General features: G+C 44.0%; 2 protein-coding genes across 4 annotated transcripts; both read left to right on the forward strand.

The window, feature by feature from the left end:
* The first annotated feature begins 480 nt into the window (after positions 1–480).
* Positions 481–17607, forward strand: LOC106581335 (scaffold protein ILK). Of its 2 annotated transcripts, none has more exons than XM_014163330.3 (13): positions 481–602; positions 2111–2398; positions 14033–14198; positions 14643–14738; positions 14845–14941; positions 15057–15140; positions 15413–15498; positions 15667–15776; positions 15957–16084; positions 16297–16418; positions 16561–16660; positions 16807–16937; positions 17074–17607. In XM_014163330.3, exons 2-13 carry the CDS (start codon positions 2310–2312, stop codon positions 17221–17223), a joined length of 1359 nt encoding a protein of 452 aa, XP_014018805.1. In that variant the 5' UTR covers positions 481–602; positions 2111–2309; the 3' UTR covers positions 17224–17607. The 2 variants fall into 2 exon arrangements, with proteins under 2 accessions (XP_014018805.1, XP_014018807.1); XM_014163332.2 differs by lacking the exon at positions 481–602 and adding an exon at positions 758–778.
* A 4702-nt stretch (positions 17608–22309) lies between these two features.
* Positions 22310–32650, forward strand: LOC100380744 (amyloid beta precursor protein binding family B member 1). 2 transcript variants are annotated; one of them, XM_014163334.3, is made up of 14 exons: positions 22310–22483; positions 23181–23780; positions 23927–24135; positions 24266–24325; positions 24816–24892; positions 25010–25070; positions 25267–25413; positions 25795–25922; positions 28151–28265; positions 29584–29668; positions 29756–29851; positions 30039–30154; positions 30268–30444; positions 30610–32650. In XM_014163334.3, exons 2-14 carry the CDS (start codon positions 23198–23200, stop codon positions 30763–30765), a joined length of 2010 nt encoding a protein of 669 aa, XP_014018809.2. In that variant the 5' UTR covers positions 22310–22483; positions 23181–23197; the 3' UTR covers positions 30766–32650. The 2 variants fall into 2 exon arrangements, with proteins under 2 accessions (XP_014018809.2, XP_014018811.2); XM_014163336.3 differs by having other exon boundaries at positions 29756–29836.
* Positions 32651–71771: the final 39121 nt, after the last annotated feature.

Raw genomic sequence — 71771 nt, forward strand, 5'->3', positions numbered from 1 at the left:
CTGCAGGCAGCTTGGGGCTCTGGCTCTTCTGCTCATCTGCCTATCATTGTAGAGAAAAGCTGGTTTATACTGCCACCTAGTGAGAATGATGAGACATTGCATTTACCTGTTATTTATTACATACCTCAGCACTTGTTCTCAAAGCGAAGAACTCCTTACAATCTTTGAATCACCATCCAAGATGCATGGCCACAGCCAAAAAAGCTTTTCGTCATTAAGTCTGGAGGGTACTTTCACTGTCCTCTCCTCAATCTCTCGTCTTCACCACAGTTGGACCCCCCCAGCAGAGACTTCTTAATGGACATGTTTGTTGTCATGTTGGGGTCGGTGAAATGAAAATATACAGCTAAGCCTAGAATAAATGTGTCATTAAAACCTGAGAGAAAAACGTGCCCTGGAGGAACGGAAATGAATCTTCACACAGGAAAGAAGTGGCTGTTTTCCGATAGAGGGCGCTAGTATGGGTAATTTGGTAGTGGACGAGGGCAAATATTTTTCCTCCCACGTAAAACGACGGCGAGGGTGTGGACGTAGACAGTCTGCTTTATCCCCAATCTAGCTATCCCTTTCTGTCTAATAATATATCCTGTGGAATCCATAGGGTAAGTTAAATTCAGTTGTCTTTTTTTTTTACGCTGATGTATATTCACACTTAACAAACAAACCCAATAAATATTATGATTTCTATCGAGATTCTAGCTTCAGGCGTCCGGTCTGAAGTCAAAGAAGAGGAGGAAAAACGTCTCCAACTGTTTCCCTACTTACGGGGCTTGATAATGTAACTAAGTATAAATGGTTGTTTAACAAACTTATTAAGTACCTAGTGCAGTAACTAGCCACAGTATAGCTTTGGACGTTTTCAGTAGCCTGTTATCTTACGCGGTTATCAGTATTCAAAACTGCTGCTAAGTACTAACGCTAGCTATCAAACTAGCTCGACAGCCAGATACTGTACTATAGTAGGAGTAGCGGGCCAGCTAACTTAGTATAACGTTAGTATATGACATTCATGTTGGGCAGCCTTTGGCCAATGATTCCTGATTGTAGTTGTTGTCAGTGTCTACAATGGTAGATACAGTATTTGCACACTTTGTACATTATTTTTACACAATAATACACTTTGCTTGAACACAGTAATTTACACAGCACCGAGTTATATTTTAATGAATCTCAAATAAATCATGCATCACTAACTACTAGGCTAACTACCTATATGGCTATAGCTAACTAACAATTGTATTTTGGGAAAGAAGCCTAGCAAGAACATTTTCTCTAGCTAACTGTCAGGTACTATAAATTAGCTAGTTTTATGCGATTAGCTAGTCAAATGTAATTTGGAATGCTCCCTGACAGCCACTGCTCATGCCATGGGTCTCATGGGCTTTTTATCTGTATGCATGTACGATAATATCCACTAATAGCACTAATATGACCATTGTTTGGCTTCACAAATAAATGAATCTATGAATTTCAAACCAGTCTTCACTAAACCCAAAATGAAAGTGTATGTAGTTTGTGTTCTTCTAGTCCTGAGAAGCCTTCAGAAAATTGTTCAAACAGGGTTTTAAATCAACTCCGAGTAGTGGATTACTGCAGAGTTTGCCATCTGTCCCAGAACAGGTGTGAGTCACCACCAGGCGTTTGGTCAGGGTTTCCCAAACTCGGTGCACGGTTTGGTTTTTGCCCTAGCATAGTACACCGCTTATTCAACTAATCATCAAACTTTTATCATTTGAATCAGCTGTGTAGTGTTAGGGTAATAACCAAAACGTGCACCCTGAGTTTGGGGAGCACTGCGTTAGGTAAATCACAAACAACTTGGCTTTACTGCACACCCCATGCAGTTGATTCAGAGTTTGACTGGATTGCCCAATGCCTGAGAGGTCTCCTGTTGCACTGCAACTAGACAATCCTTGTGCTGCAGTGCTGTGAAACTAATGAGGGCCCTGAAAGCCTGCTGTGACCTCGTCAACGTTTTTAGTCTATAGATTACATTGGTTGGAAGTTGGAACAGTGTTCGCTATCATGTTTTAGAATGTATTTAAGAACAGCGAGGAATCTTTGTAGTTACGTTCGTCGAGCGTTATCCTTCTCGTGTTTGTCTTTTCAGGATTGTGCCACTGGAACTCCACAGTGTAGCTGAACGTCTCCTGTTGGTGTCCCTGACTAGCTGTTCTCTCCTTGCTAAGGGACGAATGCACTCCAGGCCACCCCTGAATTCCTTTGCCTGCCTCCCTTGTGTATCCCAGTCCCATCAACGTCTCTCAGATTGTGAGTGTAAATTAACAGAAGAAGCAGAGTGAGCCATCATGGATGATATTTTTACCCAGTGCCGGGAAGGCAACGCAGTAGCTGTTCGCCTATGGTTGGACAACACAGAGAATGACCTCAATCAGGGGTGAGTCTAACTTATCAGTACCTTTTTTAAAAGACCATTTTTTTTGTGTCAGATGCTATCAGTATCAAGTCGCAGAATCATGCATGTAGGCAGGAGCTTCTGACCCGCTATCAGGAAGTCAAGTCTCTATTGGACACACTCTTCCATGTTAAAATATATCACACCCAAATGTTGGACTGCTCAGTCATTATTCTATAGCGTAATACACAAATGATAGTTACTTGGTGGAGTCATTCGATGGATTCAGATATTGGCAATTAATACTTTTACATCTGTTCTTTGCCAATCTCCTGTGTTGTTATGACCCTTGAGTTGTGTGCATATAATTAGTTTCACACAGGTGAAATGGGGGGAAAACTTCCAGGAATGTACAGATACCCACCACATCATCCCATGTACAATGAGAGGACATGGATGTCTATTGGTTTACTCGTACATCAAAAGCTGATGGGTAACATTGCTGGGTAATTGCACTGTCATTGTATTTCTTTTGATGTGGTTGTTGTCGAGGACTGTGAGGGTTGTTTGTTGCTGGACTCCTAGCCAGCCCGACTCCCCAACTCTGTGTGATCGTGACCTGAGATTTGAATCCACTTCTTTCCGGACACGTGACTTGGCTTGGAATGTGAACTTAAAATGAAGCCAAGGATGGCAAATGTCTTGGAAATGTTTTCATATGTTCACTGCCCTTAAAATTTGTTTGACTTGCCATTTATATCAGGTTACTGGGCAAAGACAGAGAGAAGATAAAACAAAAATAATGGGTGTTTCCTGCCTTCGCTTGTTTATGTGGATGTTTTCATTTGACTCTATTGTAGACTGCAAAGCTATAGCCTAGCTCTAATGGTTGCATTTGGAGGTCCATTAGGCTGCGTTTACACAGGCAGCCCAATTCTGACTTTTTTTTCACTATTGGTCATTTGACCAGTCAGATCAACTCTGGAAAAATATCTGATGTGAAAAAATCGGATGTGATTGGTCAAAAGGCCAATCGTGGAAACAAATATCACAATGGGCTGCCTGTGTGAACACAGCCTTAGAAAGCAGGCTACATCATGCGTCCTGGCCTCCTCTCCAGTATGTATCCTCGGTCAACTCGGTGAAGGGAAGCTCAGCAGGGCTTGTCACAACTGCTGGAACTCACAGACATTTCTGGAGGAAGGTGACTTAAAAGAAAATATACAAAAAATGTTTACCCCATCTGTCTTCTATTCAGGCCTGGTATCTCTGCATTCAGATAGAACTATAGAGACACATAATTGTTGCCCCCAGGGCATGCTGTCTGAAGCTGTTCTTCTCAGTCTCATGCAGAGGCTTGATTGTTGTTGAGTACCTTGCTTAGACATTACAGAGCACTATGCATATATTTTTTTAAACCAGCTTTCATTGTTTCATTTTAGTTTTGCGTTCATACTATTGTGTGTACTTCACTGTAAGTAGCCTATGGGATACACATGCATGGATCTATTGTATTTGTGTGAGTTTGCACGGCCGACGTAACTAACACGTGTGACCCTTCTCCATTAGCCGATTGCCTGTCAAGTCCCACTTATCGGTTGGGTTGATGTATATTTTCCCATTGGGAGAAACACATCCGTACTGGGCCTTTCAGCCCCTGCAATAACTGTGATTACATTGGTTTTATAGCTGACTGTACAAACACCCACATCTGCCCTGTTGAATCCCACCATGTCCTATATATCCCTATCCCACACTTTCTCATTGACGGTTTAGCTCGTTTCTCTGTGTGGGTGCACAAATGTAAATGCGAGACAAGGACCGTAGTGGAATGCTGAATGCCCATACAAGGAATAACACGCCAAAAATGAGCAAGAGAAAGGGGGGAGTAGTGTAAGCCAGGGAATTGTTGTGGGCTGGACATAGGGCGCAAACGTGTGTGTGTGTGTGTTAGGCAGCGTGTAGACAGGCGGCCCATTTCTGATCTCTTTTTTTCACTAGTTGGTCTTTTGACCAATCAGATCAGCTTTGAAAAATATCTGATGTGATTGGTCAAAAGACCAATTAGTGGAAAAAAGATCAGAACTCAGCTGCCTGTGCAAACGCAGCTTTAGTGTGTGCAAGGATTTTTCTGCCATTGAAATCCTTGTGTTGGCCGCTTGTGGATTTTCGGGATGCCTAAGTTCAAACAGTATAATTTTCCGGGACGGTGAAATGCTTTCTATGCAAACGTAAATGACTAAAAACATATATACAGTATGTAGAAAAGATAATGGACCTTTTTTTTTTTGAATAATCTTTGAGAACTAACAATTACCAAAATAGAAGCTAGACAGTCACCTGACTTTAGCAGTATTTTCTAGCCATGGCAAAATGCATGAAATTGCAGTAAATTCGTTTTTAAAAGGCAAGCAATTATCTCTGTTCCATGAAGAAATTTGTAGAATTGCTGCAAATTGGTTTTAAAATGGCAAGATTTCTCTACACCGCCAAGATGTGGGCCTCTAAAATGTTATCTTAAGCCCCTAAGGTTGATGTTCACGCCCCCGCAGAAGTCTAATTAGCGTATTAAAACAATCCGCTCACAAGACTCGTCTGAAGGTCCCTGGTACCAGTTGAAAAGAATGGAAGTATATATGGAGACCTTTTAGTGCCAAAAATAAAGGGTTAAATACACATAAAATAAATAATGGAAATGTTTCCTGATCTTTCCTGTCTCTCAGATATAGGACAGACACTTCAGAACTAACTTCCTTTAGATTTTGTTGGGGGACAATCTGTTCCATGTAGTGAATCTGTTATTCAATGTGTTTGTATGGCAGTAAAGCAAACACCATTTTTTTTCTTCGTATTTTTTTGTTTTTGTTTATACTTCAAGGGGTCTTAATTCAATATGAAATAGTAAAATGATCCTTGGTATGACCTTCTTAAAACAATTCCATATAACTTAGTTGATGTGTTGGTTAATAAATCAATATTTGTGCATGACGAAATTTACAGACACAAAATGATCCCACCATGTCGAATGAACAAATTGTCACCATATATAAAATTGTACCGAAACTTCCTGTTTCCATCACAGCTATTGTGTTTTTTCTTTTATACGGAATTACTTGACTATGGATAGAAATGTGGTTTGTGTGAGTTTTTGCAGAAGGAATGCACAGGCAGAGCCATAACACCGTCCTCTCAATCATTCTTCTGTTTCCTGTACTCCTCTCCCAGTGGTAATAGATAGTGCCACTCATTTCCCCTCAACATTTCCTCATGATGGACCAGCTAATTACAAACGTGCGCAAATGAGTGGCACTTTTTAAAATGCAGCGTAAGGCTATTTCTTGAAGTTTAATCTTTCATTTAGGCAAACTCTACCATACTACTTTATATTTTCTCTTATACCCATCTCTGATTTTAACGGAAACTGTAAATAAACATTTTAGAAAATTCCTTCACTGAAGATCGAGGCTCTTAAAGATAATATTGGCTACGTTTACACAGGCAGCCCAATTCTTATCTTTTGACCAATTATTGGCAAAAGAGCTGATCAATTTGTCAAAAGACCAGAATTGAGCTGCCTGTGTAAATGCAAGTATTTCAGACGGTCAGTGTATTTGGTCCACTTAGCATAGAAAAAGCCGACACTAGAACATTACAAACGTGACTCGCTGGCTCTGCCCAACCCCCGCTCTTCAAAATACCTCGTGGGTGTGTGTGTGTGTGTGGTCTCTAGTGGACTGTTCTGCCAGTTTGCTGGGTGGTAAAGGAGTGTGAACCATGGCTGTAGGCGTAGTATAGTCAAAGCACATTCAAGAAGAAAGAATCCTTAACATGAATTATACTTTCATTTCTTCTCAAGTCTAGCTGACTACTTCTGTAGAGTTGTGCTGTGGGTGAAACGCTGTCATTAGGTCTATATTCAGTGCTGTGATATACTATGGTAATGAGTTAGAGGCTCCTTGTTTGGTGAAGAGGGAGGGTGGGTTGTGTATGGTCACAGAGAATGCTGTTTATATTTAATTCCCCGGGGAAGGTTGGTAAATGGTTAACCCGCCTAGCCCAGCCCCTGACTGGGCAGATCAGACAGTGGTCTAGGAGGGTCACCAATCTAACATTAGGTCTGTGTGAGAGGGGCTGGCCCGGGACTGGGGTGTGAACTGTAGAGCCAGCTGTATACTCTGGGCCTTCCCAGCTCCCACTGGAGCCAGCTGTATACTCTGGGCCTTGCAAGCTCCCACTGGAGCCAGCTGTATACTCTGGGCCTTCCCAGCTCCCACTGGAGCCAGCTGCAACTAATCCTACTGTAGGCTACAGTCAGACATGAAACAAGTATGAGATTTCTCAAATCAAGGTCATACCTCTTTAATTGGTAGCTTGACTCTCCTTTCTGTGACTGTGTGGATGGCTTGTTTCTTGTGTGTTTTACAGTGTGCAAATAGACTAGTGTGAAAGAGTAAATCCGTATCAGCCTATTGATGTAGGTCATATGATCGCACAGTGAGCTCACCATAGAGACAGACAGGGTGTAGACTGGGCTCTTCAGTCTACAAATCTGAGCCCTGTTGGCAGGTGGAACTGCCTGAAATAACCCCACCCAGGGGGTTGGGGGGGGCAGCCAGGACGGCAGGAGAAAGCACCTTTGAAGCCCCCTGGCCTGGGCAACCTTGCTGGGAAGGTTGTAGACACCCCCACTCCTGACTCCACTGATTGATTCATTGGCCTGGGTTAGAGCCCTGCACAGGTATGAATTTTAATCCCGAATCATGCCCGCGATGGTCAGGCCCTACACTACCCAAGCCAGATCGCTTCTGCCAAATTTAAGGCCCTGCCTGAAATCAGAGTAAACTTCCTTTTAGTAAATCCGTCAGCTTCTCCTCTCTGCATGCACTCTGCTCATTGCGGCTCTGAGTCTGAGTAACCATAGCAACGGCTCTGCTTGGGCTGCTCTGCGCAACGAAGAGACGTTAGAGGGCAGTTAGCTACTTTTCGTCACTCTAAACTCAGAAAATTAAACAAGCATTATTATTTTCTGTGAAATAAACTTTCGTGTAGTGGAGGGTATACGCCCTATACCCACGTATTCTTCAATTGGCATTGAGTATACTCACTACTTAATCCCCACACACCATATCAATTAATAAGACTGATGGAACAAATCAGAATGTTTAGCTTAAAATGTTAACATTTCTTAACATTTTAGGCATAGCAATGGGCCCTCGGCGGTAGGTCTACGCCAGTAGATGCTCCTCAAAGGAGGAAGGGTGAATTTAAAAAAAACATTAAGTTATCCTTTTTAGATAACTACTAAATATATTCACGTCACCAAATAATAGATAAAACGCACTGTTTTGCAATGAGGCTACTGTAGACTTTCAACAGCACTGTAGGGTAGCACCATGGTGTAGCCGGAGGACAGCTAGCTTCCATCCTCCTCTGGGTACATTGACTTCAATAGAAAACCTAGGAGGCTCATGGTTCTTATGACTACTCAAACACCTTTCTCAAACAGAGGGATGCTATGTTAGCTAGCTGGCTATGACTATTCAACACAACACTGGAACTCTTCCAAATCATGGTACGTTTTTGGTTTTATTAATTTATTACTGGCGGTGTAAGTGCTAAACGCTTACTGACTGTACTCTGTAACATTACTGTGTGATTGTAGCAGGTTAACTAACACGTTAGTTCTATTAGCTATGTTGACCTTAGGTAATATGGTGTCAACGATGTAAGTTGTGTGTAGCAGTTAGGATATGGTTTGGCTTGGAATTGTTTATTTTTTTGCCTGGTAACACAATGAAGGGAAAAGGTCATAAGAGGAGAGCACATAGATGCGAGAAGGAATACAACGTGGCTGCTATGAAAGTGAACTGTTTACGTGTGATCAAGGGTGTATTCATTCTGCCGAATCTGTAAAAAAAAATTAAAAAACCACTTTTCTAAAATGGAAGTGAATTAAATGGGGTTAAACATACCTGAATTTGTCCAATAGAAACTCTCGTTGCAGCTGTTGGACTAATGATTACACTCTAGATCAGCTAGATACAGGCAAGAGTGTGCAAGGCGTTATTGAATGTGTCACTGTCTGTCCATGTGTCACCTCAATCTTCTCTCGACCTGTGCACGTTGTAAACTTTCATTCATAGTCTAGGTTGTAGCTACCTCATGATGGGTATATGGAAAATTAGAGTATTATGTAGTAGCCTAAACCTACTGCTGTTACATTGAACTGGGTGAATGTAATATGAATGACAGTCATCCAATATGCTGTAATAGAAATAAGGCCATGCTCATTAGGAAAATAATCGTCCTCCCTCAACTTAAAATGCACAATCCACCCTGGTATACGTGTGAAAGTTACAAAATGCAATTTGTGGGAAAACACCATTCTAAAATGCGCAATGTTTATGTGAGCGGTTTTATGGACAGAGATGGAAATATGTTAGAAATTTAGAGGAGAGCTCTTATGATGGAACAACTATCATGGGTTGCTAATATGACTAGGAATAATGGCTTTGGCTTCTAGACAAAGAGAGAATTTAGAAAACCAATAGAACAGGAGAATGCATATGAAGAAGCTTTTATCAAATTATTGCCTCCATGTTTCTATGGTGGGATTTGGGCAATAGGGTACATTGAAGCAAGTTAAGACATGCCTCATAATATGAAGTGAAACGTCCAGGTTTCAAACAATTAAGGAACAGTAAAAATATAGCAATACTAATGAAGGGCCTAACAGTCTTCTGGTAGAGGGGAAGGCTTTCCCAAAAACCTTCTCAATTAAATGTTAACTAGCTACAAAATAGCCTATGCCTACCTGGTGAAAAACACCATGATTATTTGCATCAATCCAGTGGCCATTTGTTTAGCAACCTCCATCTCATGTGCTAGAGAAACCCTATTAACCAAACAACAGTTCTAGGTGCCTGTGCACTGGAATTAAAGGGTAACTAACTACACCAAGTGGTCTCCTGTTGTGGTTTAAGCATTGATATGGACTTTGACAACAAAATTAATGTTTTTTCTCTAAAAAAAAAAGTGTGACGGGGAAAAAAAAGAATCTGAAACCTGTGAATTTCTGGCTCAGTTGACACTCTTTTTACAGCTTGGGTTGGCCTGACTCTGAAAGACCAGTATGTGATTGATCATTTTAGATCATTCAGAGGGTATGTCACTGTTTCGCATTGAATTTTTCATGGGGGGGTATCTTTGCCTGGTGGGCCATTTGGGAAATGTTTTGCTAAATTTGAGTATACCCATTTCTCCAAGGACCACTACGCCACTGCTCTTTTAGTGACCCACTGAAGGGTTGATAGGTCGCTTTAAATGGCCTGTATGGACTATGGCTGCACAGTTAATCGAATTCACATCTACATCGTAATATTGACGTGCAATATCCATATCGCATGCAATATTTTGAAATGCATCTCCATTTATTGTTTACTCCGGTTTTGTTTTCTCCTTGTGGCTGCTTCCCACACACCAAGCCCCGCCCCCTGTCACTCAAGGAGCGCAGTTCCTCCTCCCCGCTGTTAGATTCAATATAAATATGCATGCTGTTCTGTTAGGTCAAACGATTGTTCCAAATTAGAACGATGCTTCTTTCCACTTCTTAATACAAGTCATTATATTTCTTTGATTCCAACAGTTCACCTAAGTGTTTTGCTTTATATTGTGTGTCAAATCGCAATATTTAGTGAAAACAAATTGCAATTAGATTTTTTGGGGCCCATATTGTGCATCCATAGTATGGACTCATCCTGAATGAACTCTGCTGGGATCATTGATTTACAATTACTGTCCTACTTGATATCATTGTCTGCTGGAGAGGGCCGCTGTATGAGTACATTGGGCTAAATCTGTTCTGAGCACATCTACAGAAGGTCATCCACCCAGGTTTCTGGATGGTGTGTTTTAGGGGAGGCAGGGTCTCTGTGGGCCTCATTGATGCTGTTTTCCCCGGAACACAGTCTCCTGTGTGTTGTTGTGGAAGTGGAGGGTCAGAACTCCATAAAGGGGGCTGTTTTCATCACAATACCCCCCCAGTTCTTAACTACCAGATCTAAACATTCAGCACTTTTCTCTCACTGTTGTGTTTCTTGCAAGTGCAGCGTGATTTAATTTACACACAGAGCGTCATGCGTCTTGGCACAAATCATACGCACATCAGAGCCCTATGGAATTCTTCTGACATTCAGGAATGAGTGGAGAATGGAAAATGTCATAGTCGAATTCATCTCCATTTGTTGACAGGCTCGTAGAGAAGGAAAGAGGGAGGGAGCTAGTGGTAGAAGGGAGGGTAGTGGAGAAGTTTTGGCGTGTGAGGGAACAATCTGTGGAGGGGGGGCTGAGGTGATGAAGGCCAGTGACAGGATAACGCAGCAGAGGCCCGAGAAATGCAGCATGACATAACACATAGGAGCTGGGGAGTCGTGTGTGTGTGTGTGTGTGTGTGTGTGTGTGTGTGTGTGCCCTGGTGAAGGAAGTCTCCCCGACCCTTATAAGGCCTGCAGAGAATGCTTGTCCTGCTGTTGTTTTAGTCCCCCTTTCGTGACTGCCTCACTACTATACGCCAGCCAGCTCTGTCTGTCCCCACTGCCTCACTACTATATCAAATTTTAGTAGTCACATGCGCTAAATACAACAGGTGTAGACCTTGCAGTGAAATGCTTACTTACAAGCCCTTAACCAAAAATGCAGTTTAAAAAAATACAGATAAGAATAAGAAATAATAAGTAATTAAAGAGTAGCAGTAAAATAACAATAGCGTGACTATATACATGGGGGCACCGGCTAGTCGAGGTAACTTAGGAAATATGTACATGTAGGTAGTGTTATTAAAGTGACTATGCATAGATGATAACAGAGTAGCAGTGGTGTAAGGGGGGGGGGCAATGCAAATAGTCTGGGTAGCCATTTTGATTAGATGTTCAGGAGTCTTATTGCATGGGGGGTAGAAACTGTTTAGAAGCCTCTTGGACCTAGACTTGGTGCTCCGGTACCGCTTGCCGTGCGATAGCAGAGAGAACAGTCTTTGACTGGGGTGGCTGGAGTCTTTGACACATTTTAGGGCCTTCCTCCTTCACCGCCTGGTATATAGAGGTCCTGGATGTCAGAAAGCTTGGCCCCAGTGATGGACTGGGCCAGTCGCACTACTTTCTGTAGTGTCTTGCGGTCGGCGGCCGAGCAGTTGCCATACCAGGCAGTGATACAACCAGTCAGGATGGTGCAGCTGTAGAACCTTTTGAGGATCTGAGGACCCATGCCAAATCTTTTCCGTCTACTGAGGGGGAATAGGTTTTGTCGTGCCCTCTTCACAACTGTCTTGGTGTGCTTGGACCATGTTCGTTTGTTGGTGATGTGGACGCCAAGGAACTTGAAGCTCTCAACCTGCTCCACTGCAGCCCCGCCGATGAGAATGGGGGCGTGCTCGATCCTCTCTTTCCTGTAGTCCACAATCATCATTGTCTTGATCACGTTGAGGGAGAGGTTGTTGTCCTGGCACCACACGGCCAGGTCTCTGACCTCCCTATAGGCTCTCTTGTCGTTGTTGGTGATCAGGCCTACCACGCCGGCCAGCTCTCGTCCTGTCCCCACTGCCTCTCTACCATACGCCGGCCAGCTCTCGTCCTGTCCCCACTGCCTCTCTACCACGCCGGCCAGCTCTCGTCCTGTCCCCACTGCCTCTCTACCATACGCCGGCCAGCTCTCGTCCTGTCCCCACTGCCTCTCTACCATACGCCGGCCAGCTCTCGTCCTGTCCCCACTGCCTCTCTACCATATGCCGGCCAGCTCTCGTCCTGTCCCCATTGCCTCTCTACCATACGCCGGCCAGCTCTCGTCCTGTCCCCACTGCCTCTCTACCATACGCCGGCCAGCTCTCGTCCTGTCCCCACTGCCTCTCTACCATACGCCGGCCAGCTCTCGTCCTGTCCCCACTGCCTCTCTACTATACGCCGGCCAGTTCTCGTCCTGTCCCCACTGCCTCTCTACCATACGCCGGCCAGCTCTCGTCCTGTCCCCACTGCCTCTCTACCACGCCGGCCAGCTCTCGTCCTGTCCCCACTGCCTCTCTACCATACGCCGGCCAGCTCTCGTCCTGTCCCCACTGCCTCTCTACCATACGCCGGCCAGCTCTCGTCCTGTCCCCACTGCCTCTCTACCATACGCCGGCCAGCTCTCGTCCTGTCCCCACTGCCTCTCTACCATACGCCGGCCAGCTCTCGTCCTGTCCCCACTGCCTCTCTACCATACGCCGGCCAGCTCTCGTCCTGTCCCCATTGCCTCTCTACCATACGCCGGCCAGCTCTCGTCCTGTCCCCACTGCCTCTCTACCATACGCCGGCCAGCTCTCGTCCTGTCCCCACTGCCTCTCTACTATACGCCGGCCAGTTCTCGTCCTGTCCCCACTGCCTCTCTACTATACGCCGGCCAGTTCTCGTCCTGTCCCCACTGCCTCTCTACTATACGCCGGCCAGTTCTCGTCCTGTCCCCACTGCCTCTCTACTATACGCCGGCCAGCTCTCGTCCTGTCCCCACTGCCTCTCTACGCCGGCCAGCTCTCGTCCTGTCCCCACTGCCTCTCTACTATACGCCGGCCAGCTCTCGTCCTGTCCCCACTGCCTCTCTACTATACGCCGGCCAGCTCTCGTCCTGTCCCCACTGCCTCTCTACTATACGCCGGCCAGCTCTCGTCCTGTCCCCACTGCCTCTCTACTATACGCCGGCCAGCTCTCGTCCTGTCCCCACTGCCTCTCTACTATACGCCGGCCAGCTCTCGTCCTGTCCCCACTGCCTCTCTACTATACGCCGGCCAGCTCTCGTCCTGTCCCCACTGCCTCTCTACTATACGCCGGCCAGCTCTGTCTTTCCACATTTCTACTTTGCTTTCCTTGTCATGCACACATTCTCTGCCTGAGCTGGGTTCAGTATGAAAAAAACCGGGACATTTTCAGTTAAACAGTTCCTGTGAAGGTTTTGGAGAAACGTGTTGTTCAGTACAAAGCGTTCAATCGAACTGAACGCACTAACCATGCTCTCTTGCGCCTCTGTCTGATTGACTGTCATTGTCACTGTTATGGTTGTTAAGGTCATCGCGGGGACGCTGTCATGAGGTGTCACTCCTGTCCTGTCACTGAGGCCAGTCAGGCCACTGTCCTAACATGTGTTTCTGTCACTGTGACTAAGGCAGAGTGGGACGGGTTGCCACTGCCAGCCGCACATCTCCTCTGTTGCTCTGTGACTGGCTGCAGGGCAGGCTGAGTTCACATTTAGTTCCTGTTTCCTGGCTGGACGTTGGCAGAATTTCAGTATCAGTCATGATCTGTTTTCACCATTTCTCTGTTCGTTGCTCACAGCTGTGCGTCGCTGCACTGCGTTCCCCTGCCTACTGCCTAACTCTGCTGTTTTCACTAGATATAAACACTTTGAAGGCTTACTTAAAGGCACTTCATGTTTCTATAAGCATTAGGCAAAGCAGGCACATGGAATTAGTCTATAAGCCATTAGACCTACACCATTACTCAGAGAGAGTCCTGCTAGGCGCTTTCAGTTCTATACTGCTATTATATGACAGGGTTGTGTGGTCTCATTTAGGCTCTGGTCATTGTTAAATGACCAGAGGCTAGTAGTTTCCTCATTGCTAGTAGTAAACAGTCCGTGGTGTTATTCTGTCCTCAGTGATGACCATGGCTTCAGTCCTCTCCACTGGGCATGCAGGGAAGGCCGCTCCAGCGTGGTGGACATGCTCATCATGAGAGGGGCTCGCATCAACGTCATGAACAGAGGAGATGACACGCCCCTACACCTGGCCTCCAGCCACGGCCACAGAGACATCGTGGGCAAGGTGGGGCTGAGTGGACACACTGCACAAAAACTACTTGCATACATACACACTGCACTCACTACACACACACATATGAAATCATTGGGTTGATATAGCTTCTCTTTAGGTTGATATAGCTTCACCTATAGAAGCCCAGGAAGGAACTTAAGAAACCAGAGTTGATGGCTGCCCAACACCCCAACTCACTGCATGGTTAAGACTTGTCTGCTCTTGTTGCAGTGCTGACTGACATCAGTCGCAGTTTCTGGTTTGGTAGCGCTGCATAACCATGGTTATGATTTGGTTTAATATTAGACATGTCACAATACCTCTGGAATGTGTGAGCAGGCAGGGGATACCCTTTTCCAGGCCTGCCATAGGTGGATTACTAGTGCCACTGTAGATAATCCAAACAGGATCTGGACAGCCTGTTGTTGTATGTAAACTTGTGGTTCTGTCTCCTAGCTGATTCAGTGCAAAGCAGACACCAACACTGCCAATGAGCATGGCAACACACCATTGCATTACGCCTGCTTCTGGGGACAGGAGCTAGTGGCTGAGGTCAGTATGCCCCCTGGTGGCCTACTCTGGCTACTGCCTCTGTTTTCTATGTGAACAAAAGCTTGTTATGTACCACTGGAGTTACATTGATGTCTGTCTTCCTCAGGACCTGGTGACTAACGGAGCTCAGGTGAACATCTGTAATAAGTATGGAGAAACGCCTCTGGACAAAGCCAAACCTCACCTGCGTGAAGCCCTCCAAGGTATTCAACATCCCATTACTCTGCACCATCTAATGTTGGCAAGAAAAAGGTGTTTATTATCTGTGTGTTAGCCCTGTTACCTAATCAATGCGTGCTTTGTGTTTGCCCCCCTCAGAGAAAGCAGAAAAGTTGGGCCAGAGTTTGACCAAGGTCCCTTTCAAGGACACGTTCTGGAAAGGCACCACCAGAACTCGACCCCGTAAGTCCCACAGCCACAAAGCCATTTACAAGCTGCCTGGTTTTCAGTACTACACTCTGAGAAAGCAAGAAGTGAATATCAGGCACAGTTTGTAGGAATGAACATCCAGTAAATGTCCCACAGGTCTCTGGTAGTCCCCACATGCCTGATGACATTTCCACTACCTTTCAGTGTGCTAAATTGTGCAGAATAGTAGGGCTTTTTGCCAGACCTAGGGCTTTAGCTATGCTCTTCAACTCTGTCTTCTGTCCTCTGTGTGTCAATGCCTACAGGTAATGGCACGTTGAACAAAGCAGCAGGCATTGACTTCAAACAGCTCTCTCTCCTGGCTAAGATCAATGAGAACCAGTCTGGAGAAGTATGGAGCTGTTGTTTCTACATAACTGTTGTTTTATCTGTTACTGATGTCCACAATAACGCATGTTACAAAGTGATCAATCTCACACCAGCATATGTTTTGCATAGTTATACTGTATATTGTGGAGGTTCTGCTGGAACTTTGTCTCAATGCTTCTTTCTTCTTTAGTTGTGGCAAGGCCGCTGGCAGGGGAATGAGGTTGTGGTGAAAGTGTTGAAGGTTCGCGACTGGTCCACCAGAAAAAGCAGAGACTTCAATGAGGAGTATCCCAAACTCCGGTAATAACTGTTTACCCGCTTATTGTTCATTGTAGGTGTATTTTCTCCTGTTGTGTGGATATCATGTCTGTCTTCCTCCTGTACCTTTTTTATTTACTGGATTGGCCATCATATGTCCCATCCTATATGCATATTTGTCTGTCTCCTCCCCCCTGTCCCTCTTCCTCGGGCCCATCCCAGGATATTCTCCCACCCCAATGTGCTGCCCATGTTGGGAGCGTGTCAGTCTCCTCCCGCCCCTCACCCCATCATCATCACACACTGGATGCCCTATGGCTCCCTCTACAACGTGCTTCACGAGGGCACCAGTGAGTACCACATTAACCTGCACTGTACTAAAGACTTCCAATAAGGTCATTGATTCATAGAATATTCCTGGACGTCTGTTTGATGTGCAGGCTTAAGCATGGGAAAAGATAGCTATTTATATTACTGTACTAGTTACAAGAGAAGGAGTACAATGTTACAGCTGTTGCTGACGTGTGAAAATGACTGACATGGCTCTGTTATCTTCTGTCAGACTTTGTGGTTGACCAGACACAGGCGGTGAAGTTTGCTTTGGACATTGCCTGTGGGATGGCCTTCCTGCACACGCTCGAGCCCATGATCTCACGGCACTCTCTCAACAGCAAGAGCGTCATGGTGAGAGATGGACTCACATTAACATTACATATTCACTACAGTGATGTAGTTGTCATGTCTTTCTCTCATGCTTCTTATGCCTTGGTGGATGATTGACTGTGTTCGAAACCCACTGTTATAATGACCTGATATTCCTTGACAGATCGACGAGGACATGACAGCCAGGATCAGCATGTCAGACGTCAAGTTCTCCTTCCAGTGTCCAGGCAGGATGTACTCCCCAGCATGGGTAGCCCCTGAAGGTACATCACACACTCAGCAACTTTTTCTCTGCTTACCGCTTTTCACCTTTGAGAATGTAAATATTTGCTTTATGTAACTATAAGGTATACAACTCCTACAGCTATGAACGTGTGTGTGATTCTCTCTCTGTCCTGTGCCCATGCAGCCCTGCAGAAGAAGCCTGAGGAGATCAACCGGCGGTCAGCAGACATGTGGAGCTTCGCTGTGTTGCTATGGGAGCTGGTGACCAGGGAGGTGCCCTTCGCTGACCTCTCCAACATGGAGATCGGCATGAAGGTGAGACTGCTGGAGCTCAGGGTGCTAGAAGTTATAGGATTCGTTCCAACATAGGAATCTCAAAACACAAGTCTCAGTTTAGTCTTGTCCTTCCCAGAGTGTCTTTGACATGGTTCTATCTCTGTCCTGCCCTCAGGTGGCCCTGGAAGGCCTACGACCCACAATTCCTCCGGGCATCTCACCCCATATCTGCAAGCTCATGAAGATCTGTATGAACGAAGATCCTGCCAAGAGGCCTAAATTTGACATGATCGTACCCATCCTAGAGAAAATGCAGGACAAGTGAACTGCTTTTTTGCTCTGCCTTGAGCAGAGCAAAACCCCAGATATCTTGCCCCAGATATCATCCAGAGATGTGGTGCTTACCAGTGTTGCTTTAGACCTACTCTCACTACTTACTGCTGCCCTCAATGTCACTAACTTAAGCCTCTGAAAACGGCGACAGTCACTTGTTCTATTCTTGATTATGATTTTTACTTGACTTATCAAGACAAGTTTTTATCAGTACTTTCATCTGCGTCCATGCTGGAGCTAAGAATGGACACTTAAGACTGTTGTGTTCTAATCATGTGGACTGAGTACAAGCCTCTGACTGAATAACCTGTGGAGGTCAGGATGACAATCTGTCTTTCGCACTGCTTCCTTTCTTTACCCCTGGAGGATGTCTCACTAACTAGGGGTCAGACGCTGTAAAGTGATTTGCAACCTATTATTCCTGATAATGAAAGCTCTTACGAAAACAACACGTTGCTGTATTATCCTGAAGCTTGTCTTGTGGAACTGAGTGTGTACTATATGGCTTGTTTCTTCCTTTATTGTTTCATGTGCAAGTAGTATGTATGCAAACAGGGTTATAGGACTGCTTCTGCTGTTAGACTATTTATCCAACAAAGCATTTCAATGTCCAGTATTCTTCAGGAAGTGCAGGGGAATGAGCGGAACCACTTTTTACACGTGCGCTACTTTGTTAATCGTTCATCTTTGATTCCAACGGCTGTTGAAAGAGGGAACTACCCTCTGAGTGGGAAGTCAGAAGAATAGTATCTGACTTTATAAGGCATCCGCATACTAGGTTCGGTTTGATCCTAGCATAACTTGGTTAGGCGACGGGAATGTCTGTGCCTTGCAAACTTCATTAAGACATTTGCTTGAAAAACGAGAAAGAAGCGTTAATATTACTTTAGCCCGCTTCAGAAGCCATACAACACAGCCATAATACTTCCTCAAAATTGCCTGAATTAATCTAACATAAAACAAGGAATCTGTAATCAATGTTGACCTTTTTGCTGAGGTCTTAGTTGCACAATTTTACATCTAAGCTGTATGTTGCAGTATTTCTCAAGTTAACAAAATGTGTGTGAAAACTTCTCATAGAATGACAACACGTAATTGAAGAAATCCTGTTGACCAATCACTGATGAAAGGGCGTGGTCTTTGGCTACCAAACTTCAGCTTGCCTCAAGGAACAGAAGTGTGCTGTAACAGGTGAAAAAACACCTGTCGAATGCTGCTGAACACCAAAACGAACAAAAACGACAACATTTTGTCAATATATGCACAAACTTTTTCGACTGGGAAGCATACCTCTCTGTGCACTGCATCAGACATGCTTACATAGATAGTTTGTTATATTTCATCCACAGTATTTTCTGCCCTCAGATCATTGGGATTTGTTTTCTTCAACTCTCATCTTCGTTGAATTCTGTGGTTGTTTATGCCTGAGGCAATTCTCAACTTTTCACAGGCGAGTGAAGATGAAATGGACAATAAGGGGATAACATTAACATTCTGCTATCTGTTACTTTTTGTTTCCGCTTGCTTTTTGACTTAACTGCATTGTTGTGCCCTGATATGAGTTGGTTCCGTCTTTATTGGCCAATGTTATACTTATTTGTTGTTGAACATGCGTTCTTTCTGTGCCTCCACCAGCTTGCTTATTTCTGCTGAATCACTGGGGTAAAAGCCAAAACCAAGCATGTCTTATACAATGTATGTAATTTATAAGTATATAAATAAAAAATGTTGGCATCTAGTCCGAAAGATCTTGTTTTGGTGTATTTCTCAGGCTAGTGCATGATAGTGGAGGTTAATTCATGCAGCTAGGCACAGACAGGAAAGTATCTATGGCAGAATTACCAGCATTTACTACAAAGTTTTCTGTCAAATTTTATTGGTCACATACACATTTAGCAGATGTTATTGTGGGTGTAGCAAAATGCTTGTCCTCAATTGTCTGATTTTTTTTTTTATTAGGTCTACTATACTGAACAAAAATATAAGTGCAATGATTTTACTGAGTAAATATAAGGAAATCTGCGAACTTACATAAATTAGAGCCTAATGAATTTATTTCATATGACTGGACAGGGGCACAGCCATGGGAGGGCATAGGCCCACCCACTGGGGAGCCAGGCCCAGCCAATCAGAATGAGTTTTCCCCACAAAAGGGCATTATTACAGACAGAAATACTCCTTGGTTTCATCAGCTTTTGGGGTGGCTGGTCTCAGACGATACTGCAAGTGAAGAAGCTGGATATGCAGGTCCTGGGCTGGTGTGGTTGTGAGGCCGGTTGGACGTACTGCCAAATTCTCTAAAACGACATTGGAAGTATTTTATGGTAGAGAAATGAACATAAAATTGTCTGGCAACAGCTGTGGTGGACATTCCTGCAGTCTGCATGCCAATTGCACGCTCCCTCAAAACTTGAGACATCTGTGGCATTGCGTTATGTGGCAAAACTGCACATTTTAGATGTGCTGGGGACAATAAAAAGCCAAAGGTTCTTGATATGCCACGTCTGTCAGGTGGATGGATTATTTTGGCAAAGGAGAAATGCTCACTAACAGGGATGCAAACAAATTTGTGCATACATTTTGAGAGAAATAAGCTTTTTGTGCGTAATGGAAGTTATTGGGATCTTTTATTTCAGCTCATGAAACATGGGGCCAACACTTTACATGTTGCGTTTATATTTTTATTCAGTGTATTCAGGGGTTCCAAACCTTTTCACTTGCCCCCCCCCCCCCCCCCTTCCAGCATTGGGGGAAAACATTAGCTGACAGGCTAGTTTATCTGGACATTTATGACAAGTTATAGATAGCTCTCTAAGGTATGCAATGACAAACATGACAAGAGGAACTGATGATGCACTGCCCAATTTCTGAATTGTACCTTGTGCATTTTACGATTACAACCTTCAAGAGTAATTTTAAACCCGGACTTCCTTTTAAAATAAATATATATCCGCAAAACACCAGTCTCAACAGTGAAGAGGCGACTCCAGGATGCTGGCTTTCTAGACAGAGTTCCTCTGTCCAGTGTCCGTGTTCTTTTGCCCATCTTAAACTTTTATTTTTATTGGCCAGTCTGAGATATGGCTTTTTCTTTGCAACTCTGCCTAGAAGGCCAGCATCCTGGAGTCACCTCTTCACTGTTGACGTTGAGACTGGTGTTTTGCGGGTACTATTTATTGAAGCTGCCAGTTGAGGACATGTGAGGCATCTGTTTCTCAAACTAGACACTCTAATGTACTTGTCCTCTTGCTCAGTTGTGCACCGGGGCATCCCACTCCTTCTATTCTGGTTAGGGCCAGTTTGCACTGTTCTGTGAAGGGAGTAGTACCCAGCGTTGTACGAGATCTTCAGTTTCTTAGCAATTTCTCGCATGGAAACGCCTTCATTTCTAGGAACGAGAATAGACTGACGAGTTTCAGAAGAAAGTTGTTTGTTTCTGGCCATTTTGAGCCTGTAACCGAACTCACAAATGCTGATGCTCCAGATACTCATCTAGTTTAAAGAAGGCCAGTTTTATTGCTTCTTTAATCAGAACATCAGTTTTCAGCTGCGCTAACATAATTGCAAAAGGGTTTTCTAATGATCAATTCGCCTTTTTAAAATGATAAACTTGGATTAGCTAACATAACGTGCCATTGGAACACAGGAGTGATGGTTGCTGATAATGGGCCTATGTAGATATTCCATAAAAAATCTGCCGATTCCAGCTACAATAGTCATTTACAACATTAACAACGTCTACACTGTATTTCTGATCAATTTTATGTTATTTTAATGGACAAGAAATGTGCTTTTCTTTCAAAAACAAGGTAATTTCTAAGTGACCCCAAACTTTTGAACGGTAGTGTGCATATGAGATGAGTAATGTAAGATATGTAAACATTATTAAAGTGGCATTATTAAAGTGGCTAGTGTTCCATTTATTAAAGTGGCCAATGATTTAAAGTCTATGTAGGCAGCAGCCTCTTTGTGCTAGTGATGGCCTTGAGATAGATGTTTTTCAGTCTCTCGGTCCCAGCTTTGGTTGTTGTCCTTGATTATCTTTTTGGCCTTCCTGTGACATCGAGTGCTGTAGGTGTCCTGCGGTTGTGGGCGGTGCAGTTGTCATACCAGGCAGTGATACAGCCCAACAGGATGCTCTCAATTGTGCATCTGTAAAAGTTTGTGAGGGTTTTAGGTGTCATGCCAAATTTCTTCAGCCTCTTTAGGTTGAAGAGGTGCTGTTGCGCCTTCACCACACTGTCTTTGTGGTGGACCATTTCAGTTTGTCCGTGATGTGTACGCTTAGGAACCTAAAACTTTCCACCTTCTCCACTACTATCCCGTCGATGTGGATAGGGTGCTCCCTCTGCTGTTTCCTGAAGTCCACGATCATCTCCTTTGTTTGGTTGACTTTGAGTGAGAGGTTATTTTCCTGACACCACACTCTGAGAGCCCTCACCTCCTCCCTGTAGGCTGTCTCGTCGTCGTTGGTAATCAAGCCTACTACTGTTGTGTCGTCTGCAAACTTGATTGAGTTGGAGACGTCATTGGTGAACATGGAGTACCGAGTGGCTGAGCACGCACCCTTGTGGGGCCCCAGTGTTGAGGATCAGCGAAGTGGAGATGTTGTTTCCTACCTTCACCGTCAGGAAGTCCAGGACCCAATTGCACAGGGCGGGGTGTGAGACCCAGTGCCTCAAGGTTAATGATGAGCTTGGAGGGTACTATGGTGTTGAATGCTGAGCTATAGTCAATGAACAACATTCGTAAATAGGTATTCCTCTTGTCCAGATGGGATAGGCTAATGTGCAGTGTGATGGCGATTGCATTGTCTATGGAGCTATTGGGGTGGTAAGCAAATTGAAGTGGGTCTAGGGTGACAGGTAAGGTGGAGGGGATATGATCCTTGACTAGTCTCAAAGCACTTCTTGAAAACAGAAGTGAGTGCTATGGGGCGATAGTCATTTAGTTCAGACCACTGTACTATGGCTCTGATTTAGTACGAAAACACCTCTATAAATCTATTTTTAGAATGCATTCTGTGGACTCCGATCAGCGATCGTAAGATGGTTGAGGCAGAGAGCATCGAGGCAACTCAGCGACAAATTCGTAACGTACGCCCGCCTCCCCTTCCCATCTTTCATCATCACTATACACAACAGCGCAGCATCAGTATCGACTGGGAATCCAGATAAACGACCCCTCTATACGTTTGGAAATATGTAACAATAACGAGAACATATTTAATCGAAGACACACTGACAGCACAAGTAAGTATATTTAGTAGCTAATGGCGCACATTTTAAAGTGCCGTCCTTTGTGTTCGTGTACCAATTCTGGCCATATTATGGGATGATGATGGCGGATGATGCCCGTTATTTCTGTAGCTAGCTAGCAAGGAGGCTAACGAAGTAGCCTACCTTGCCTTTTAGTTGACTTAACGTTAGCTAACCCACATTGCTGGTTTGCTAAATTAGCAATAGTACAGTAGCTAGCGCTTGACATTGTCATGGCATTTAAATTATGATTGCTTGCTAAATTAGTAACTAGCAAGCTAGCTAGAGAGGCCTAGCCAACTATCGTTAGCTAGTAACGTTTGCTAGCTGTATAGCGTAGCGATTTGTGTCATCATGGATAATGTACTGTAGCTAGCTAATGGCGCAGTTAACATTAGCTGACATTAGCTACCTAGTTTACTACTTTAATATGTCAACGTTAGTTAGCGAACTAGTTAGACTGGGTAGCTAGCTACCTGGCTAGCTTGCTAACATTACCTTTACCTCGCTAGCAAGTTAACTAATGTTAGTTAACGTTACAATGTCAAACAGTTGACTAGCCGGCCAGGTCACTTTCTCTCATTACTAAACTGACACATCTCTCAATAGTTATTTTCCTGGACATTCGAGTATTCAGATGGGCAAAGGCATCTCTTTTCTCTCAAACCATACCCTCCTGTATTCCCCTCAGAGCTGCTGTATAGTACCATGGGTGGCCATGATGATGATGATGATATGTCTTATCATGTAGCCAACAACCATCATCAAGATGAAGTGCTGAAAAACAAATTGAATGACAGCGGCCTTTGGTGTGACCAAGAGTCCACTGGCGGCAACAATGCTAAGTGGGTCAAGGAGGGCCAGAACCAGCTGAGGAAAGTTGCTGAGAAACATCAGGACCAGAATGGGAACCAAGAGGACTTCTCCCCTCATAACACCACTGAGGAGGAGCAGAGGAATGAGGAGCAGACCCCATCTCCCAAGACCATCCTCAAGGAGCCACTACTCATCAACACTCTACTGTCTGCAGAGGATAAAGAGGGTGAGGGCGAAGAAGACGACAAAGAGAAGGAAGATCCATCTGAGGCAGATGAAGAGGCCTGCAGTCTTATAGAGGAGGAGAGGGAGTCCGAACAGAGTAATGTGGAGGCTGAAAGAGAGGGAGGTGGGGTGGCTAGAAATCCCTGTCTGCTGTTCTCTAACGTGAATGGAACACCAAGTGATGAAGAAACCAACTGGCCAGCACTGTCTCAGGACAGCACTGCTGAAAGCCCTCCAAATGGAAACAAAGGTAAGGGCGGGTTGTTGAAATCAGCCGTGTGACTGTTTTGTTGGAGCGATGATGATTATTGTCTAGTCTAACATAACAAGTGCTTCTTAGGTTGCAAGCAACGTTAGCGGACTCCTCGTTTTAACCCTCCCCTTCTCTCCACACAGAGTCCTTCTGGGACTCTGAGGCCTTTGAGGCGGACACAGACCTGCCCTCTGGGTGGATGCGGGTTCGAGATACCTCAGGCACCTACTACTGGCACATCCCTACTGGCACTACTCAATGGGAGCCCCCCTCCCCTCTGGACAAGGTGGGAGACTCCATGATGTCCTCCAGTATGTCCCTGGAGACAACACCCTGTGAGGAAGAGCAGGAGGTGAGCTCTTACCCATAGGCCTTAGGGATGATTTGTGACACATGTTCTGTTCGTAGAAGACTTAGATCTATGCTCTCCCAATTTAGAATATTGGGAGAAAAACGGCATCAGGTTTTTGTCTGGCTCCTAGGAAACATGGGGAGACCTCTCTAACCCAGATGAAGGGACTAGTGATGGAGAGCTGTGGAAGGTAAGAGACAGAGTGAATATTAATAAGTACTAATGAGAATCTGGACATGGCTAAGACCTCACATTTAGGATATCCTATACCAAAAGCGCAACACTGACACCACAGTTAAAATACGTTCTATTTATTTTAATGAGTATTGAAAAAGTCATTTTTATGTCTCCGATTATTCATTGAAAAACAATTTAATATACATTCAATGTAAACTCTCACCACAGACTGCGGATAAATCATTATTATGTGGAAAATAGTTGACATGGAAAAAGTAGGGTAGGTTTTTTTTTACTCTTGGTGTGTACTAAGGGACAGAAGCAGAGCATCACGCTTCAATAGCCAAAATAATAATACAATAACAGAGCACATGACATTTCCCAGCTTCAACCCACAATATTTCAGTTTTAGAAACAGTGGAGTTTAGAAGGCAGCAGATCTGGATGTTGATCAACTTGGTGATAATGAATTGACAAATTGTTTGTATTTTTGGTGATTGCAGGAGGGAGAGGTGGCTTCTGATCAGAGCCTAAAGGAGTTTGAAGGGGCAACCCTGCGCTATGCATCCATCAACCTCAAGTAAGTCATGTGGTAGTACATTATGTGATCAGCTTTCTCATTCTCAGCCAAAACAGTCTCTCTTAAACCCTTCTCTTTCTCTTATTCTTTCTCAAACCATACCTGACTGCCTTATAGCTGTTCTCAATCTGAGGAAGAGGAGAACCTTGATCCCCATGGCACTGACTTGGAGGCTAAGGTACATTCAAAATCTCTTACATCTACACTCACTAATGCACTGAGGCAGGAAGACTGTAGTCGTCTGTCTGTCTGTCCCTTCCCTGTCCCTTCCCAACTACTCTTCCCTTTCCTAATTGGACTGTGTCTGTCGGTTTATCCCTCTCCCTCTCTCTGGCCCGTCCTGTGTTCTCTCCTGCCTCAATTTGCTATTCCAGTATTTTGCTGTGCGCTCTCTGGGCTGGGTGGAGATGTCTGAAGAGGACATGGCACCAGCGAAGAGCAGCGTGGCTGTCAACAACTGCATTAGACAGCTGTCCTACCATAAACACAACCTCCATGACACTGCTGGCATCTGGGGAGAGGTGAGTCTGAGGAGCAGGGCTACAGTAAGGGACTGGGGTGGGCTCTTCCTGTTTGGGGGAAGAGCCTGGGCATGGGGCTGATGTCTGGGTGAGACCCTCTGTTTACCTTGCTTGGTCTATTTTTACCCAGCAACCTCTCACATTTACTGCTATTCCCTGCAGCTGCTCTGTGTTGAATAATGTTGAACATCAGAGTAATTATAGTCATCCATATGCACCAATGCTCGGGAATGTCTCTTCATCTAAAACGGGATCAAGTCTAACAGGTGTTTTCTAGAATATCATCAGTTGTAGAACAGATGGGCACATTCAAATGTAATTTGGTTCAATTTTCTATGCATGGTGGTGCTTCAGGAGGATCGTGATGTGTTGTGTTACCAGGGTAAGGACATGCTGATGGTCCTGGAGAATGACACTATGAATCTGATCGACCCACTGGGCCAGACTCTGCTGCACTCCCAGCCTATTGCCAGCATCCGCGTGTGGGGTGTGGGCCGAGACAACGGCAGGTCAGTGTCCACTAGTTAGTCACCGTTTGGCACCACATCTGGAGGTTGTAAAGCACTGCACAACTGTGGCAGTCCTATTAAGTGGTGTAGCTACTTTCACAGGAACAGAAAAGGCTGTTTAACTCTTTGGAATTTGTACTATTTTATATAGTGTTTATTTAGCACAATCTATTAGTAAATTGTTTATCTAGTCTTAGCCGTCACTTAACTATTACTTCATTATGACCATCCACACCTAATTAAGAGATATTAGACACTGGGAATTACATAATAGCTGGTAATTTGTTCCATTTTCTTAAAGATGCACTCCGCAGAAATAGCTACGCCATTTCCTGGTTGCAAAAATTCTAATAGTTTGCCAAATTTAAGTTTGTGACAAAACAAGCAAGTTTAAGTGTAGAGAATGTTTGTACCTTCTAAACCCCTGTGAAATGTATTTTCCATAACAAAAAATATTGTATTTTCAGCTGTTTGAATTTGGTGTTCACAAAAAACATTCATTCTCATTGATGCATAGAAATAGTGCACATAGAATAGATCTACCGCATCTTAGACTTGCTTTCAATGAGTGACAGATCTATAACTCATTTGTATGTGAATTTGGTCGGGCCCCCCAAAAAAGTTACATATTGCAGCATTAAGTTTTGCTAGGTAAAACCCCGCCTTTTCTCAGTTCACTGGTCACCATAGCAGCACCCACCCATAGTACGCTCTCCAGCAGGTATATTTCACTGGTCACCCCCAAAGCCAATTCCTCCTTTGGCCGCCTTTCCTTCCAGTTATCTGCTGCCAATGACTGGAACGAACTGCAAAAATCACTGAAGCTGGAGACTCATATCTCCCTCACTAACTTCAAGCACCAGCTATCAGAGCAGCTCACAGATCACTGCACCTGTACATAGCCCATCTGTAAATAGCCCATCCAACTACCTCATTCCCATACTGTATTTATTTTGCTCCTTTGCACCTCAGTATCTGTACATGCACATTCATCTTCTGCACATCTATCACTCCAGTGTTTAATTGCTATATTGTAATTACCTTGCCACTATGGCCTACTTTATTGCCTTACCTTCCTTATCTTACCTCATTTGCACACACTGTATATATACTTTTTTCTTTTTTGTTCTACTGTATTGTTGACTGTATGTTTGTTTATTCCATGTGTAACTCTGTGTTGTTGTATGTGTCGAACTGCTTTGCTTTATCTTGGCCAGGTCGCCTACCTGGTTAAATAAAGGTGAAATAAATACAAAAAATAAAGTGTTATTAAAACATGTTCATCTTCATGCCTTAGGGTAGCGTTTTCCCATCCTAGACCTGTGGATATGGGTTTGTTTTCCTGCTGAATTTGCACATAGCAGTTCTTTGCCCAGCTGTGTGAGTCATTACAGCTGCATTTGCACAGGCAGCCCAATTCTGATATTTTTTTTCCACATTTTGATCTTTTGACAAATCACCTCAGATTTTTTCACATAAGAATTTTTTAGAGTTGAACTGATTAGTCAAAAGACCAATTAGTGGAAAAAATATCTGAATTGGGCTGCCATTGTAAATGCGGCCTATGACTCCTAACAGAGGATTTGAACCCGACTTGGCAATGGCATGCTTAAATACAGAACTGCAACCATGAGACAACACTGTCCTCTGGTGGGTTGTCCATGGCATTGCATTAACACAGCTGCTCTATGGTGGGTTGTCCATGGCATTGCATTAACACAGCTGCTCTATGGTGGGTTGTCCATGGTATTGCATTAACAGAGCTGCTCTATGGTGGGTTGTCCATGGTATTGCATTAACACAGCTGCTCTATGGTGGATTGTCCATGGTATTGCAACAATACAGCTGCTCTATGGTGGGTTGTCCATGGTATTGCATTAACACAGCTGCTCTATGGTGGGTTGTCCATGGTATTTCAATAACATTTCCTTTCAATGACATTCACTATGAATCTGATTTTAATTTTCTGCTAGTGTTTTTGTAATAACTGTGATTAACTGATCATTATTTATTTTCATGCTGCATTTCGCTGCCCTATACAGGGAAAGGTATTGTACAGATGTGTTTATCCTACATGTAGTTTAATTTATTGTATTGTCATATCTAACATGATTGCATGCAATCATTTTTGTTTTGCCCGTTTTTTTTCTTGAGGGTTGTTATCATTGAAGTTGGAGAAATGCATGGGTTCATGTAAATGGTGTACTTTTCTGTATTTGTTACAACAGAGACTTTGCTTATGTAGCGCGAGACAACCTGACCCAGGTCCTCAAGTGTCACGTGTTCCGCTGTGACTCACCTGCCAAGAACATCGCCACCAGTCTGCATGAGATGTGCTCGAGGGTGAGACTCCCATGTCTTCTACAGTTGAAGTGGGAAGTTTACATACACCTAGGTTGGAGTCATTAAAACTTGTTTTTCAACCACTACACAAGTTTCTTGTTAACAAACTATATTTTTGGCAAGTCAGTTAGGACATCTACTTTGTGCATGACACAAGTAATTTTTCCAGCAATCTTTCAGACAGATTATTTCACTTATAATTCACTGTATCACAATTCCAGTGGGTCAGAAGTTTGCATACACTAATTTGACTGTGCCTTTAAATAGCTTGGAAAATTCCAGAAAAGTATGTCATGGCTTTAGAAGCTTTTGATAGGCTCATTGACATATTTTGAGTCAATTGGAGGTGTACCTGTGGATGTATTTCAAGGCCTACCTTCAAACTCAGTGCCTCTTTGCTTGACATCATGGGAAAATCTAAAGAAGTCAACCAAGACCTCAGGGGAAAAATGGTGGACTTCCACAAGTCTGGTTCATCCTTGGGAGCAATTTCCAAAGGCCTGAAGGTACCACGTTCATCTGTACAGAGGCTTGCAAGCCGAAGAACACTATCCCAACCGTGAAGCACAGGGGTGGCAGCATCATGTTGTGGGGGTGCTTTGCTGCAGGAGGGACTGGTGCACTTCACAAAATAGATGGCATCATTAGGCAGGAAAATTATGTGGATATATTGAAGCAACATTTCAAGACATCAGTCAGGAAGTTAAAGCTTGGTCGCAAATGGGTCTTCCAAATGTACAATGACTCAAAGCATACTTCCAAAGTTGTGGCAAAATGGCTTAAGGACAACAAAGCCAAGGTATTGGAGTGGCCATCACAAAGCCCTGACCTCAATCCTATAGAACATTTGTGGGCAGAACTGAAAAAGCGTGTGCGAGCAAGGAGGCCTACAAACCTGACTCAGTTACACCAGTTCTGTCAGGAGGAATGAGCCAAAATTCACCCAACGAAAGGCTTCTTGAAACGTTTGACCCAAGTTAAACAATTTAAAGGCAATGCTACCAAATACTAATTGAGTGTATGTAAACTTCTGACCCACTCGGAATGTGATGAAAGAAATAAAAGCTGAAATAAATAATTCTCTCTACTATTATTCTGACATTTCACGTTCTTAAAATAGTGGTGATCCTAACTGACCTAAGACAGGGAATTTTTACTAGGATTAAATGTCAGGGATTGTGAAAAACTGAGTTTAAATGTATTTGGCTAAGGTGTATGTAAACTTCCAATTTCAACTGTATATCACGTATCTAATATACTATTTCCTGTGGAATCTCGATTCACGATGAGCTGAACATGTCTCTCTCTCTACATTCAGATAATGACAGAGAGGAAGCTATCCAAGCCATTTCTGAGCAGGTACAATTCTGACCAGTGCAAAGCCATGGAGATTCCTGCTCAAGGTAACCCCTGGGATAGTTCTACAGTTCATTTTAGAACAGAAGTATGACACCAGACACTAACTCCATCCTGATCTTCTTCCTCTGCAGAGTTTCCTGTTCCAAAAAATGAGAATTTCCAACGTTTCCTTGTGTATTACCTTGGTAACGTGCCTGTGACCAAGACTGTAGGTAAGGGACGTATGGGTAAGGAAATCTTTTATTTACTTAGTAGTTAGGTAAATATATCTAGCTGTGCAATAAAGCATATGGCTGTGCTTTGTGTGGGACTGTGTTTTGCTTCACTGCGTATGTGGCTAGCTAGCTAGCTACTCCCATGCAGTTTACCTTGCCTTGTGGATACTGTTAACAGTCAAACTTTCTCATCTCCTAGGTGTGGACACAATCAATGATGCTTTGGAGGCTGCAATGAACAGCACAAGGAAGCAGGATTGGACCCCTGTCTCTGTCAACGTGGCCCCTGCCACTCTCACCATCCTCACCAGAGAGGTAGTTACTAACTAACCCATCCACAACATCATCTCTGTTACACACAGACAGTTGGTAGCAGTCATGTCAGTATGGCTCTCTCCTGACCATGCTGTGTCCTCTGTCCTCTCCAGACTGAGGAGGTGATGTCAGAGTGCCGGGTGCGGTTCCTGTCTTTCATGGGTGTGGGAAAGGACATCCACACCTTTGCCTTCATCATGGCCAAGGGCCCCGGGGACTTCATCTGTCATATGTTCTGGTGTGAGCCCAACGCTGCCAGCCTGAGTGAGGCGGTGCAGGCCGCCTGCATGGTGAGTCAACAGACTGGACAGTGGACTCCATTATTGATTAATCAGTGGTCTAGAGAGACGGGCTGAAGGATGATATGTTGTCTATAGTATAGAACATTTTATTAATAAACTGTTTCAGTGTCTGTACTGATGGAGTCCTGCTGTATGTGTGTGTTCTGTCCACAGCTGCGCTACCAGAAGTGTCTGGACGCGAGGCCTCCCAGCCTGGGCTCCTGCCTGCCCACTCCTCCTGCTGACTCCATGGCCCGCCGGGTCAGGATGGGGGTCCAGAGTCTGCTGGGAAGCTTCAAGCAGTACAGGTCAGGGTCCCAGTCCCCCTGAGCAGAAGAGAGAAGATCTCCTCCCCACCAACACTAACCCATCACAGCAGCTCCAGCTTATTCCTCCACTCCTCTTTCTCTCTCGCTTTCCGCCGTTTCTTTCGGCCTTACACTCCTTTTGGCCTTCCATAGAGATAGTCCTTTCATTAGTGCATGGAGTTATATGTAACTGAGGAAATGCTTACTTACTAGTGATTGCAAAGTGTTTTTCTATACATCTACTGTATAACTCTCCTTTAGCTTTTTACTCAAACTGAATGAGCCCTGACAACGGTCCATTGTTTGTTCTGTTGTTGGGATTTAATCTGTTTGTCACTATTTTTGTGTTTTAGCAGAAAACAAGTCTGGCAGGAAGCGTTCGTATGATGGGATGTAACTACATGTTTCTTCGCTGTAGGAAGTTAGGAGGATTCCACACAGAAATACATCTAATTTCTTTGCAACTATGGTTGAGTCATGGGGCCATGCTCTTCCCCAAGCAGTAACAGCACCTGTAGAGTCTCCTGGTGTTTCTACCATGTCATTACCCTGTACACTCCTCAGCCTCTACTCCTGTCCAACTGAGGTTCTAAGAGCCCAAGTAGAGGGTCATGTAGAGAGCTTCATGTTCACCACTGCAAACAGTGTGTTTTAGTCTTCCATTAAACAAGTGAATAATCATGTATCACGTCGTAGTGAACAACCAGTGATTTCGGAGTGTACTGTTGTTGCGTTTCCCCTACATTTGCATGAACATTTGCAAGTTCAGTGCTTCTGTGCAATAATCAGACTTTCCTGTATGTGGTGGTGGTAGAATGGCTTGCCATCATATAGCAGCACACACTGTGCTGTGGGTTCTTTAATGTAGGGGCCTGGCTATATCTGACTAGGGCTTAGCCAACAAAAAGAGGTAATGGTGAAAATAGACTTCTGATCATGGAAAAGTGACCTAGAAAACACAACAGCTCAAGGCCTGAGTTTTCTATCTGAGTCAGTCAACCGCAGCTGGTAACCACCACCACCAAATAGTAGTGTAGGACCTTACCACACACTGCATGTTTTAATAGCTTAGAGGAATAACCAGGGTCATATCTGCCTGCAGCGGTTTAGTGCTGAACTCTTAGTTATTGTAACATACTAGATGTGTGCTACTTCATGGTAAAGAGGGCTGAATTCTGTACCTGTTAAGTGTTTGTAGAGCATGTCACTAGCCTGTATCTGTGTCTATCAATATGTAAGCTAGCTAGTAGTAGATTAGTTGTCGCTGTCAGGCCCTTTCCACTGAGTAGCTGAGAGCAGGTCAGTATCTGTCTCCCTTAGTCGCCGCCCTGGGACAGGGATAACATTGAGAGAATGATTTATGATTTTATTTATTTCCTTTTTTTTTACCACTTTTTGCTCTGTTTGGGCCATGGTCCCTCTAAGTAATGTATTTTGTATTGTTTTCATACACTATAATGGACACTACTGAGGAGCAGTTGCACATTTGCTCATTATTGATTGTATTAGAGAACATAGTTGTGGTTTTTATGTAAAAAAAAAAGAATACAAATGAAATGTGTTTGTCAGAAGTATTTAGTGCAATAGTTATTTGACCAATAACAAAATTAAATATGTAAAATATAGAAACACTCTGAAATAATTAGACTGGATTGAATTGTATAATACTATATCTCGTGTCACTGTTCACTTATCATTGTGCTACTTTTTCTAATTCTGTTATGTTAGTACTTCCAAGGTCAACATTAAAAACTGAGGAATATTGGAACACTAGCTGATACATTTATTTCACAATTCATGTAAATTAGGTGTATAAAATGTATCTGTATATAAAAGTCCCTGCACAAGAAATAAATGTACCTGTTTATAAAAGTCCCTGCACAAGAAATAAATGTGAACATATCTTAGTTTTGGTGTTGCATATTTTCCCCCCCTTAGTGGAATAATTTGCATGGTTATGGTGTGACGTGGCTGAGTGAAGCCATGTGGATTGGTGAGATTGTATTCCAAAAGGCAGTTGTGGATTAGTCTGTAAATTGTCTCCTTTCGTAACCGGTGGTAGAATCACATAAATCCTCAATTTTCAGTCAATGTTTTTTTTTATCTGACATTCCTGGTAATCCCATTAAAATGGAAGCGAAGCCAGACCAGGCAGGCTGTCTAGTCCTTTGCATATGTATGAAACCTGCTGACATTGGTTTTACCATATGTATTGTGAGAGGTGCAAGCATAGAGATAGATAGAGGACTACTCTTTATCTGTGCCATTATAGCATATGTGACAACATGGACAGTGCCATTGAGGATCATTTTTAAGTAGTCAATTTGCTTCTTCACGATTGGCTGATCCCTCCTGATGACCCGGTTGGACATGACTCCAACAGGGTCACCAGGAGGGATCAGCCAATGAATTTGGAAGATTAAAATGGTGGAAGCCCTCAATTGCGCTGCCCATGCTAATAAGGCCTTTTGGCCACGAAAGGCCTCTATCATTCTCTATTGGTGCAAGGCCCATGCATGAATAACATGCAGAGGTCATCCAATGTCACCTGTTCATTCAGGCCTGTATGCTTTCCCCCTCCTGTTGTATTGAAAAGGCCCAGGGAGGGATCAAATCAAAAGGCCCAGGGAGGGATGCTCTATACAGGTGGGTTATTGTTTCCATGGGAAATAGCTTTGGAGATGAAAGGATGCTGTATATAGGCTGGTTATTGTTTCCATAGGAGATGGCTTTGGGGGGGAAAGGTGCACATCAATTGGTCCAGGCCCAGATGTGTAATGGACACTTCTTCACGAGGATATCTCTCCTATTCCCTGCCAGCGGGACTACACTGCTGTGCAGTGGGACACATCAAGGGCTTGGCGGTAATTGGGTCTTTTATAAGGGATCGGCCAGCTCCCCGTCCCATTCAGACTGGGTTGGTTATGCGTTTGGGGTTTTGCTTGTGTTCCCTCGTCCCTCATTTTTACAATGTACTGTAGTTTGATTAATTTGAGGCGTGCTGGCTCACAGTGGGAGGCTATCTGAGTTCAGTGCGTTGTTGATGGAGGTGATCCATATCAATGTCTTGCTACCCTCCGCTACTTCCACCCATAACAGGTTTTTTAGCCTATACATCTGTATGCTTAAACAACATGCTATAGATTTGATCTTGGTTATTATTTGTATTAGAAAATTATGTACTTACATGAAAATGTGCTCTTCAAAAGCAAGGAAATATAATTATTTCTGTCTCTGATTTTCCTGTATCCTCAAATGTATTCATACTGTTCCATATAATTATGACTGAGCGGTGGTATGTTTTTAGCCATCCATGCTGAGTCCCATTGTTGTGTTTGTTTATTCTACTGTTTTCCGTCACGCTGAAACACATTTCTAAAGCATATTCAACGTGTGTGAGTGTATGTGACTAGATTTATTTATTCACATGTTCCTGTGTTAGTCTTTCACACTATGTGTCAATCACAATTTAAAGGAGTTCGGCTCACGGAGAAAATAATCACAACTATAATTATTTCTATAATTATGCATACGCCATTTGTGTAATGGAGATTTATTCTGAGTAATGAATGTGTAGTCTTGTGGAACATTGCTTTTCCTCGCAGAGCTGTGGAGTGGGCTCATATCTTCACTGCTGGGCACTTTAATCTAATCACACATCTAGAGTAGAACAGCCTGGATAAAGGAAGTGAACAGTAGCTTCATCTTAAACCTGGTATCAAGGTCTGGGTGAGATGGTAGAAATCCCTGTAGGATACATCCTCCTCCTGGTTCTCATGGTGTGAATATATCCACTTCACTGAATGAGGATTCTCAAAACCCTTAAAGGCTTTCTGGTGGAAATGTGTGTTTATTGAGAAGGTTACTTTTGTTTTTCCTCATTTTTTAGAGATCTGTAGTTTCTGGTAATCAGGAAAGACACTGTTGGGCTCTGAGTGTCAGTCAGGTCATAGTGAATCAATCACAACCACAGGAGAGGAGTTTGCACAACACAGAGGTGGATCAACTTCACACGAATCAGGGGGGAAAGAGAGGGAAGGAAACAATGGATGGACCGCGCCAGACAGCCTCTCCTGCTGAGCTAGAAAACTAGGATGTACTGGAGAGATGGAAAAAGGGATAGACAAGAAGCTGTTGCTTTGTAAGAATTCATCATGTGGGCGTATTGATGTTGGCTTTCAGATGTTTTGTTTACATTTCTACCCTTTCATGGCAAAATGAAAATGTAACTTCTATCTTTAGACATCCTATGTGTCAAAAGCTTTTTAGTATTTTGAGGTAGTACTATACATAATCAAGATAAATGTAGGCTACAAATAATACGAGTTTTTCTATTACGTTTTCTCTTCAGGGCTGATGGGTTTATGTCAATGTTTCCTTTGTCATGTCTCCTATAACACTTTGGTAAAAAAAAATGTGCACAATATTCAGAGCACATAAAATGTAATGTGACTGAAAATGGTTGATTGATTCAGTTTGATTTTGGGGATGTTCATGGGGAATATATTATGCAAATACATGTGTCTGGTCCTATTAGTGGAAGGTTCCTTCGGTGTCTTTTGTTTCTTGTCCCATGTGCATTGAGTGAAAGGTTCAAAGGGCATATTCCTTAACCCTCTCTCCTCTGGTAGTCACGTTAGTGGGCGTGACATACCGCTAAGTAGAGGTGTTAGAAGATGAATTTCCCCCTTGGTTTTATCCTGCTTTGCAGGAAGCTGACTTTAATTTGTTGTCGCTGGTATGGAGGGTGAATGTTTTCTTCAATCAGAGAGTGTTCATTTTAGACATGGATTAATCAAAATGACAGCATATGCTTTCTGGACACGTAAAATATCTCCACAGCATGCACTGTAATTCTCCTTATTGAATGTATCATTGAATCCTTTGTCAGAGGAAAAGGGTGGAGATGGGGAAGAAAATAAAAGTGCATGTTTGGAAATTGACATCTATGTGCCCTCTGATTTAGATTTCTCTGACACTTATCTTAAATCCCAGCTTGTATTGCCTCAGACATAGCGTATATTTGCACCTGTTGTAAAACACAGCGGTTGTAGAATGCATGTATGTACTACCAGTATGCACACACAGCCTCTGAACCTGTCGCAAGTCTTTCACAAGAGACATTGGCCTTTTATTTCCAGACAAATATATTCTTCTCTCCCTCACCTTAGTCCTCCCCTCCTTCACCTCTTCTGTATTAAAACTGGTTGAAGACTATTACAGAGTAATTACTTCGGAGAATAGGAACTGTCATGTTCATGAGTGGATGGCAGGCCATTTTTCTTTAGCGCTCTACTGTCTCCCTGGAATGTTTCATCGTTAGCCTAAGATGACAGATCAATTCCTATTCCCATATCAAACCTGTTCAGAGAGCACTGTCAGTCTGTTATGGTCAGTGATTATAGTTCATAGAAATGACACATCTTATTAGTTTGAAGGAAACACTCTTGAAACTGTGTCTGAGACGTTTCTAAATACAACAGAATCCTGGCAACACACCTTGTTGTCTGTGAGCTCAAAGAACTGAGACACATACTCCATTTAAGTCATGATTCCTCACCACTCTTTAGAGTCCTAGTGAAGCAGAGCCCATGCTTAAATGAACTTGTTGATTGGTTTACAGGTGTTCTAATCAAGAGTAAGAATAATCTACTGAAAACATGAGTCCCTTTGAGAAAGAGATGACTTCTCCATCCCATTCTTGCTCCAGAGATCCTCACAGTTTCATAGACCCCAATCCTCCTGTGGCGCACAGCAACAAATTGCATTGTTACTTTGCAAATTTGTTCAAGCAATGAACTCAATCTCACTTGGAGTACCAATCTGACAACAGACATTATTATAATCCTGGGCGGCTCACTGACTCTCCAGGGAGAGGAATGAGAGAAGCATGAAGATGAGGCTTGAAATGGTTTATTATTATTATTATTATTATTATATTTCCACCTTTCCCTATTTTCTCCATCCTTCCTCAGCCTAGGCCCAATGCTGCTCCATCCCAATGTTTCAGCACACCCAAACTACCACCATTATGACACACCACTGTGATAGGGTCTTGCATGTAATCTTTATGGGGTTGGGGACTGAACATAGTGGCAGTATGTTCAAGTAAAGACCTGCCATTGGCAGAAAGGAACATCTGTGATGTTTTGGGATGAGGAATAGACCTATGCTAAGTCTGAGTCAAAGATTAGCTATTGATTAGAACTGATGATGAGTGCCCCTTAAAGTGGCTGTGGCTAGATTGTGGCTGTGGATGGAGTGTGGCTGTGGCTAGAGTGTGGTTGTGGATGGAGTGTGACTGTGGCTAGAGTGTGGCTGTGGATGGAGTGTGGCTGTGGATGGAGTGTGGCTGTGGATGGAATGTGGCTGTGGATGGAATGTGGCTGTGGATGGAGTGTGGCTGTAGATGATGAGTGTGGCTGTGGATGGAATGTGGCTGTGGATGGAGTGTGGCTGTAGATGATGAGTGTGGCTGTGGATGGAGTGTGGCTGTGGCTAGAGTGTGGCTGTGGATGGAGTGTGGCTGTGGATGATGAGTGGCTGTGGATAGAGTGTGGTTTGGACTATTCTAAAGATACACTAAAACCTTTAAATCAAGTCTTTCCATGTAAAGGCACCAAGAGAGACTGCAGGTCTATTTGAGTTTGGACCAAGTACATTAAATTGACCTGAGGAATGTTTGAGTTAGTTGCTTTGTATTTATATGTTTCTTTTCATATGTTGCCATGGAGGTGTAGCAGGAGGAGATGAAATGACCCGATGGGAGGTTGGAGAGGAGGGGTCCCAGGCTGTTGATTCTCATTTCACCGGCCGTCCTCATGTCCCAGTAGGGTTGTCTGAGACAGAGATAAATACTGCCAGCACTGTGATTTATAAGCTGTGCAGTGGACACAATTCCACCCGTTACCTGACTGGGCAAGACACACAGGGCTACACAGAGTCTACTGCATACAGAGTATGGTGCTCTCCATCCCTCTCTCCCGCTATCCTCCCTTCTTCTCCCTTCGTCCACACCACAGAATGGCAATCTCCTCCCCGCTGATCCAGTCCAGCTCTGGTTTGAAATGTTACTGTGTGTGAGAACAACATTAATTCTGTTTCAGAAATAATAGAGATGATGTATTGGCGTGTGTAATAGTGTTGTAACATGCATTACCATGAAAGCATAAACATAAAATATGCCCAAAATAAATATGATGAAACTATGAAAATAATGTGCTATTGTATGTACTTAGCCAGTTAACACAAGTTACTTGTGATGATAATTGCTTATTAAGTAATAAGCAGTGGGCCTAAAGCAGTATGCTGCGTTCACAAGTGGGAAACTGAAAATACTACTTGTAAACTGGGAGCAAAGAGGTGTGCATTCGCTTGCTTTGAACTCGTTGAGAATGCCTGACAAGCTGCATCAACCATGATGTAAAAGTAGGCCTACAGCTTTCATGGTCGTAAACAAATTGTAGTGTTAAAAAAGCATACTGATAGATTTGTATAAATAATGGTTTGTTGCATTTAACTGCCTAAAATGCTGTTATCAAGGTCATTTTCTTAGTAGATGATGTCAGAGTTCATAATGTGGGAGAAGTCGTAGCTCAGGGGATGATATGCTGCGTTCACTTGCTAGTCGGAACTAGGAAACTTTGAAACTTCTGACTTGCTAACTGGTTGAACGCGTCGCATGTATAACTACAACCAGTTAAGAAGTCGGACATTTCTGAGTTTCCTAGTCCTAGCACGTGAACACGGCAATAGACAAGTTTGATTGTTTTGCCTCTTTTTTTCCCATAATGGTGTATTCAGACTGAGATCATTGAACTTTCTAAATCAAAAGGAACATGAACAGAATCAATTTTGTATCATCAAGTTGTATTCTGTTCTTACCTTAAAGGGTTAACAAACTATAGTTTTGGCAAGTCGGTTAGGACATCTACTTTGTGCATGACACAAGTCATTTTTCCAACAATTGTTTACAGACAGATTATTTCACTTATAATTCACTGTTTCACAATTCCAGCGGGTCAGAAGTGTACATACACTAAGTTGACTGTGCCTTTAAACAGCTTGGAAAATTCCAGAAAAGTATGTAATGGCTTTAGAAGCTTCTGATAGGCTAATTGACATAATTTGAGTAAATTGGAGGTGTACCTGTGGATGTATTTCAAGGCCTACCTTCAAACTCAGTGCCTCTTTGCTTGACATCATGGGAAAACCTAAAGAAATCAGCCAAGACCTCAGAAAAAAACTGTAGACCTCCACAAGTCTGGTTCATCCTTGGGAGCAATTTCCAAAGGCCTGAAGGTACCATGTTCATCTGTACAAACAATAGTACGCAAGTATAAACACCATGGGACCACGCAGCCATCATACCGCTCAGGAAGGAGACGCGTTCTGTCTCAGATGAACGTACTTTGGTGCGAAAGGTGCAAATTAATCCCAGAACAACAGAAAAGGACCTTGTGAAAATGCTGGAGGAAACAGGTACAAAAGTATCTATATCCACAGTAAAACGAGTCGTACTGCACATGGAGACAAAGATCTGACTTTTTGGATAAATGTCCTCTGGTCTGGTGAAACAAAAATAGGACTGTTTGGCCATAATGACCATCGTTATGTTTGGAGGAAAAGGGGGAACCAAGACCTCAGGGAAAAAATGGTGGACTTCTGCAAGTCTGGTTCATCCTTGGGAGCAATTTCCAAAGGCCTGAAGGTACCACGTTCATCTGTACAGAGGCTTGCAAGCCGAAGAACACTATCCCAACCGTGAAGCACAGGGGATGGCAGCATCATGTTGTGGGGGTGCTTTGCTGCAGGATGGACTAGTGCGGTTCACAGAATAGATGGCATCATGAGGAAGGACAATTATGTGGATAAATTGAAGCAACATCAAGACATCAGTCAGGAAGTTGAAGCTTGGTCGCAAATGGGTCTTCTAAATGTACAATGACCCCAAGCATGCTTCCAAAGTTGTGGCAAAATGGCTTAAGGACAACAAAGTCAAGGTATTGGAGTGGCCATCACAAAGCCCTGACCTCAATCCTATAGAACATTTCTGGGCAGAACTGAAAAAGTGTGTGCGAGCAAGGAGGCCTACAAACCTGACTCAGTTACACCAGCTCTGTCAAGAGGAATGGGCCATAATTCACCCTATCTTATTATGGGAAGCTTGTGGAAGGCTACTTGAAACGTTTGACCCAAGTTAAACAATGTAAAGGCAATGCTACCAAATACTAATTGAGTGTATGTAAACTTCTGACCCACTGGGAATGTGATGAAAGAAATAAAATCTGAAATAAATAATTCTCTCTACTATTATTCTGACATTTCACATTATTAAAATAAAGTGGTGATCCTAACTGACCTAAGACAGGGAATTTTTACGAGGTGTAACGGCCGTTGCAAGGAGTAGACCAAGGCACAGCGTAATGAGTGCTCATCATTAACTTTTAATAGAACACTTTCAACAAAACAAGAAAACGAACGACAGCTAAACAGTTCTGTTAGGAACATGAACTAAACAGAAAGTAACCACCCACAAAACCCAAAGGAAAACAGGCTGCCTAAGTATGGCTCCCAATCAGAGACAACGATCTACAGCTGTCCCTGATTGAGAACCATACCCGGCCAAAACAAATAAATACAAAACATAGAAAAAAGGACATAGAATGCTCACCCTAGTCACACACTGGCCTAACCAAAATAGAGAATAAAACCCTCTCTATGGCCAGGGCGTGACACTAGGATTAAAGAAACTGAGTTTAAATGTATTTTGCTAAGGTATATGTAAACTTCCGACTTCAACTGTATGTGTTTTTTTTTTTAGCTATTTGTAACTTATTTTGTACATAATGTTTCTGCAACCGTATCTTATGGCAAAAAAGAGCTTCTGGATATCAGGACAGCGATCACTCAACTCGGATTAGACAAAGATTTTTTCTACAACAAGCAGGACGCACAGGACATTCTCCAAACACCCCACAGGTCCAACATCCCCATTATTTGCAAGAGGAGGAGACGCAGGTATAGAGGACACAGAGCGGGATGCCTTGTGAGGACCCGCAGGAAGCGAGTGGGAAAGCTGCCATTACCGTCAATATTACTTGCCAACGTGCAATCATTGAACAATAAATTAGACGAGGTACAATCACGAATATCCTACCAACGGGACATCAAAAACTGTACATTCATGTCCGTAGCCATGAAGTGCTTTGAAAGGCTGGTCATGGCTCACATCAACACCATTATCCCAGAAACCCTAGACCCACTCCAATTTGCATAACGCCCAAACAGATCCACAGATGATGCAATCTCTATTGCACTCCACCCTGCCATTTCCCACGTGGACAAAAGGAACACTTATGTGAGAATGCTATTCATTGACTACAGCTCAGCGTTCAACACCATAGTGCCCTCAAAACTCATAAACACCTCCCTCTGCAACTGGATCCTGGACTTCCTGACGGGCCGCCCCCAGGTGGGGAGGTTAGGTAGCAACACATCTGCCACGCTGATCCTCAACACTGGAGCCCCCCAGGGGTGCGTGTTCAGTCCCCTTCTGTACTCCCTATTCACCCACGACTGCATGGCCAGGCCAACACCATCATTAAGTTTGCAGACGACACAACAGTGGTAGGCCTGATCACCGACAACGACGAGACAGCCTATAGAGAGGAGGTCAAAGACCTGGATGGGTGGTGCTAGTATAACAACCTATCCCTCAACGTAACCAAGACTAAGGAGATGATTTTGGACTACAGGAAATGGAGGACCGAGCACGCCCCCATTCTCATCGACGGGGCTGTAGTGGAGCAGGTTGAGAGCTTCAAGTTCCTTGGTGTCCACATCACCAACAAATTAGAATGGGCCAAACACACCAAGACGGTCATGAAGAGGGCACGACAAAGCCTATTCCTCCTCAGGAAACTATAAAGATTTGGCATGGGTCCTCAGATCCTCAAAAGGTTCTACAGCTGCACCATCGAGAGCATCCTGACTTGTTGTATCACTGTCTGGTATGGCAATTGCTCAGCCTCTGACCACAAGGCACTACAGAGGGTAGTGCGTACGGCCCAGTACATCACTGGGGCTAAGCTGCCTGCCATCCAGGACCTCTACACCAGGCGGTGTCAGAGGAAGGCTCTAAAAATTGTCAAAGAGCCCAGCCACCCCAGTCATAGACTGTTCTCTCTACTACCGCATGGCAAGCGGTACCGGGGTGCCAAGTCTAGGACAAAAAGGCTTCTCAACAGTTTTTACCCCCAAGCCATAAGACTGAACAAGTAATCAAATGGCTACCCGGACTATTTGCATTGTATGCCCCCCCCAACCCCTCTTTTACGCTGCTGTTACTCTGTTACTGTTACTCCCGACCAACCAGTGCTCCCGCACATTGGCTAACCGGGCTATCTACACTGTGTCCCGCCACCCACCACCCACCAACCCCTCTTTTACACTACTGCTACTCTCTGTCTATCATATCTGAATAGTCACTTTAACCATATCTACATACTACCTCAATCAGACTGACTAACCGGTGTCTGTATGTAGCCTCGCTACTTGTATAGCCTCGCTACTGTATATAGCCTCGCTACTGTTATTTTTCACTGTCTTTTTACTGTTGTTTTAATTTTTTACTTACCTATTATTCACCTAATACCTTTTTTTCACTGTTGGTTAGGGCCTGTAAGTAAGCATTTCACTGTAAGGTTGTATTCGGCACACATGACAAATAAACTTTTATTTGATTTAATTTGATTTGATTCGATATCACACAGTGGTATGCTGGTATTTACGACATGTTATGAATGCAGCATAAGGCCGCAGGCATGGGTGCGGTTGGAGGCTTGTCTAACTCACAGGTGCCATTTTGAAATAAGCTACAGGCCAATTGTTTGGAGAGCATTGTATTCTACTTCAGGCCTCTTTTCAACCATCATTTCACACTGCTTTGGTAGAAAATCATAGAGCTAATTAGAGGACTCATCTTTGTATCTGTCCCATTATGGCATATTTTTTTATATATTTTTTTATTTCACCTTTATTTAACCAGGTAGGCAAGTTGAGAACAAGTTCTCATTTACAATTGTGACCTGGCCAAGGTAAAGCAAAGCAGTTCGACACATACATCAACACAGAGTTACACTTGGAGTAAAACAAACATACAGTGAATAATGCAGTAAAAAAATAAGTCTATATACAATGTGAGCAAATGAGGTGAGATAAGGGAGGTAAAGGCAAAAAAGGCCATGGTGGCAAAGTAAATACAATATAGCAAGTAAAACACTGGAATGGTAGATTTGTAGTGGAAGAAAGTACAAAGTAGAAATATAAATAATTGGGTGCAAAGCAGCTAAATAAATAAATACAGTAGGGGAAGAGGTAGTTGTTTGGGCTAAATTATAGATGGGCTATGTACAGGTGCAGTGATCTGTGAGCTCCTCTGACAGCTGGTGCTTAAAGCTAGTGAGGGAGATAAGTGTTTCCAGTTTCAGAGATTTTTGTAGTTCGTTCCAGTCATTGGCAGCAGAGAACTGGAAGGAGAGACGGCCAAAGGAGGAATTGGCTTTGGGGGTGACCAGAGACATATACCTGCTGGAGCGCGTGCTACAGGTGGGTGCTGCTGTGGTGACCAGTGAGCGGAGATAAGGGGGGACTTTACCTAGCAAGGTCTTGTAGATGACCTGGAGCCAGTGGGTTTGGCAATGAGTATGAAGCGAGGGCCAGCCAACGAGAGTGCACAGGTCGCAGTGGTGGATAGTATATGGGGCTTTGGTGACAAAACGGATGGCACTGTGATAGACTGCATACAGTTTATTGAGTAGGGTATTGGAGGCTATTTTGTAAATGACATCGCCGAAGTCGAGGATTGGTAGGATGGTCAGTTTTACGAGGGTATGTTTGGCAGCATGAGTGAAGGATGCTTTGTTGCCAAATAGGAAGCCAATTCTTGATTTCACTTTGGATTGGAGATGTTTGATGTGAGTCTGGAAGGAGAGCTTACAGTCTAACCAGACACCTAGGTATTTGTAGTTGTCCACATATTCTAAGTCAGAACTGTCCAGAGTAGTGATGCTGGACGGGCGGGCAGGTGCAGGCAGCGATCGGTTGAAGAGCATGCATTTAGTTTTACTTGTATTTAAGAGCAGTTGGAGGCCACGGAAGGAGAGTTGTAATGGCATTGAAGCTCGTCTGTAGGGTTGTTAACCTCTTGAGGACCCCTTCGAGATAAAATCCCATTAACGGGATTGGTTGGACAACAACCAGTGAGATAGCAATGCGTGAAATTCAAAACAAAATAATCTCAAAATTAAAATTCAAGTATTATACGGCACTTTAAAGATATTCAACTCGTTAATCCAACCACATTGTCCGATTTCAAAAAGGCTTTACATTTACATTTAAGTCATTTAGCAGACGCTCTTATCCAGAGCGACTTACAAATTGGTGCATTCACCTTATAATATCCAGTGGAACAACCACTTTACAATAGTGCATCTAAATCTTTTAAGGGGGGGTTAGAAGGATTACTTTATCCTATCCCAGGTATTCCTTAAAGAGGTGGGGTTTCAGGTGTCTCCGGAAGGTGGTGATTGACTCCGCTGTCCTGGCGTCGTGAGGGAGCTTGTTCCACCATTGGGGTGCCAGAGCAGCGAACAGTTTTGACTGGGCTGAGCGGGAACTGTGCTTCCTCAGAGGTAGGGAGGCGAGCAGGCCAGAGGTGGATGAACGCAGTGCCCTTGTTTGGGTGTAGGGCCTGATCAGAGCCTGAAGGTACGGAGGTGCCATTCCCCTCACAGCTCCGTAGGCAAGCACCATGGTCTTGTAGCGGATGCGAGCTTCAACTGGAAGCCAGTGGAGAGAGCGGAGGAGCGGGGTGACGTGAGAGAACTTGGGAAGGTTGAACACCAGACGGGCTGCGGCGTTCTGAATGAGTTGTAGGGGTATAATGGCACAGGCAGGGAGCCCAGCCAACAACGAGTTGCAGTAATCCAGACGGGAGATGACAAGTGCCTGGATTAGGACCTGCGCCGCTTCCTGTGTGAGGCAGGGTCGTACTCTGCGAATGTTGTAGAGCATGAACCTACAGGATCGGGTCACCGCCTTGATGTTAGTGGAGAACGACAGGGTGTTGTCCAGGGTCACACCGAGGCTCTTAGCACTCTGGGAGGAGGACACAAGGGAGTTGTCAACCGTGATGGCGAGATCATGGAACGGGCAGTCCTTCCCCGGGAGGAAGAGCAGCTCCGTCTTGCCGAGGTTCAGCTTGAGGTGGTGATCCGTCATCCACACTGATATGTCTGCCAGACATGCAGAGATGCGATTCGCCACCTGGTTGTCAGAAGGGGGAAAGGAGAAGATGAATTGTGTGTCATCTGCATAGCAATGATATGAGAGACCATGTGAGGATATGACAGAGCCAAGTGACTTGGTGTATAGCGAGAATAGGAGAGGGCCTAGAACAGAGCCCTGGGGGACACCAGTGGTGAGAGCACGTGGTGCGGAGACAGATTCTCGCCACGCCACCTGGTAGGAGCGACCTGTCAGGTAGGACGCAATCCAAGCGTGGGCCGCGCCGGAGATGCCCAGCGGTGAAAGCAAAACATTAGATTATTTTAGGATAGCACCTTAGCAAAAAAAACAAACTGCCATTTTCCAAGCAAGGATAGCCGTCACAAAACCAGATATACAGCTAAAATTAAGCACTAACCTTTGACAATCTTCATCAGATGACACTCCTAGGACATCATGTTAGACAATACATGCATTTTTTGTTCGATCAAGTTCATATTTATATCCCAAAAAAACGTTTTACATTGGCGCGTGACGTTCAGAAAATGTTTTCTCCCCGTTACCTCTGGTGAATCGGCACCTCAATTTACAGAAGTACTCATAAACGTTGACAAAATTTATAACAATTATTTCAAGAATTAGAGGTAATCTACTCCTTTATGCAACCGCTTTGTCAGATTTCAAAATAACTTTACGGAAAAAGCACATTGTTCAATATTCTGAGTACAGAACTTAGCCTTCAATGTTAAGCTATACAGTTAGCCTACAACCACGGCGTCGACAAATCTCAAAAAATATGTTAGAAATATTTTCTTACCTTTGCTGATCTTCGGCGGAATGCACTCGGAAGGCCTCCCACTTCCACAAGAAATGTTCATTTGTTCTGCAAAGTCCATCATTTATGTCCAAATACCTCCGTTTTGTTGACCCATCCAGAACACTTTAAAATGCCATGAGGCGTGGGCGCAAATCCATAGACAAAAAGTTCAAAAGTTCCATTACCGTTTGTAGAAACATGTCAAACGATGTTTACAATCAATCGTTTAGGGTATTTTCATTTGAGAAACCAAAGCTATTGAGTCTGCCGATGAGGATGTGGTGATTGACAGAGTCGAAAGCCAGAGTGGAAAGCATGGCCAGCCGTAGAAAAATGCTTATTGAAATTCTCAATTATTGTGGATTTATCGGAGGTGACAGAGTTTCCTATCCTCAGTGCAGTGGGCAGCTGGGAGGAGGTGTTCTTATTGTCCATGGACTTTACAGTGTCCTAGAACTTTTTTGAGTTTGTGTTGCAGGAAGCAAATTTCTGCTTGAAAAAGCTTGTGGATATTGGTTTCTAACTTTCCTGAAAAGTTGCATATCACGGGGGCTGTTCGATGCTAATGCAGAACGCCACAGGATGTTTTTGTGTTGGTTAAGGGCAGTCAGGTCTGGAGAGAACCAAGAGCTATATATGTTCCTGGTTCTTGAATGGGGCATGCTTATTTAAGATGGTGAGGAAGGCATTTAAAAAAAAAAAATAACCAGGCATCCTTTACTGACGGGATGAGGTCAATATCCTTCCAGGATACCCGGGCCAGGTCGATTAGAAAGGCTTGCTCGCTGAAATGTTCCAGGGAGTGTTTGACAGTGATGAGTGTAGGTCGTTTGACCGCTGACCCATTACGGATGCAGGCAATGAGGCAGTGATCGCTGAGATCTTGGTTGAAAACAGCAGAGGTGTATTTAGAGGTCAAGTTGGTTAGGATGATATCTATGAGGGTGCTCGTGTTTACGGCTTTGGGGTGGTACCTGGTAGGTTCATTGATAATTTGTGTGAGATTGAGGGCATCAAGCTTAGATTGTAGGATGGCTGGGGTGTTAAGCATGTCCCCGTTTAGGTCACCTAGCAGCACGAGCTCTGAAGATAGATGGGGGCAATCAGTTCACATATGGTGTCCAGAGCACAGCTGGGGGCAGAGGTTGGTCTATAGCAGGCGGCAACGGTGAGAGACTTGTTTTTAGAGAGATGGATTTTTTAAAGTAGAAATTCAAATTCAAGTTCAAATTGTTTGGGTACAGACCTGGATAGTTGGACAGAACTCTGCAGGCTATCTCTGCAGTAGATTGCAACACCGCCCCCTTTGGCCGTTCTATATTGTCTGAAAATGTTGTAGTTAGGGATGAAGATTTCAGAGTTTTTGGTGGACTTCCTAAGCCAGGATTCAGACACGGCTAGGACATCCGGGTTGGCAGAGTGTGCTAAAGCAGTGAATAAAACAAACTTAGGGAGGAGGCTTCTAATGTTAACATGCATGAAACATAGGCTTTTACGGTTACAGAAGTCATCAAAAGAGAGCGCCTGGGGAATAGGAGTGGAGCTAGGCACTGCAGGGCCTGGATTCACCTCTACATCACAAAAAGAACAGAGGAGGAGTAGGATAAGGGTACGGTTAAAAGCTATGAGAATTGGGTGTCTATGACGTCCGGAATAGAGAGTAAAAGGAGCAGGTTTCTGGGGGCGATAAAATAGCTTCAAGGTATAATGTACAGACAAAGGTATGGTAGGATGTGAATACAGTGGAGGTAAACCTAGGCATTGAGTGATGATGAGAGAGATATTGTCTCTAGAAACATCATTGAAACCAGAAGATGTCATAGCATGTATGGGTGGTGGAACTGAAAGGTTGGATAAGGTATAATGAGCAGGGCTAGAGGCTCTACAGTGAAATAAGCCAATAAATACTAACCAGAACAGCAATGGACACGGCATATTGACATTAAGGAGAGGCATGCTTAGCCGAGTGAACATAAGGGTCCAGTGAGATTCAGACAGCTAGCCGGGCCATAGGTAGCAAGCAGGCAGAAGATGGAGGGAGGTCTGTTTTTAGCCACCTCGTGCGTTTCCATCTGTAGATTAGTGGGGTTCCGTGTGGTAGGGGGGACCAGTCCAATTGGCAAAATAGTTATAGCTATAGTGACCCAAGAAAATTGTCCGATAGACCTATTCAGATAGCAGCAGATAAGACAGCTAACGATTAGCGGGCCGCAGATGGGCGTTCAGGTTACGTCGCGACGGAGGGGCCAGTTGGATAACTCCCTCTGGCAGATAACATCGGTAGTCCAGTCGTGAAGGCCTAGGTCCGGATAGGTGATTGTAGCCCAGGAGTGGCTGATGGAACTCTTCAGCTGGCTAGCTCCGGAATAATTTATGTTAGCTCTGGGACCGACGTTAGCCAATAGTCACTCGGGTAGCAGCTAGCTAGCTGCAAGATCCAGGTGTAAATGTCCAGAGCCTGCGGTAGAAATCCGGGGATATGGAGAGAAAATAGGTCCGGTATGCTCTGGTCTGAGTCGCGCTGTACAAAACTGGCGATAACTTTTCGGGCTAAGGTATAGCTGATGACCGCCAACCGTGGCTAGCTGAACTCCAACGTTAGCCAGTGAACTGGCCAACCTCTGGCTAACCTCTGGCTAGCTTCTGTTGTGGATTTCAGATTTGAGTTAAATAATACTTGTTTTTTGAAATCGGTGAGGCGGGTTGCAGGAGAGTGTTTTGAGGTTGAGTTTTTAGAAAAAAATATATAAAAAGATATACGAAGAAAATATGTAAATATATATATACACGGGACACGACAAGAGGAGGACAAAGGACGTCTGACTGCTATGCCATCTTGGAATATGTGAGAGCATGGGCAGTGCCATTGAGAGTATCTCTATTTTGTCGTTGAAAAAAGCATCAATCTAATATTGGTGATTTACCGCCACCTGCAGTGCTGGAGTCCTGAATCAAATCTTGTGTTTCATGTATTTATTGTGGCCACTAGATGGCAGTGATTTAGCTTAAAGCCATTTACAAACCAATAAACCAAATTTGAGGAATACAACGCTCAGATCATTGGCTGATCGCTCCCAACCCATAGTAATTGCCACCCAGTTGACTACTTTAAAATGGCGAAAGCCCTCAATGGCAATGTCCATGCAAAATAGGTCCTCTAACTAACTCTATGTAGAAATTCGACATCCGTTGTCATTGGATTATATACAGTATACTTCCTTGGATTTGGACTTGGATTTAAGGACTCAAACCTACTGTGGATTTTGTCTTGGGACTGTTTGCTCTGACAGGATTATTTATTTGTTGATTATTTAATCATTGTTTTGTTGCGTATGTTAAACCCTATAATTTTCCTATAAAAGAATACACTATTACTGCACTGACCAAGTTCCCCAATCTTTTATTTCTGGCAAGTTTGTGTTTTATGCAAGTTACAGTGTCTGTTTTGGTTGGTGCTTGTGTCTTTACAGTATGTCTGTGAGAGAGTTTGTGTGTGTGTGTGTGTGTGTGTGTGTGTGTGTGTGTGTGTGTGTGTGTGTGTGTGTGTGTGGTGTGTGTGTGTGTGTGTGTGTGTGTGTGTGTGTGTGTGTGTGTGTGTGTGTGTGTGTGTGTGTGTGTGTGTGTGTGTGTGTGTGTGTGAGTGTGTCAAATGTCACCTAACTCAATTTTGATGGAACATTGTCTACCCTGTTTTTATTTGGCCCCTTATGTTTTCGGTTCTTGACATGCCTCTTTTGTTCAGAGGTTGAACACCAAGCCACCAAAAAAACAAAAACAAAATGGGCATTTGTACATTGCCTTTCAGTCACCCACTATCAGTTATTTTCTTGTTATGGAGAGAGTTGATGTGAGACTCCATGTCATGTTTCATTTCTCCCACCTCTAAAATATGACCAGCGTCTATCTGGGTGCCCTCCACTGTAACCTCTGTGATATTAGGCTTCTCTCTGAATTGCCGCCTGTCGAGTGTATTACACCATGTCAATCGATTCTGAAATCGAGATGGAGCTTGATGATTCGCGGGTGACTTTCTCTTGACACACGCCGGCATGCTTTTTATAAATCAATGATAAGGAAGGCTTCTCTGAGACAGGTGTATAATAAACTACCTGTATCTGAGAGAATATTGGGATCTCTTTCTATATTCTTCTCTCTCTCTCTCTCTCTCTCTCTCTCTCTCTCTCTCTCTCTCTCTGCACTGGGGCTAGTGGTTGTAAATTCTAACACATCAGTAGAGCATCACTGTATAAGGATCATGTAATAGCAAACCAGAACGCTCTATCACTATTACCGTTTGTCCTGTGTACTGTTTGATAATGGTTGACATTTTTGTTAATATACCAGTTATGTTTATGTGTGTACAATGGGTCTGGTTCAAAGTGGATGATTGAATGTGTACATCTATTATAGATAGTACCTGCATGTATACATATTGTTGTGTATGTAGCAATACATGGATCCCCTTTACATGGACTAAAATGCAGAAATGGTAAATGACGTACTCACACACATACATGTCAGATCACACCAACTATCACAATGAGTCAGTCACAAAAAGGATTGGGCAACATGCCATTGAACATATCCCAGCTGTTTATTATACAGTACTCGCTAGCTGTAAACAGTAGCTTAGTGTAACCATGATTTGAAAAGAGAGGCTTAGAAACAAAGTTAGCCTGCGTTTAACATCCCATAGCAGAAAGTATAAAACAAAATAATCTCTGCACTGCAGGCTATTGTGTTTCAACCAGTGTTAAATAGCACTGGCTCTCCCCCCATACTCATTCAAAGCCAAATCACTCCTTCTAGGCCTGCCGGTAATATGGGTTAATTGTTCTGGATGGTTGGATCACTTCCAACAGTTCATCCAATTTCCATTTAAATTGAGCTATCGGAGCGTGACATGGGCGACGCTCTGCTCCGCTCGGCACTGTCACACGCAGCCATGGGAGGCCTGGCCCACTCCTGGGCTGGATGAGGAGCGGGGAACCTTGTATACAGGTCTGTCTGGGGGTTCTCAAGTGGCACACACAGAATGGAATGCACGTGCACACCTTGCCTGGCTCTCCCAATAGGGTTGATCCATTAAGCCAGAGGCAGCCGAAAGCCCCCTCATATAGTTAGAGCAGTGGAGTGTATACGCATAGCCACAATCTCCTGTTGGCAATCATCACAGTTTGTCGTGACCTGCCAGTCTGTACAGTGGAGTAGAGGGGAGGTCATATGCATCTCCTTTATTAGTTCTGTTCACTTTCAATGGGAAATGTGATGGTTTTCTCTTACAATTTCATCTCTTTTACATATTTCATTCAATAATTGCTTGTTTAAAATCAAAGGAGGTGCATTTTATAATGACAGGTTTATGATGACTGATATACAGTATAGTTCTAAATAATGGTGACAATGTACAATTACTTCTGAATGTTACAAACAGCTTATAGACAACACATACAGTACATTTGTCTATTTTAGCACCCTCAGCCACACCTTGCATTGTCCAGATATCCACAATGATGTGGAGCACTGCAGTGTGTCATTCAGAGTCAGAGGGCCAGAGTCAGAGGGCCAGAGTTAGAGAGTCAGGGTCAGAGGGCCAGAGTCAGAGGGCCAGAGTTAGAGAGTCAGAGTCAGAGAGCCAGAGTCAGAGGGCCAGAGTTAGAGAGTCAGATTTAGAGAAGGGTAGTGTCTGTCTGTAGCATGGCCTTCCAGTGAGTGTTGTCCTCTCCCTATCGCCTGTCCCCCCTCACTGCCCCTATACATCATACAGACAGGTCTTGTGCTCCTGTGGATGTGGCTCCTAACAGCCATGCACTAGGGCTGAGCAAGCATAACATACCATAGGACCCTATTGTATCATCAATCTGTTCCATTCTAGAAACCACCCCCATGTCGCACTTATTATTTCTACACTCTTAGAAAAAAGGTGCTATCTAGAACCTAAAAGTGTCTTTGGCTGTCCTCATTAGAGAATCTTTTGAAGAACTCTTTTGGGTTCCATGTAGGGATCCGAAAAGGGTTATCCTATGGGGACAGCCGAACAACCCTTTTGGAACCCATTTTTCTCGGAGTGTAAATGGGGTTGAGGAAAGACCTGCATTAAATCACATGCTTCCTATCAAACAGAGAAAGTAGACTTTAGAAGTGTGTTTTGATAGAATGGCTGCTGTGGAAAGCCATTGTATTAGTAGGCTATTCTCTGTGCTTGTCCCTAACCTCAGGGGCCAGACCCTCCATCACTGTCTGGTCCGATGCTGTGAAGAGCCCCCCCCCCCCCGGCAGGATGGTTGGTGTGGAATCTCTGGCTAGATGCTGAATTAAGTGATTTAACTGAGCAGAGGGCTCCTCACCCTCAGACTCCGACCCAGGGCTTTATTGGTCGGGTCATGAGGAGAAAATGGAGGCCACACACACTTTGCCACTGTAGACTAAATTACACCATGATGAATGGGAGGTCTACTGGGACTCACCTCTGACCTCTGTGTTTAGCTTCTTCTCAAGGTGCATGTACAGTACCGGTCAAAAGTTTTAGAACACCTACTCATTCAAGTTTTTCTTTATTTTTACTATTTTCTACATTGTAGAATAATAGTGAAGACATCAACACTATGAAATAACACATATGGAATCATGTAGTAACCAAAAAAGTGTTAAACAAATCAAAATATATTTTATATTTGAGATTCTTCAAATGGCCACCCTTTGCCTTGATGACAGCTTTGCACACTTCACTTCGTAGTGGAATTTTTTAATTGTATTTATTTCAAGTTTTTTTAACCAGGTAGGCCAGTTGAGAACAAGTTCTCATTTACAACTGGGACCTGGCCAAGATAAAGCAAAGCAGTGCGACACAAACAACACAGAGTTACACATGGGATAAACAAATGTACAGTCAATAACACAATAGAAAAATCTATATACAGTGTGTGCAAATGTAGTAAGATTAGGGAGGTAAGGCAATAAATAGGCCATCGTGGCGAAATAATTACAATTTAGCAATTAAACACTGGAGTGATAGATGTGCAGAAGATTAATGTTCAAGTAGAGATAATGGCATGCAAAGGAGAGAAAAAAACTAAACAATATGGGGATGAGGTAGTTGGGTGGGCTATTTACAGATGGGCTGTGTACATGTCCAGTGATCGGTAAGCTGCTCTGACAGCTGATGCTTAAAGTTAGTGAGGGAGATATAAGGCTCCAGCTTCAGTGATTTTTGCAATTCGTTCCAGTCATTGGCGGCAGAGAACTGGAAGGAAAGGCGACCAAAAGAGGAGTTGGCTTTGGGCATGACCAGTGAAATATACCTGCTGGAGTGCGTGCTACTGGTGGGTGCTGCTATGGTGACCAGTGAGCTGAGATAAGGCTTTACCTAGCAAAGACTTATAGATGACCTGGAGCCAGTAGGTTTGGCAAGGAATATGAAGCAAGGGCCAGCCAAAGAGAGTATACAGGTCGCAGTGGTGGGTAGTATATGGGGCTTTGGTGACAAAATGGATGGCACTGTGATAGACTACATCTAATTTGCTGAGTAGAGTGTTGGAGGCTATTTTGTAAATGACATCGCCGAAGTCAAGGATCAGTAGGATAGTCAGTTTTACGAGGGTATGTTTGGCAGCATGAATGAAGGATGCTTTGTTGTGAAATAGGAAGCCGATTCTAGATTTAATTTTGGATTGGAGATGCTTCATGTGAATCTGGAAGGAGAGTTTACAGTCGAGCCAGACACCTAGGTATTTGTAGTTGTCCACATATTCTAAGTCAGAACCATCCAGAGTAGTGACGCTAGACGGGCGGGCGGGTGCGGGCAGCGATCGTTTGAAGAGCATACATTTAGTTTTACTTGCATTTAAGAGCAGTTGGAGGCCACGGAAGGAGTGTTACATGGCATTGAAGCTCGTCTGGAGGTTTGTTAACACAGTGTCCAAAGAAGGGCCAGAAGTATACAGAATGGTGTCGTCTGCGTAAACGTGGATCAGAGAATCACCAGCAGTAAGAGCGACATCATTGATGTATGCAGAGAAAAGAGTTGGCCTGAGAATTGAACCCTGTGGCACCCCCATAGAGACTGCCAGAGGTCCGGACAACAGGCCCTCCGATTTGACACACTGAAATCTATCTGAGAAGTAGTTGGTGAACCATGTGAGGCAGTCATTTGAGAAACGAAGGCTGTTGAGTCTGCCGATAAGAATGCGGTGATTGACAGAGTCGAAAGCCTTGGCCAGGTCGATGAAGACGGCTGCACAGTATTGTCTTTTATCGATGGCGGTGATGATATCATTTATGACCTTGAGCGTGGCTGAGGCGCACCCATTACCAGCTCGGAAACCAGATTGCATAGCGGAGAAGGTATGGTGGGATTCGAAATGGTCGGTGATCTGTTTGTTAACTTGGCTTTCGAAGACTTTAGAAAGGCAGGGTAGGATAGATATAGGTCTGTAACAGTTTGGGTCTAGAGTGTCTCCCCCTTTGAAGAGGGGGATGACTGCGGTAGCTTTCCAATCTTTAGGGATCTCAGACAATATGAAAGAGAGTTTGAACAGGCTAGTAAATGGGGTTGCAAAAATTTCGGCGGATAATTTTAGAAAGAGAGGATCCAAATTGTCTAGCCCAGCTGATTTGTAGGGGTCCAGATTTGCAGCTCTTTCAGAACATCAGCTATCTGGATTTGGGTGAAGGAGAAATGGGGGAGGCTTGGGCAAGATGCTGTGGGGGGTGCAGAGCTGTTGAACGGGGTAGGGGAAGCCAGGTGGAAAGCATGGAAAATGCTTATTGAAATTCTTGATTATCGTAGATTTATTGGTGGTGACTGTGTTTCCTAGCCTCAGTGCAGTGGGCAGCTGGGAGGAGGTGCTCTTATTCTCCATGGAATTTACTGTGTCCCAGAACTTTTTGGAGTTTGTGCTGCAGGATGCAAATTTCTGTTTGAAAAAGCTAGCCTTTGCTTTCCTAACTGCCAGTGTATATTGGTTCCTAACTTCCCTGAAAAGTTGCATATCGTGGGGGCTATTTGATGCTAATGCAGTACGCTGGTCAAGGGCAGTCAAGTCTGAAGTGAACCAAGGGCTATATCTGTTCTTAGTTGAATGGGGCATGCTTATTTAAGATGGTGAGGAAAGCACTTTTAAAGTATAACCAGGCATCCTCTACTGACGGAATGAGGTCACTATTGTGATGACCCTCCCACTCTGTCTGCCGTATTCTGTTTCTTTGCTCTTGTTTTCCTTAATAGGATGTCAGTGGGCGGAGCCGGGAGGGTCGTCAGCGAAATGGGACACACCTGCCCAGGCCCCTGCCCAGGCTGGAGACTCTTGCTCTACTCGCTGTTGGGACATTGGTCCGAGGAGGTGAGTACAATCGGCTGTCTACCTCAGTGGGAGATTTGGGTAGGGTAGTGACACTTGCTACCCGGAGCTATAGCCTTTTTCCTCTGTTAGGCTTAGCAACGTGTTTCACTTTGGAATATGTTGGGCATGGTTATTTTGTTTGTTATTTTTGTGTGGTGTCTGTGGACTGAGCAGTTGATGAAAAGGACCCTGAGACATTATTTTCGTTGTTTGAGTGTGTTGCTGATGCTAGGAGTTGGCCTGATTCTGACCGCACTTTAATGTTGCAGTGTGTGCTGACTGGTAAAGCGCAGGAACCATATTCAGCTCTTAGTGTAGCCGACTATCAGTTATGATAAGGTTAAAACAGCTGTTACAGATTTACAAATTGGTTCCTGAGGCTTACCGCCAACGATTTAGAACTTTAAAAATGGATGATAAACAGACTCATGTTGAGTTTGCGAGAGCATTATCTTCAGTTCAATCGCTGGTGTTCCGCCTCTGCAGTTATGACTTTCCAAGGGCTGAGCGATCTGATTATGCTAGAGCAATTTAACCTGTTATGGCTAGGGGGCAGTATTTTCACAGATAGATAAAAAACGTACCCGATTTAATCTGATTATTACTCCTGCCCAGAAACTAGAATATGCATATAATTATTAGCTTTGGATAGAAAACACCCCAAAGTTTCTAAAACTGTTTGAATGGTGTCTGTGAGTATAACAGAACTCATTTGGCAGGCCAAAACCTGAGAAGATTCCATGCAGGAAGTGGCCTGTCTGACAATTTCTTGCCCTTCTTGATTATCTCTATCCATTACAGAGGATCTCTGCTGTTACGTGACACTTCCTACGGCTCCCATGGGCTCTCAGAAGGCGGCAAAAAGCTGAATCGTGGCTTTGCCGGCTCTGGTTGAAAAAAAGTAGCGCGTTTGGGTAGTGGCTGGTTACAGTACTGTGAGACTCAGGCTCGTGCCCGCGTCGACAGAATGCTTTGTTTTCTTTCGTCTGTTTACCTAAACGCAGATTCCCGGTCGGAATATTATCGCTTTTTTACGAGAAAAATGGCATAAAAATTGATTTTAAACAGCGGTTGACATGCTTCGAAGTACGGTAATGGAATATTTGCAGATTTGTTTACGCTGCTGTGCGTTTTGTTGCCGATCTTACTTTGCTACCTGACGGTTTTTTACTTTTTCATTACCGTATATTTTTACTTTTTCCCTCACTCAACTTTTTTCATTCAACTTTTTCACCCCGGAGGTTTTATCTGGACATGGTTCGTCAGGACTTCAAACAGCCGAAGCTAAGTAACATTAACATGATGCCTTCTAATTGCAGTCGTTGTACTTATAATATACAGGAGAACGATCGCCTTACGGCAAGGATAGCTGTGCTGCAAGCCCAGCTTCAGACGCAATTGTTAGGCAAGGGTAAATTCAGTGTAGGAAAGGATGAAACAGCGTCTGTGCCACCAGTAAGTACAGATAGTAACGTTAGTATAAACCCCCTCGCACGGTCCCCGCAGCCGGACAACTTTCTCATGGCTTCTGGAGGGAAACGCTGTAGGAATGCTCAACCGGTGTCGCTTATTCAGCCGACAGAAACTTTCAACCGGTTCTCCCCATTAAGCGAGTCGGAGTCGGAGGCCGAGACTTCTCTGGTCTCTACTCCTCCCGTTGTGTGGTCTGAGACGCCGACGGCTCCCACCATTAGCTCTGACAAATTGAAAACCCTAGTCATTGGCGACTCCATTACCCGCAGTATTAGACTTAAAACTAATCATCCAGCGATCATACACTGTTTACCAGGGGGCAGGGCTACCGACGTTAAGGCTAATCTAAAGACGGTGCTGGCTAAAGCTAAAACTGGCGAGTGTAGAGAGTATAGAGATATTGTTATCCACGTCGGCACCAACGATGTTAGGATGAAACAGTGATACCTCACATCTCAAAATTGGGTTACTTAATGTTAGATCCCTCACTTCCAAGGCAGTTATAGTCAATGAACTAATCACTGATAATAATCTTGATGTGATTGGCCTGACTGAAACATGGCTTAAGCCTGATGAATTTACTGTGTTAAATGAGGCCTCACCCCCTGGTTACACTAGTGACCATACCCCCCGTGCATCCGGCAAAGGCGGAGGTGTTGCTAACATTTACGATAGCAAATTTCAATTTACAAAAAAAAAAACAATGACGTTTTCGTCTTTTGAGCTTCTAGTCATGAAATCTATGCAGCCTACTCACTCACTTTTTATAGCTACTGTTTACAGGCCGCCTGGGCCATATGCAGTGTTCCTCACTGAGTTCCCTGAATTCCTATCGGATCTTGTAGTCATAGCAGATAATATTCAAATTTTTGGTGACTTTAACATTCACATGGAAAAGTCCACAGACCCACTCCAAAAGGCTTTCGGAGCCATCATCGACTCAGTGGGTTTTGTCCAACATGTCTCTGGACCTACTCACTGCCACAGTCATACTCTGGACCTAGTTTTGTCCCATGGAATAAATGTTGTGGATCTTAATGTTTTTCCTCATAATCCTGGACTATCGGACCACAATTTTATTACGTTTGCAATTGCAACAAATAATCTGCTCAGACCCCAACCAAGGAGCATTAAAAGTCGTGCTATAAATTCTCAGACAACCCAAAGATTCCTTGATGCCCTTCCAGACTGCCTCTGCCTACCCAAGGACGTCAGAGGACAAAAATCAGTTAACCACCTAACCGAGGAACTCAATTTAACCTTGCGCAATACCCTAGATGCAGTTGCACCCCTAAAAACTAAAAACATCTGTCATAAGAAACTAGCTCCCTGGTATACAGAAAATACACGAGCTCTGAAGCAAGCTTCCAGAAAATTGGAACGGAAATGGCGCCACACCAAACTGGAAGTCTTCCGACTAGCTTGGAAAGACAGTACCGTGCAGTATCGAAGAGCCCTCACTGCTGCTCGATCATCCTATTTTTTCCAACTTAATTGACGAAAATAAGAACAATCCGAAATTTCTTTTTGATACTGTCGCAAAGCTAACTAAAAAGCAGCCTTCGCAAATGGAGGATGGCTTTCACTTCAGCAGTAATAAATTTATGAACTTCTTTGAGGAAAAGATCATGATCATTAGAAAGCAAATTACAGACTCCTCTTTAAATCTGCGTATTCCTCCAAAGCTCCATTGTCCTGAGTCTACACAACTCTGCCAGGACCTAGGATCAAGGGAGATACTAAAGTGTTTTAGTACTATATCTCCTGACACAATGATGAAAATAATCATGGCCTCCAAACCCTCAAGCTGCATACTGGACCCTATTCCAACTAAACTACTGAAAGAGCTGCTTCCTGTGCTTGGCCCTCCTATGTTGAACATAATAAACGGCTCTCTATCCACCGGATGTGTACCAAGCTCACTAAAAGTGGCAGTAATAAAGCCTCTCTTGAAAAAGCCGAATCTTGATCCAGAAATTATAAAAAACTATCGGCCTATATCGAATCTTCCATTCCTCTCAAAAATTTTAGAAAAAGCTGTTGCACAGCAACTCACTGCCTTCCTGAAGACAAACAATGTATACGAAACGCTTCAGTCTGGTTTTAGACCCCATCATAGCACTGAGACTGCACTTGTGAAGGTGGTAAATGACCTTTTAATGACGTCAGACCGAGGCTCTGCATCTGTCCTCGTGCTCCTAGATCTTAGTGCCGCTTTTGATACCATCGATCACCACATTCTTTTGGAGAGATTGGAAACCCAAATTGGTCTACATGGACAAGTTCTGGCCTGGTTTAGATCTTATCTGTCGGAAAGATATCAGTTTGTCTCTGTGAATGGTTTGTCCTCTGACAAATCAATTGTAAATTTCGGTGTTCCTCAAGGTTCCGTTTTAGGACCACTATTGTTTTCACTATATATTTTACCTCTTGGGGATGTCATTCGAAAACATAATGTTAAATTTCACTGCTATGCGGACGACACACAGCTGTACATTTCAATGAAACATGGTGAAGCCCCAAAATTGCCCTCGCTAGAAGCCTGTGTTTCAGACATAAAGAAGTGGATGGCTGCAAACTTTCTACTTTTAAACTCGGACAAAACAGAGATGCCTGTTCTAGGTCCCAAGAAACAAAGAGATCTTCTGTTGAATCTGACAATTAATCTGGATGGTTGTACAGTCGTCTCAAATAAAACTGTGAAGGACCTCGGCGTTACTCTGGACCCTGATCTCTCTTTTGAAGAACATATCAAGACTGTTTCAAGGACAGCTTTTTTCCATCTACGTAACATTGCAAAAATCAGAAACTTTCTGTCCAAAAATGACGCAGAAAAATTAATCCATGCTTTTGTTACTTCTAGGCTGGACTACTGCAATGCTCTACTTTCCGGCTACCCGGATAAAGCACTAAATAAACTTCAGTTAGTGCTAAATACGGCTGCTAGAATCCTGACTAGAACCAAAAAATTTGATCATATTACTCCAGTGCTAGACTCCCTACACTGGCTTCCTGTTAAGGCAAGGGCTGATTTCAAGGTTTTACTGCTAACCTACAAAGCATTACATGGGCTTGCTCCTACCTATCTTTCCGATTTGGTCCTGCCGTGCATACCTACACGTACGCTACGGTCACAAGATGCAGGCCTCCTAATTGTCCCTAGAATTTCTAAGCAAACGGCTGGAGGTAGGGCTTTCTCCTATAGAGCTCCATTTTTATGGAATGGTCTGCCTACCAATGTGAGAGACGCAGACTCAGTCTCAACCTTTAAGTCTTTACTGAAGACTTATTTCTTCAGTAGGTCCTATGATTAAGTATAGTCTGGCCCAGGAGTGTGAAGGTGAACGGAAAGGCTGGAGCAACGAACCGCCCTTGCTGTCTCTGCCTTGCCGGTTCCCCTCTTTCCACTGTGATTCTCTGCCTCTAACCCTTTTACAGGGGCTGAGTCACTGGCTTACTGGTGTTCTTCCATGCCGTCCATGGGAGGGGTGCGTCACTTGAGTGGGTTGAGTCACTGACGTGGTCTTCCTGTCTGGGTTGGCGCCCCCCCTTGGGTTGTGCCATGGCGGAGATCGTTGTGGGCTATACTCGGCCTTGTCTTAGGACGGTAAGTTGGTGGTTGGAGACATCCCTCTAGTGGTGTGGGGGCTGTGCTTTGGCAAAGTGGGTGGGGTTATATCCTGCCTGTTTGGCCCTGTCCGGGGGTATCATCAGCCATCACGGCTAGCTATTTAGACACCCACCAAGTTTAGCCCTGACCAAACTCCGATTTACTATTACAAAAGTTTGATTACCTTTGATGTTCTTCGTCAGAATGCACTCCCAGGACTGCTACTTCAATAACAAATGTTGGTTTGGTCCAAAATAATCCATCGTTATATCCAAATAGCGGCGTTTTGTTCGTGCGTTCCAAGACACTATCCGAAGTGTAAATAAGGGTCACGAGCATGGCGCAATTCTTGACAAAAAATGTCTAAATATTCCATTACCGTACTTCGAAGCATGTCAACCGCTGTTTAAAATCAATTTTTATGCCATTTTTCTCGTAAAAAAGCGATAATATTCCGACCGGGAATCTGCGTTTAGGTAAACAGAGGAAAGAAAACAAAGCATTCGGTCGACGCGGGCACGCGCCTGAGTCTCACAGTACTGTAACCAGCCACTACCCAAACGCGCTACTTTTTTTCAGCCAGAGCCTGCAAAGCCACGATTCAGCTTTTTGCCGCCTTCTGAGAGCCTATGGGAGCCGTAAGAAGTGTCACGTTATAGCAGAGATCCTCAGTCTTCAATAAACAGAGGCAAGAAGAACGACACCTTGTCAGACAGGCCACTTCCTGCATGAAATCTTCTCAGGTTTTTGCCTGCCATATGAGTTCTGTTATACTCACAGACACCATTCAAACAGTTTTAGAAACTTTAGGGTGTTTTCTATCCAAAGCCAATAATTATATGCATATTCTAGTTACTGGGCAGGAGTAGTAACCAGATTAAATCGGGTACGTTTTTTATCCAGCCGTGTCAATACTGCCCCCTAGCCCTAAACGGTTAAGGACACAATCCCTGATCATATAGCCACGTACATTAATGAATGAAAAGTAAAGACTGTCGCTGAAGCTGCGGTTTTGGCGGACGAGTATGTTTTGACTCACAAGTGTCTTTGCAGAGCCCCGTATTCGGAGTGAGTGGGGGCATTCAGAGAGATTTGGGCCTCGCTCACCGAGATACTTTGGGTCACGGGCAGAGTTTCATTCACCTAGGGTTGAGCCTGACTCCCGAAGTAAAGCTGACTTTGGTCAAGAGTGTTACTACTGTTAAGGTTCGGGTCATTGGAAAAACGAATGTCCGGTTCTCAGGGCTAGGGGTAAATTCAGTACTTGCGCTTACGTTAAATCTAAGCCTACGGTATTAGCTGTGCCTGTTCCACATCAGTTCACTCCTGACACATTGTCTCATGCACAGGGACATGTGGAAGTCCATATTGACCCAGACTATTTACCTATCATTACGGAGGGTTGTGTCTGTTAGGAAGTAAGGACCTAGTGCCAGTGAAGATCCTGAGACACAGGTGCCTCTGAATCGTTTGTGTTGGCGTCTGTTACCCTTCTCTGCTGAGACTGATTCGGGGAATAGGTTTGAACACTGTCAGTTCCATTGCATAAACTGATGTTGGATTGTGGACTGATGAAAGGTGAGGTTGTTGTGGGGGTGCGTCCTTCGTTGCCTATTGAGGGTATCGGCGTTATCTTTGGGAATAACTTGGCTGGTGAGCGAGTATGGCCTGTCGTGTTTCCATCTCTAGTGGTTTCCGCTAAGCCGTCATTTGTAGGGATTCCTGATGAGAGTGTGCAGAGTTTCCCAGAGATGTTCTCTGCGTGTGCAGTGACTCATGCTATGAGCCGTGGCGACCTGGTCACTGTGCCGGCTAATGAGAATATCTCAAAGAGGTCTGTCAATACTTTCCCTGTTATCCCGTTACCTGTATCCCGCTCCGATCTAATCAAGGTGCAACGGGCTGACCCCACATTAGAAGAGTTGCGTAACCAAATTGTGCCTGTGGATTAGTTGGGAGATGTCGCCCATGGCTATTTTCTCCAAGAGGATGTCCTGATGAAAAAGTGGGTGTGTCATGGTAGTTTTCTGGGGGAGGCGATTAGTCAGGTTGTTGTACCAGTTAAGCTTTGTGAGTTGGTGTTGACAACTTCCCACAACGACGTTGCTGGACATGGGTGTGAGGAAAACCTACAATCACATACTAAGACATTTCTTTTGGCCTAGGTTAAGGAGCGACGTTTCTGAGTTCATAATTGACAGGTGTGACAAGTTTTTAACTGGTAAACCTAATCAAGCTATTTAGCCGGTACCACCGTTTCCTATTCCTGTACTCAGCCAACCTTTTGAATATCTGATTATTGACTGTGTTGGTCCTCTGCCTTGTTCTAAAAAGGGTAATAGTTACCTGTTCACTGATGTCAGACCACTAGGTTTCCTGCTGCCTATCCTCTCCGGTCTATCACGACTAAGTCTGTGCTAAAAGCTTTGACTCAGTTTCTCACTGTTTGGAATCCCTAAGGGCATTCAGTGATCAAGGGGCTAATTGCACATCTAATCTGTTTGGTCAGGTTCTCCAACAGCTCCATATTGAACACAATTTGTCTAGTGCCGATCACGTGCAAAGTCAAGGTGCACTGGAACGTTTCCATCAAACACTTAAGTCTTTGTTGAGAGCTTACTGTACTGAGATGGATAAGGATTGGGAGGAGGGGTTGCCTTGGTTACTGTTAGCCGCTAGGGAGGTTTCTCAGGAGAGCACGGGTTTCAGTCCAAATGACCTTGTGTTTGGACATAGGGTGCGTGGACTTCTCTGTTTTCCAGGATGACTGAAAGTCTTCCGAGCCCCCTCAGTCCCTGTTATCTTATGTGTGATTTCCGGCGACGCCTGTATGCCGCTGGTGAAATGGCTAAAGAGAAGTTATCATCTTCACAGTAGAGTATGAAGGGCATATTTGATCGGCCAACTGAGCCTCGTCACTTTAGTCCAGGTGACCAGGTTCTTTCTCTGCTGCCAATTGTTGGTTCTCCTTTTCAAGCCAAGTTGTTTTCGGATACATCTACATACTTAATAGAACACGATATTGACGTTGGAGATGCTGACCCCATTCATCAGCGTTTCTGTAGAGTTTCTGCAGAGAAACTGCGTTGTCTGGATGCTGAGGTCAGGTACATGCTGGAGAGTGAGCTAGCAGAGCCTTTCTCCAGTTGGGCTTCTCCCTGTATCTTGGTCAGTAAACCAGATGGGACAAACAGATTTTGTACGGACTACTGTCAGGTAAAGTGTCACTAAGCCAGATTCATTTCCTCTTCCTCGGATGGAGGACTGTGTTCAAGTCGGAGCAGCTAAGTTTGTGAGCAAATTTGACCTGTTAAAGGGCTATTGGCAGGTGCCACTGACGAGTAGGGCACGTGAAATCTCTGCCTTACACCCCCTGGTCTGTACTCTTCGGTTTTGAGTTTTGGACTGCGTAATGCACCTGCCACTTTTCAGCGACTTATGAACAGGGTTGTCTTCGGTCTGGCCGGGTGCGCTGTTTATCTGGACGATGTAGTGATATATGCAGATACTTAGGAGGAACATCTGTCCCGTATTCAAGCCTTGTTCGACCGCCTAGCTGCGGGTCACCTCACGATAAATCTGGCTAAATGTGAGTTTGCTCAGGCGAACGTTATATACCTTCAAAAGCTGGTTGGGCAGGGTGAAGTGCGTCCTGTTCGAGCTAAGGTGGTAGCTATTGATGCTTTTCCACCACCAACTACTAAAAAGGAACTGATGCATTTCTTGGGAATGATTGGTTATTACCGTAGTTTTTGTAGGAACTTCTCTACTGTGGTAGCTCCCTTGACAGCTTTGCTGAAAGCTAAGGCATACGGTCTTATTGTCAACAGGCTTTAGAAGATGCAGAGGTTGCTTACCTCAACTCCGGTGCTGGCTGCTCCTCGAGGGGGATGCTAGTCATGTGGGGGCAGGTGCAGTTTTGCTGCAAGCAGATGTGTCTGGGGTTGAGAGGCCTGTTAGTTTATTTTCCAAAAAGTTTAACCGTTATCAGTTGAACTACTCGGTCATTGAAAAAGAAGCGCTAGCACTCATATGGGTGCTACAACACTTCGAGGTGTATGTCGGGTCGGGAGTAATACCAATTGTGGTCTACACCGACCATAACCCTCTCACCTTTTTAAGGTCCATGATGTGTCCTAACCAGAGGATAATGAGATGGTGTTTATTTTTTACAGGCATTCCATCTCGCTGTGCGACACATCCGGGGGACTGAATGTCATTGCTGACGTGCTCCCTGTTCCCGACTGTCCACGTGACTGACCACTGTTATTTTGTGTTGAATATTGTCCTGTCCTGTTTCTCCTGTCTGTTCCCTTCTGGTCTTGTTTTCTTCTTTCCTCTTAACTCTTACATCTAGACGTTCCGCTAGCGGAACACCTGCTCCAATATCCAATGATAGGCGTGGAGTGAATGACAAATTCCTCAAAAATACAAAAACGTCCATTTTTCAAACATATGAGTATTTCACAGCATTTTAAAGACAAGACTCTCCTTTATCTAACCACACTGTCCGATTTCAAAAAGGCTTTACAGCGAAAGCAAAACATTAGATTATGTCAGCAGAGTACCCAGCCAGAAATAATCAGACAACCCATTTTTCAAGCTAGCATATGTCACAAAAAACAAAACCACAGCTAAATGCAGCACTAACCTTTGATCTTCATCAGATGACACACCTAGGACATTATGTTATACAATACATGCATGTTTTGTTCAATCAAGTTCATATTTATATCAAAAAACAGCTTTTTACATTAGCATGTGACGTTCAGAACTAGCATACCCCCGCAAACCTCCGGTGAATTTACTAAATTACTCACGATAAACGTTCACGAAAAACATAATTATTTTAAGAATTATAGATACAGAACTCCTTTGTGCAATCGAGGTGTCCGATTTTAAAATACTTTTTCGGTGAAAGCACATTTTGCAATATTCTGAGTAGATAGCCCAGCCATCACGGCTAGCTATTTAGACACCCACCAAGTTTAGCCCTGACCAGACTCCGATTTACTATTACAAAAGTTTGATTACCTTTGGTGTTCTTCGTCAGAATGCACTCCCAGGACTGCTACTTCAATAACAAATGTTGGTTTGGTTCAAAATAATCCATCGTTATATCCAAATAGCGACGTTTTGTTAGTGCGTTCAAGACACTATCCGAAGTGTAAATAAGGGTCACGAGCATGGCGCATTTCGTGACAAAAGATTTCGAAATATTCCATTACCGTACTTCGAAGCATGTCAACCGCTTTTTAAAATAAATGTTTATGCCATTTTTCTCGTAAAAAAGCGTTAATATTCCGACCGGGAATCTGCGTTTAGGTAAACAGACGAAAGAAAATAAAGCATGGGGTCGACTCGGGCATACGCCTGAGTCTCACAGTACTGTGACCAGCCACTACCCAAACGCGCTACTTTTTTTCAGCCAGAGCCTGCAAAGCCACGATTCAGCTTTTTGCCGCCTTCTGAGAGCCCATGGGAGCCGTAGGAAGTGTCACGTAACAGCAGAGATCCCCTGTAATGGATAGAGATAATCAAGAAGGGCAAGAAATTGTCAGACAGGGCACTTCCTGCATGGAATCTTCTCAGGTTTTGGCCTGCCAAATGAGTTCTGTTATACTCACAGACACCATTCAAACAGTTTTAGAAACTTTAGGGTGTTTTCTATCCAAAGCTAATAATTATATGCATATTCTAGTTTCTGGGCAAGAGTAATAATCATATTAAATCGGGTACGTTTTTTATCCGGCCGTGAAAATACTGCCCCCTAGCCATAACAGGTTAAAGGTTGCTTCCTGTGCGCAAAGGTTGCTGAGGTCTGGGGAGGTTGAGGTTGGCTGGGGCAAGTGTGAACACGTAACCCCCTCATCAATTTGAGACAGGCTGGGTCATTTGGGATGCGTGGTGGGGTCTTCTATTAGGATCCAGGGCAGTATTTGTTTGTGTGACTAGTATGGTGTTCCAGGGTCCTTGTTGGTCCCCGGTTTTATGGGGAGTGGTGTGACGACCCTCCCACTATGTCTGCTGTATTCTGTTTCTTTGCTCTTGTTTTCCTGAATAGGATGTCAGTGGGCGGAGCCGGGAGGGTTGTCAGCGAAGTGGGACACACCTGGGTTCGGGTGTGTCCCAGGATGAATACCTCTTCCCCATTCATTGGGGAGACTCTCTCCATGCAGACACAGATTTTGGTTGTGGCTGTTTCTGGTTTGCGTTGGCACCTTTCAACATCCCTCATTATCACATTTATGCACGCAACCACTCACTTACACTACTGACTACACACACCATTGTTAATTATATTTAGTGTACTTTAGTTAATAAATATATTTTGTTATTCCTTATCTCCACATTGTCTCCCTTTTTGTTACGAACTTTGAGCCGTTTCGTGACAATATCCTTCCAGGATACCCGGGCCAGGCTGACTAGAAAGGCCTGCTCGCTGAAGTGTTTTAGGGAGCGTTTGACAGCAATGAGGGGTGGTTGTTTGACCGCGGACCCATTACGGATGCAGGTAATGAGGCAGTGATTGCTAAGATCCTGGTTGAAGACAGCAGAGGTGTATTTAGAGGGCAGGTTGGTCAGGAGGATATCTATGAGGGTGCCTGTGTTTACGGATTTAGGGTTGTACATGGTAGGTTCCTTGATCATTTCTGAGATTGAGGGCATCTAGCTTAGATTGTAGGATGGCCCGGGTGTTAAGCATATCCCAGTTTAGGTCACCTAACAGTACAAACTCTGAAGATAGATGAGGGGCAATTAATTCACATATGGAATCCAGGGCACAGCTGGGGTCTGAGGGTGGTCTATAGCAAGCGGCAAAGTGAGATTATTTCTGGAAAGGTGGATTTTTAAAAGTAAAAGCTTGAATTGCTGCAAAGAAACCACTACTAAAGGACACCAAGAAGAAGAGACTTGTTTGGGCCAAGAAACACGAGCCATGGACATTAGACCAGTGGGAGTTTTTTTGGTCGGGAGTCCAAATTTGCGATTTTTTTTCTCCAACCGCTGTGTCTTTGTGAGATGCGGTGTGGGTGAATGGATGATCTCCGCATGTGTATTTCCCACCTTAAAGCATGGAGGTGTTATGGTGTGGGGGTGCTTTGCTGGTGACACTGTCTGCGATTTCTTTAGAATTCAAGGCACTTAACCAGCATGGCTACCACAACATTTTGCAGCGATACGCCATCCCATCTGATTTGGGCTTAGTGGGACTATCAGTTATTTATCAACAGGACAATGACCCAACACACCTCCAGGCTGTGTAAGGGCTATTTTACCAAGGATAGTTATGGAGTGCTGCATCAGATGACCTGGCCTCCACAATCCCTGGACCTCAACCAAATTGAGATGGTTTGGAATGAGTCAGTGTAAGGTCTGTTTTCAACTCACACCCTCAAACAGGTAGATCCCCTGAATGCAGCTCACTTTCCAGCTCACACTCAAACACCTAAATCCCCTGAACACAGCTCACTCTCCAGATCCCAATCACCTGTTCACACACCTGTATGTCATCACACACTATTTAGTTAATTTCTTTGCACCCCATAACTGTGGTATTACTTGTTTTGTGGCATGTCTTCAGCTCTGTTTTTCCCGTGATTTACTCCTGTGTATGATCGTTTTTGCCTGCCTCACTAACGACGCCTTTTGCCTTTTCCCTGCCTGTACTGTTGTCCTTTTGGACCCCCTGTGGGGGGTCCACACTGGTGCAACCAATTACCTTCAGAAATCCCATAATTAGTTACGTAAAGTCCACCAGTGTGCAATATGTGTCACATTATCTGTGTGTGTATATACATATACACCTGTTCTGAAAGGCCCCAGAGTCTGCAACACCAGTAAGCAAGTGGCACCATGAAGACCAAGGAGCTCTCCGAACAGGTCAGGGACAAAGTTGTGGAGAAGTACAGATCAGGGTTGGGGTATAAAAAAAATCAGAATTTTAACCGGGCACCATTAAATCCATTATTAAAAAATGGAAAGAATATGGCACCCCAAAAACCTGCTAAGAGAGGGCCACCTACCAAAACTCAGACTAGGCAAGGAAGGCATTAATCAAAGAGGCAACAAAGAGACCAAAGATAACCCTGAAGGAGCTGCAAAGCTCCACAGCGGAGATTGGAGTATAGGTCCACTTTAAGTCGTACTTTATGGAAGAGTGGCCAGAAAAAAGCCATTGCTTAAAGAAAGAAATAAGCAAACACGTTTGGTGTTCGCCAAAAGGCATGTGGGAGACTCCTCAAACATATGGAAGAAGGTACTCTGGTCAGATGAGACTACAATTGAGCTTTTGGCCATCAAGGAAAATGCTGTGTCTGGCGCAAACACAACACCTCTCATCACCCCAAGAATACCATCCCCACAGTGAAGCATGGTGGTGGCAGCGTCATGCTGTGGGGATGTTTTTCATCAGCAGGGACTGGGAAACTGCTCAGAATTCAAGTAATGATGGATGGCGCTAAATACAGGGAAATTCTTGCGGGAAACCTGTTTCAATCTTCCAGAGATTTGAGCCTGGGACGGAGGTCCACCTGCCAGCAGGACAATTACCCTAAGCATACTGCTAAAGCAACACTTGTGTGGTTTAAGGGGAAACATTTAAATGTCTTGGAATGGCCTAGTCAAAGCCCAGACCTCAATCCGGTTGAGAATCTGTGGTATGACTTAAAGATTGCTGTACACCAGCAAAACCCATCCAACTTGAAGGAGCTGGAGCAGTTTTGCCTTGAAGAATGGGCAAAAATCCCATTGGCTAGATGTGCCAAGCTTATAGAGACATACCCCAAGAGACTTGCAGCTGTAATTGCTGCAAAAGGTGTCTCAACAAGGTTTTAACTTTGGGGGGGTGAATAGTTATGCACGCTCAAGTTATTTTTTTGTTGTCTATTTTCTTGTTTGTTTCAGAAAATATTTTGCATCAAAGTGGTAGGCATGTTGTGTAAATCAAATCAACCCCCCCAAAAATCTATTTTAATTCCAGGTTGTAAGTTAACAAAATAGGAAAAATGCCAAGGGGGTGAATACTTTCGTAAGCCACTGTATGACCTTCTGCCTGCCCCTGGACCCAGCTACCTGCCTCCTGTGGTCCTTTGCAATAAACACCTGCTGCGCCCTGCGCTTGAAACCAGTTCTCTGTCTCCCCTTGTGTTCATTAGTCGGACCGCAGAGTAAAGGAAAATCAGCCAACAAGTGCTCAGCATATGTGGGAACTGTTGGAAAAGCATTCCAGGTGAAGCTGGTTGAGAGAATGCCAATAGTGTGGAAAGCTGTCATCAAGGCAAAGGATGGCTATTTGAAGAATCTCAAATATAAAATATATTTTCATTTGTTTAACACTTTTTAGGTTACTACATGATTCCTCATGTGTTATTTCATATTTTTGATGTCTTCTAGTTTTCTACAATGTAGAATTAGTACAAAATAAAAACCCTTTAATGAGTAGGTGTTCTAAAACTTTTGACTGGTAGTGTAGGTTTATTAAAACACTTTGGAATTATTATAATAATTTTAATTTGAGTGGTTGCAAGTCTCATTTTTCTCCCTTCTTGTTATTGTGTAAGTTCAATGTATGTTTATCTGTGTGTTTTGGTACAAGTTTGTATTCATGCAGTGTGTGTGTGTGTGTGTGTGTGTGTGTGTGTGTGTGTGTGTGTGTGTGTGTGTGTGTGTGTGTGTGTGTGTGTGTGTGTGTGTGTGTGTGTGTGTGTGTGTGTGTGTCTGTCTGCCAACCCACTGAGTGACTCATTGGAATCTGGTCCCCTTGAGGTGCCCTTCACTCTAACACACTGAGATGGGCTAGGGCTCCTTAATACTCCCCTCCCGCAGTGAAGCTCTGCAGGTTCTCCACAGAAAATACATGTCCGGATATTTCTATTGTTCTGCTGTCTGATATTGACACAGTGTTCTAAAACAAAGCCCTGATATGAATATTTATAAGTCCTCTGATGGGATCAATGGGAAGAGGAGAGAGAAGAGAGAGAGCCTGAATAATCATCCATCTATACTTCCAGACCCCTCTCTTATCTCCTCTCCATCTCTCTGAAGTACTCTGTTTATTATCTATGCATAGTCACTTTACAAATGACCTGGACTAACTTGTACCCCCCGCACATTGACTCGGTACCAGTACCCCTGTACGTATATAGCCTTGTTATTGTTCTGCAAATGTATATTGTTACTTCTTGATTACTTTAACTTTTGTTTATTTAGTAAATATTTTGTTAACTCTTTCTTAAAACTGCATTGTTGGTTAAGGGCTTGTAAGTAAAATGTGATGTGCTTTGATTTGTTTGGAAGAACTAGAGAGGGAGAGAGAAGGAAAAAAAGTGTTTACGTGTGTGTGAGCATGTTGGCTTGGTATTGTTACCTTGACAGGGATCATGTAGAGTTATTCCTGTTGCAGCTTCTAGGAATTATTGATAGAATAAAAATATAGCTATGCTAGTTTGGCCTCTGCATTCTAAATCTAGGCATCCACTTCTGGATCCACAACCTTCCTAACACCTCAGCTTATTTTGTTTTTGTTCTTTCACATCCCATGACTCTCACACTCCCTGTCTTACCTTAGCATCGCTGACTAAACGTGTGTGTGTGAGAGAGAGAGCTCGAGTTCTGGTGAGTTGGACTTGGAACAGACCCCTGGTGTCTTCATTAGCATGCCCAGCATGGAGGATCTCAGAGATAAAAGGCAGACAGGCTGAGACTGTCTGCTCTGTCTTCAGTGGGTGGTGGGCACACTGCCCTGTGCTCAGTAAGTCAATTAGGTGGGCACTGTGCCCACCACTGGCCCTCTGACAGATAGTAGCCCTGCCACAAGCTCTTTAACTGCACAAGGAGAAAACCATTCATCAGAGGTGCTTGCATCTCCCAGCATTTACTGTTCTGCAAAGAGGGGAGCAGCGGACGAGCCCTGAGTCCTTGGTGATGAATGCTCTAGCTTCCACACCTTTTAAAAGTACACTTTATCAATGAGGAATGGAGCAGTGTGTTCAGGTGGCTGAGCGGAAATGGCCTTTTTCCTTTCACCTGCAGCCAATGGTGAAGAAGTGAATGGAAAGGGATGGGAGGCTGGCTGGCTGCCCTCTGAGCTGATGTATATGGGGAAAATGAGAGGAGCAGGCCTTTCAATCTCTCTACTGCCTCTTCTTCTCCTCATTCTTTATTCCTCTACTCCCCCCATTCCCCCATGTGTTGACAGGGAGGTCCTGAGGGTGAGGGCAGCATTTGCGACTTGGGGACATAAAGCTGAGACAGCAAGGCCCTGTCTGAGAACACAGTGTGCAGAACCAATACCGAGGCCCGAGCAGAGCAAAACATCGTACAGCAACAATCCCGAGGCCAGACAGGGCAAAACAGAACAGTGTACAGCACCAATACTGAGGCCAGACAGAACAGAGTGCAGCATCAATATCGAGGCCAGACAGAGCAGAGCAGTGTGCAGCATCAATACCGAGGCCAGACAGAGCAGAGCAGTGTGCAGCATCAATACCGAGGCC

The sequence above is a fragment of the Salmo salar genome, chromosome 20 (genome assembly GCF_965601325.2).
Source record: "Salmo salar chromosome 20, fSalSal1, whole genome shotgun sequence".
Lineage (NCBI taxonomy): Eukaryota > Metazoa > Chordata > Actinopteri > Salmoniformes > Salmonidae > Salmo > Salmo salar.

What these genes read in the sequence shown, in the direction of transcription:
- LOC106581335 (XM_014163330.3), top strand. Translation starts at nt 2,310, where the DNA reads ATGGATGATATTTTTACCCAGTGCCGGGAAGGCAACGCAGTAGCTGTT. An exon ending in GAGAATGACCTCAATCAGGG is followed by an intron (nt 2,399 to 14,032) that starts GTGAGTCTAACT and finishes TTCTGTCCTCAG; the next exon opens with TGATGACCATGGCTTCAGTC. An exon ending in ACAGAGACATCGTGGGCAAG is followed by an intron (nt 14,199 to 14,642) that starts GTGGGGCTGAGT and finishes TCTGTCTCCTAG; the next exon opens with CTGATTCAGTGCAAAGCAGA.
- LOC100380744 (XM_014163334.3), top strand. Translation starts at nt 23,198, where the DNA reads ATGGGTGGCCATGATGATGATGATGATATGTCTTATCATGTAGCCAAC. An exon ending in GCACTGACTTGGAGGCTAAG is followed by an intron (nt 25,071 to 25,266) that starts GTACATTCAAAA and finishes TTGCTATTCCAG; the next exon opens with TATTTTGCTGTGCGCTCTCT. An exon ending in CGGTGCAGGCCGCCTGCATG is followed by an intron (nt 30,445 to 30,609) that starts GTGAGTCAACAG and finishes TTCTGTCCACAG; the next exon opens with CTGCGCTACCAGAAGTGTCT.